Source organism: Malaclemys terrapin, chromosome 13, assembly GCF_027887155.1.
Source record: "Malaclemys terrapin pileata isolate rMalTer1 chromosome 13, rMalTer1.hap1, whole genome shotgun sequence".
Taxonomy (NCBI): domain Eukaryota; kingdom Metazoa; phylum Chordata; order Testudines; family Emydidae; genus Malaclemys; species Malaclemys terrapin.
In genome coordinates, this window is record NC_071517.1 from 39,181,896 (window position 1) to 39,253,095 (window position 71,200).

Sequence of the window (71,200 nt, forward strand, 5' to 3'; positions counted from 1 at the left end):
GGCCGGTACTTCCCCAGCGCAGCTGGAGCCCGGGAGGGGAAGCTCCCAGCCGGGGGCGCAGGGTGTGGAGGCTGGCCGGCAAACCTTGAAGCTGGTAGCGCTCGGGCTTTGGGCAGCCCCTATGCCTCCGGACCCTGCGCCCCCAGCCGGGGACTTCCCCTCCCGGGCTCCGGCGGCGCAGAGCCGAAGAGTCGGGGAGGAGCAAAGCTGCCGCGGCTGGAGGCTCTGCTCCTCTTCAGCTCTGTTTAAGAGCCGGGCTGCCCGAGCGCTACCGGCTTCGGGCAGCCCCCCTGCGCCGCCGGAGCCCGGGAGGGGAAGTGCCCGGCTGGGGGCGCAGGGTCCGGAGGCACGGGGGCTGCCCAAAGCCGGTAGCGCTCGGGCAGCCCGGCTCTTAAACAGAGCCGAAGAGTCGGGGAGGAGCAGAGCCGCCATTTTCCGGCTATTTGTGCCCCAAGAAAAAAAAAGGGGGAGGGGCCTGGAATGCCACCCCTTGGAAAGTTCTGCCCCAAGCACATGCTTGGAGCGCTGGTGCCTAGAGCCGGCCCTGGGCACTGGGGGCAGTCTGAGGCGGCTGCTGTGCCTGTGAAGGGAGGAGGGGAGGAGGCAGGTGACTCAGAGTCCAGTCCGATGGGGGCAGGACTGGGCTTATCCTGGCTGGACCCCCTGAGCAGCAGCCTGGGGGGGCCAGGGAGGACCCCCCTTCCCTGGGGCTCACTGCTGCCAGTGGGTAGAGGGCTTGGGGGGGGGGAGTCCTCCTCTCTGGCCCCCTGCCCCAGCCCAGAGCCTGCACCCAGCACCCAAACTCCATCCCAGAGCCCGCATCCCTCCGGCACCCGAACTCCCTCCCAGAGCCCGAGGCGGGGTTGGGGTGGGGACTTGGACCCGTTCTGGGCACCTGCCACCTGCTGCCACTCCCCGGGGGGAGCGGGGGTCTGCGAGTCCCAGAGCTGCTGCCCTCCCTGACCCCCCCCCCCGGCTCTGCCCCCCTGAGCGCCTGCAGGAGCCGAGCCAGCTACAGCCGGGCAGTGCCTGAGTCCCAGTCAGTCCGTTCTGATCCCCCATTGACCAGCTGTTGCTTCCCGCCCCGTTCCCACTCAGTGACTCCGGATTTCAGCTCCTCCCCCCCGAGCATCCCTCCCTCCTCATTCTGCCTCCACTTATGGCAGGGCAGCGGGGGGGATGAGAACTGGCTGCTGCTTTGTTTCCCAGCCGGACCGAGCTGTGGCGGGCGGTGCTGGGCGGGGGAATTACTGAACCCAGCGATCCCTGGGGAGCAGGAACAGCAGCGGGGGGCACTGACACCCCTACACTGGCTCCCCGGCAAACTGCCCCTGCCAGGCCCCCCCCAGCTCCGGGCCCTGCGGGGGGGGGGGGGGGGGCTGGTACTTTCACAGGAATTTGCTCCGCCCCCAACCAGCCCGGGACACAGACCGGTACTTTCACTTCCCCTACTTCGGTACTTTCAGTTTGCAGCGCGTGTCAGGCCCAGGCGGGGGGCTCGGCCCCGTCACTTCAGCTACAAATGGCACAACAATAACGATGACGGGTCGGGTCTCAAACCCTCCGGCTCCGTGACCCCGTGTGCGGCACTGGTGCTGCAGCCTCGGTGAGTGACCTGGGGACCAGGGCCGGATTTGGGGGCTCGTAACCGAGGCGACTTCCTGGGGTGCTGGGCGGGGGGGCGCCGGGCTCGGGGGATGTTTTTGTTGTTAGTGATAAAAAGACAAATCAAATGTTCGATGTAAAATGTTTCAGGTTTTCCTTATGTGGCTCATTCGTGTAGTGCAGGGCACCGCTGTCTGTAGGAATTTGCTACTTAGGGGGTGCACTTAGTGTGCTCAAACAAACTGAGCATGCTCAGTAACATCTGCTGAAGCCACTGCCCTTCACCCTGCCCTTACTAGGCATAAGATTCTGCTGAGTGCTTTGTACAGGGTATAGACGTGGCAAATCGGAGGAGGGGGAGAGCTCAGTGCTTTGAGCATTGGCCTGTAAACCTAGGGTTGTGAGTCCAATCCTTGAGGGGGCCACTTAGGGATCTGGGGCAAAATCAGTACTTAGTCCTCCTAGTGAAGGCAGGGGGCTAGACTCAATGACCTTTCAGGGTCCCTTCCAGTTCTATGAGATAGATAGGTATAGGTGGCCAGGGCCTGAGCAGGGGGCAAAAATTGACTGGTCAGGGGAGTCAAGCAGCTGGAAGCAGGGTTAGGAAGGTGCTGAAGGGCAAAATCAGGGAGGGGAAGGAGCCAGGGGTGAGGCGGTGACAGAGGGCAAAACCCCAACACAGGCAGGGGCAGAGGGTGAGTGGAGCAGAGGGGATTTTTTATTTTCCCTCTCACAGACAGCACCTCTCAGCATGGACTTCCCAGGGCTGGGTTCTTAAAGGCACAGGCATCTGAATGCCTAGTCACTGCAGCGTCTCTTTGATGTAACCTACTGAGGTGCTACAGCAGGAACTTTATTCAGTGAGACCAGGCCTTCCCTACACCCCCCCCCCCCCCCGGGGGCTGTACACCCCCCTGAATTTCCCAAACACCCCTCCAGTGGTCAACTAGTTATGACAGTGTTGCCAATTTTGTCATTGGTGGGAAATTTCAATTGAAATTGAAGCATTAAAACACAATTTAAAAGCATATACAGTGTATGATAAAATACTTGTACCCGAAGAAGTAGAGTAGGTTAGAAAACTACGAACAAAGACTGGCTTCCTCACACAGCTGTTGTTTTTTCTGACAATGTCGGCACATTCGTTTCGGCAATGTCGGCCAACCTTATAATTTAAAATTATGATTTGTAAGCAAGGTCTGAATGAGCTCTCCCCTGACAGCCAGTGATGAGCCAGGGGTGGGGGGAAGGCTTCAGGACCAGACCGTATTTACATGAACTCACCTACTCTGCCTAGGTTTCCAGCAGACAGAGCTGTGTTGCCCAAGTGATCAATTTTGGCTGGTGTTGGGAGTTCCTGAACTAAACATTTTTATTATATTATAATTATTTTTTATATAAGAACGTCCATATTGGGTCAGACCAATGGTCCATCTAGCCCAGTACTCTGTCTTCCGACAGTGGCCAATGCCAGGTGCTTCAAAGGGAATTAACAGAACAGGGCAATTATTGAGTGATCCATCCCCTGTCGTCCACTCCCAGCTTCGGGCAAACAGAGGCTCTCAGAGCATGGTGTTGCATCCCTGCACATCCTGGCTAATAGCCATTGATGGACAATATCCTCCATTAACTTATCTAGTTCTTTTTTTTAATCCTGTTCTAGTTTTGGCCTTTACAACAGCCCTTGGCAAAAAGTTCCACAGGTTGACTGTGTGTTGGGTGAAGAAGTACTTTCTTTTGTTTGTTTTAACCCTGCTGCCTATTACTGTCATTGGGTGACCCCTAGTTCTTGTGTTAGTTATGTGAGGGAGCTTTTCACTTTCTCCACACCAGTCAAGATTTTATAGACCTCTATCATATCCCCCCCTTAGTAGTCTCTTGTCCAAGATGGAAAGTCCCCCAGTCTTTTTAATCTCTCCTCATATGGAAGCTGTTCCACATGCCTAATCATTTCAGTTGCCCTTCTCTGTACCTTTTCCAACTCCAATATATTTTTTTGAGATGGGGTGACTAGGACTGCATGCAGTATTCAAGCTGTGAGCATTCCATGGATTTATATAGTAAAAGTGGAGGAGCTTGGTTTGCCAGCCTGATCAGCAAAGCCAATGCTGACAAACTATGTGAAAAGGCTGCAAAACACCAATCCTCTGGACTGCATCGACATGAAGAAAGTGTTATAAGCCAGTCATTGTCAAAGCCAATTTTAGAAGTACTTAATGAGGCTGTTAAACTGTGCTGTGTCTCCAGCATTCTTATGCGAACAAACATGGCTGTCACATCATACTTTCTCTTTAAGCAAGAGATACCACATGCTACAAACTGGAGTCCAGTGTTAAGTGCATTGTCATTTGTTAATCCAGAAGTTGGGCACTGGTTCTGACCAAGACCAGCAAATGCTCACTATCTTTCTGCAAGAAACTCAACTGACTGGTTAGAAGCATTCAGTGCCACACTGAAAGCCTCAGCAGTTGAAAAAGTGAAGAACTCTCTCACCGCATTCAGAAAATGTGCATACATGGCTGATGAATGCACCGATGCAAATGGGTGTCAAGTATTAAGTCTGCCTACGTTCTCTTGATAGCAGTGGTAGGTCAGTAGAAGAATTTCTAGATGTTCAGGTTATAGAAGACACATTGCCTGCATCTCTGACAAGCCACAACTTAAAAGAGTTAAATACTTGTCAATTGAACCCCAAACAGATGGCTGCTTGTGGATTTGATGGAGCTGCAAACTTCTCTGGAAAACATGGTGGAGTACAAGCTCTGCTCAGAGAAAAGTGTAACTCTAATCTCTCCTATACACACTGCAGAGGCCATCTACTCCAACTAGTGCTAGTACAAGCTGCAGAATCTTCAAAAGGCATTTAAAAAGCTATAAATTTAATCAAATATCAGGGGGTAGCCATGTTAGTCTGTATCCACACACAAAAACGAGGAGTCCGGACATATGCTTTATTTGGACATAAGCTTTTGTGGGTAAAAAACTCACTTCTTCAGATGCATGGAGTGAAAATTACAGATGCAGGCATTATTATACTGACACATGAAGAGAAGGGAGTTACCTCACAAGTGGAGAACCAGTGTTGACAGGGCGAATTCAACCAGGATGGATGTAGTCCACTCCCAATAATTGATGCGGAGGTGTCAATACCAAGAGAGGGAAAGTTGCTTTTGTAGTGAGCCAGCCACTCACAGTCCCTATTCAAGCCCAAATTAATGGTGTTAAATTTGCAAATGAATTTTAGTTCTGCAGTTTCTCTTTGAAGTCTGTTTTTCAAGTTTTTTTTGTTCAAGTATGGCTACTTTTAAATCTGTTATTGAATGTCCAGGAAGATTGAAGTGTTCTCCTACTGGCTTTTGTATGTTACCATTCCTGATGTCCGATTTGTGTCCATTTATTCTTTTATGTAGAGACTGTCCAGTTTGGCCAATGTACATGGCAGAGGGGCATTGCTGGCACATGATGGAATATATCACATTAGTAGATGTGCAGGTAAATGAGTCCCTGATGGTGTGGCTCATGTGGTTGGGTCCTCTGATGGTTACTATAAGGTGGGTGCATAACTGGCTGGATAACCGTACTCAGAGAGTTGTTATTAATGGTTCCCAATCCTGCTGGAAAGGCGTAACGAGTGGGGTTCCGCAGGGGTCTGTTTTGGGACCGGCTCTGTTCAATATCTTCATCAACGACTTAGATATTGGCATAGAAAGTACGCTTATTAAGTTTGCGGATGATACCAAACTGGGAGGGATTGCAACTACTTTGGAGGACAGGGTCATAATTCAAAATGATCTGGACAAATTGGAGAAATGGTCTGAGTTAAACAGGATGAAGTTTAACAAAGACAAATGCAAAGTGCTCCACTTAGGAAGGAAAAATCAATTTCACACATACAGAATGGGAAAAGACTGTCTAGGAAGGAGTACGGCAGAAAGGGATCTAGGGGTTATAGTGGACCACAAGCTAAATATGAGTCAACAGTGTGATGCTGTTGCAAAAAAAGCAAACATGATTCTGGGATGCATTAACAGGTGTGTTGTGAGCAAGACACGAGAAGTCATTCTTCCGCTCTACTCTGCTCTGGTTAGGCCTCAGCTGGAGTATTGTGTCCAGTTCTGGGCGCCGCATTTTAAAAAAGATGTGGAGAAATTGGAAAGGGTCCAAAGAAGAGCAACAAGAATGATTAAAAGGTCTTGAGAACATGACCTATGAAGGAAGGCTGAAAGAACTGGGTTTGTTTAGTTTGGAGAAGAGAAGACTGAGAGGGGACATGATAGCAGTTTTCAGGTATCTAAAAGGGTGTCATGAGGAGGAGGGAGAGAACTTGTTCACCTTAGCCTCTAAGGATAGAACCAGAAACAATGGGTTTAAACTGCAGCAAGGGAGGTCTAGGTTGGACATTAGGAAAAAGTTCCTAACTGTCAGGGTGGTTAAACACTGGAACAAATTGCCTAGGGAGGTTGTGGAATCTCCGTCTCTGGAGATATTTAAGAGTAGGTTAGATAAATGTCTATCAGGGATGGTCTAGACAGTATTTGGTCCTGCCATGCGGGCAGGGGACTGGACTCGATGACCTCTCGAGGTCCCTTCCAGTCCTATAATCTATGATTCTATGATTCTATGGTGTTGCTAGACTAGATATGGGGACAGAGTAGGCAACGAGTTTTGTTACAGGGATTGGCTCCTGGGTTAGTGTTTCTGTGGTGTGGTATGTAGTCGGTGGTGAGTGTTTGCTTCAGGTTGGGGGGCTGTCTGTAAGAGAGGACTGGCCTGCCTCCCAAGGTCTGTGAGAGTGAGGGATCATTTTCCAGGATAGGTTGAAGATCGTTGATGATGTGCTGGAGAGGTTTTAGCTGGGGGCTGTATGTGATGGCCAGTGGTGTTCTGTTATTTTCATTGCTAGGGCACTGGTACAGTTGGTCAGTAATAGTAAAGGACGATGATACAAGGATGATGTCTGATGACCTATGTGAAGTGAGCTGTTTGGTCTTAGTTTATTTCATAGGGAACTGGAGCCCACATCATCTCATCCACCATCACAATCGGCACCGATGCAGATGCTGTTTGGAGTCTCAGCACAGAGGTGAAACATCCACTGGACAGAGAGTGACTGATTCAGATCCCTAGAGGGGGCCCTGCCCTTGGGGTCTCAGTCTGTGCCGCTGCAGGAAGTGAACGTGGCCACAGACTCTGCTAAGTTGTTTTATTTTACTTGTACCAGGAAACCTGTGAAGGAAACTGACACTGTGCAGAGGGTTTTCTCTGCTGATCTTGGGCTGCTGCTGAGCTTCTGTCCAGCTGCCTGCCCTTGTCACACTCCTCACAACCAGAACTCTGTCGGGGTGTCTCTCTAGTGCGGAGGGAAGCCTGGGCAGGTGGGTGTTAAATAAATATTATTTCCTTTATTACAGCTGTGCCCAGTGTATTCCTCAGTTCTTAGGCTGCTGAATTCACCTCTTGCTGCAGATATTGGGCTCCAGAATCTCCATCTGCATCTTCAGAAATCACAGGGGGGATTTTCAAAACCACATAAAACATTTGGATGCTCAGTTCCCATTTGAAATTAATGGGAATTGGGCACCCAATTCATATAGACTTCAAGGGCAGAAGGGGTCATCATGATCATCTAGTCTGACCTCCTGCACATTGCAGGCTACAGAACCTCACCCACCCACTCCTGTAATAGACCCCTAACCTCTGGCTGAGTTACTGAATTTCTCAAGTCATGACTTAAAGACTTTAAGTAATAGAGAATCCACTATTTACTCTAGTTTAAATCAGAAAGTGACCCGTGCCCCAATGTACAGAGGAAGACAAAAAACAAAAAAACAAAACAGGGTCTCTGCCAATCTGACTTAATATTCCTTCTTGACCCCCAAAATGGTGATAACTTAGACTTTGAGCATGTCAGCAAGACCCACCAAGCAGACACCTGGGAAATAATTCTCTGTAGCAACTCAGAGCCCTCCCCATCTAATGGCCCATCTCTGGCCATTGGAGATATTTGCTACAGTCACAGATGGGGCACATGGCACTGTAGGCAATGTCATCATACCATCCCCTAGGTGGCTGTGAAACCCCAGCCTAAGTTTCTAGCTTTACGGTTGCAGAGATAACTTTGAAAATAAGAACAGGCAATGACTGCCTGAGTCTGCAGACAGCCTGAAACAGCAGCTCTGAAAAGAGAGAACTGCCCCAGGCATCTGAGTCAAGGCCCCATGGAGCTTATGCTGGTATGTTATATTATACGTTGTATTAATGTGGATGAAATCAATGGGCCCAAAGAACCAAAGGTGTTAACATGACCCTGTCACTGTCTAATATTAAGCACTTTTAAACAAGGTTCGGGGTTTGGTTTTCATAGACCTCAGCCTGCTGAGTACCATGGCAAACACACCATGAAACATCCCTTTAACCTTTTATTAAAGATTCAGAAAAGAAGGACAAACAGTTAAAACATTTGAAATTTAAAGTATTGAGTCAGGCTCTCATTTTAATAACGTCTTGTTTCCTTTAGCTGCAGAGAGATTTTAGAAGGAAGCAACCCCCTGTATGTCAGTCTTTATGGTTTCAGAGTGGTGGCCGTGTTAGTCTGTATCAGCAAAAGCAACAACGAGCCCTTGTGGCACCTTACAGACTAACAAATGTATTTGGGCATAAGCTTTTGTGGGCTAAAACCCACTTCATCAGATGCATGGAGTGCAAAATACAGTAAGCAGTATAAATATTACAGCACATGAAAAGATGGGAGTTGCCTTACTAAGTGTGGGGGTCAGCGCTAAAGAGGCCAATTTAATTAGGGTGGAAGTGGCCTATTCTCAGAAGTTGACAAGAAGGGGTGAACATCAAAGGAGGGAAAATTAGAAATGATAATAGCTGTTCTTTTGAGTAAAAGGGAAGAAGTTAGTTGAGATGGGCTGGAGCTGCCATGACTTCTGTGAAAGTCCAATCCCGTTTCCTAGACAACCAAACAAGACAAGCCCAGGAGGGGAGAGAAAAAAACAGCAAAGAGAGGAAATGCACCTTCTGTCTGTGAGTCTGACTTGTAGCCTCGCTGCTGGAGAATCACAGCACACGGTCTGATCAGCCACTCCGAGGACAGAGCAAACTTTTACCAGCATCGGGCTGTTTAGGGCATTGCTTGTAGCTGCCTCTTTCTGGCCACCGGCTTACAGGACTGTTGCAAAATATACAGAAGGCAAAAGGAGAGGGATAGGACAGAGAAAGGTAAGGTAGGGAAGGAAAGGGACACACAGGGTGTGTGTGTGACAAAGTCTCTTATCCCAGGTTGTGTCTGGGATTTAGCCAGAGTCAGTGGAGGTGGTGATGCCACCTGGGTCCCTCGGTTTATTCAGCGCATCTCTCTGGATCAGGACTATGAAGGCCCAACCATGTAATGGTGGATTCTGAGGTTCCAAGAGATGGTGGGGGTGGCAGCCATGATGGTGAACCTTGGTCTTTCCGGCTCACCTGTCTCCCAGTCAGCCAGCAGCTAATTTCCCCCCAGAATTCTCTTTTAGAGGTCCCCAAGGGGGAGCGGTGGGTGGAATAGCCCATCCGCTCAGTATTACGTTCACCAGCTAGGCCTAATTTCAGACACATCCATTGTGGTCCATTGATTTCCCATCCCGTAATTCTCATGTTTACCAGGCATGATCTGAACACAGTCCTGGAGTTAAACCGGAGACAGGCCGACTGACTCAATCCCAACAGACAGGCTCCTGGTTTAACTCCAGGACTGTGTTCAGATCATGCCTGGTAAACATGAGAATTACGGGATGGGAAATCAATGGACCACAATGGATGTGTCTGAAATTAGGCCTAGCTGGTGAACGTAATACTGAGCGGATGGGCTATTCCACCCACCGCTCAGGTCCATGATTTGTGGAAATAATGCAGTTAGAATTCTCAGGGGTGGGTCAGGGCCACCCCCCACTATTCCTGCTTAGGGCACCCAATGGGGTAGCTCCGGCTTTGTTTGCAGCTCTTCCTATCAGCATTTATTGTTACAGGCTATTGTGATATTTTATTAATGTTTGCTCCCTTCTCACAGCTCAGCTCACAATTCAGGAACATTTTTACCCTGAACATCACAACATTCCCCGGTGACGGAATTTAGCATTTTTCCAAGATCCCAGAGAATTCAGCAGGTTTGCTGCATGCAGCCAGGCACCATCTTGCTTTTTTGTTTCCCTGGCTTGCTGGCACCTGCGTCTTGGAGAAGAGCAGAGCAGCTGGGGCCCAGGAGAGGAGTGTCTGAGCCAGGCTGTCTGAACAACATTGCAGGAGCTGAGGCCCAAAGAGTGGGGCTGGGCCACCTGGACAGTATAGCCTAAAACCCTATCCCCCAAATAGTCACTGGTTAATTTTGTATCAATGAGTATTTTCAGCCACGAGTCCTGCGTGTATTTGGAGGGTGGGGCTGGGAATGAGGAATATTCCAGGGCACTAGACTAAATTAACCTGGCCACTGAGTCTAGTGGCTGCTGAAGCAGACTTTGGTCCCATTGTTTACACAGGACTGAGGTAATTACAGCAACTCCTGGAGCACAAGAAAACAGCCTGCAGAACCGACTGTGTCACCAGTCAAAGTTAAGAGCTGAGGCTGCTGGCACCAAAGCTGCCCTCTCACTAGCACTGTGGGTGTGTCAGAGGAATTTGATCTTTGTGCCATAACCGTCCTGAGGAGGAGCCAGTCACAGTCACGTTCCAGCCTCTGTCCTTCTTTTGGTTTTGAAGCTGGTGGATGGGCCAAGAGAGGACGGTGCTTCCATTACATATAAAATATATTAATTTAATGAAAAGCTCAGGGGCAGGCTGGAGTTAATCCCTGTGGCTCCCTGACCCCTCCGGCAGGATGGATGTCACAGCCTGCGAAAGGGACGCAGTCTCTGGGAGCAGGAGCTCTGCCTAGAGAGAATGGCTCTGGGGGCTAGTGAAGCTGGGAGATTGGAACGGCTCAGAAATGACTCCACAGGACTCCGCAGGTAGGGGGTTCACTCACTGCAACCCCAGCTGAATTGCTCCCTTGGATATTTCCTGGCTCATGGCACTGATTAGTCAGAGGAGCTGCTGCTATCAAAGGACCTCGCTCCTGGGATTTGGGGGATAACGTGTCACTTTCCCACGGGGAACTGAGCTGTGGCTGTAGAGATGCCCGCACAGATTCAGAGACCTGTCCAGTCACTTCTCCACTGCCAGGTTCCCGTTTGTTTGCTGTTCTGCTCTATTTACTGATAGCTGTAGGAACCGATCCCCAGTTGTAATTTTCCTGTGGGGCACTATTGGGCGGGTGCAGGTGTTTCCATCTTCAGCTCACCACCGTGAACTTCCAGAGTGAGAGGGTGAAAGATGGAAGGGAAACACCTGGGGCCAGATTGGGCGCAACTGATGCAGGGAGCGGGAGATTTTCTAAAGCTTTTAAGGGATTCAGGACCACAAGCCCCATTGATCCTAAATCCCCTGTAGTTGTGAAAATCTCCCCCCCCCCGAAATGTGAATTGCACCTGTCTGTGCCCTCAAGGCCCTTTGCATTCGGGGGGGGGGGTCTCACCCCAAGGGAGGGTAGGTGAGGCTGCTGTTTCCCTCAGGGGGGTTTCTGGCAGGGAAGGGGGAGCTTTACCTCTCACTGGCAGGTTATCAGCGGCCACCACCGAATGCAGGTGCTCAGTGAGTGACTCACCTGCCAGCCCTGCTCTCACCTACTTCCTCCCCAGTGCGGCTGCTCTTTGGGCTGTGCCGGCCCCTGCTGCTGTCCTGGCCTGAGGCAGGTTACAGCCACTTCGCCCTGTCACAGCCCAGACCCAGCCAGAGCTTCCATCGGCGCTATGTGGTGTGAGCCCCGAGTGATGTCAGCCCTTGTGGGAAGCCCCCCACTGCTCTTCACAGCAACGCAGCCTCTTGCAGGCTCCGGCAGCCATAGAGGCCTAGGGCCACGTTTCCAAGAGAGCTCAGCTCTGAACTGCTCTCAGGCAGGTGCCTGTGTGACATGGGCAGGTTCCCCAGGGGCTCTGAGCAGTCGCATTTGGGAGGGGATGACAGGCGATGGAGCAACCCCTTACAGGTCTGCATTGCACCCCAAACTATCACAGACACTGCAGAAAAGGGTCACAAACATGATTTAGGGGCTGGAGCAAACGCCTCACTGTACGAGACTGAAGGAGATCAATCTGTTCAGTTTAGCAAAGAGAAGAGTGAGAGGTGACTTTCTGTCATGGATTCACAAGGCCTGGTCTGTGCCCTGGCCTTCAGCCAGGCCCTTGGGAGTGACCCCTTGATTGTGCTGGACCCCACGATCCACACAATTCCACAGAGGCAAGTCCATGGCTTCAGTGACTCAGAAACTGGGCCTTTGAGCACCAGCAACCCCTGGCTTTCTCCATGGCTCCCTGCAGCAAGTCCAACCAAGCCAGACTCCTGCAGGAGACTTGTTCTACCCCTTCAGGGCTTAGGGTGACCAGACAGCAAGTGTGAAAAATCGGGACGGGGGTGGGGGGTGATAGGAGCCTATATAAGAAAAACACCTAAAAATCGGGACTGTCCCTATAAAATCGGGACATCTGGTCACCCTATCAGGGCTCAGTGTTCTCAGTGAGTATCTGCAGAGACACCAGGCACCTTTTCCACACCAAGTAACCATGTGTTAGTCCCCTGGCCTATGGAGTCTGAAAGTCCTTAGGTCAGCACAGAGAAGCACAGTTTAAGAGAGGGTTCAGCCTGGCCAGAGCTGGGGCTCTGCCGAGCCGTGCTGCTGGAGGGTCCCGCTTGGCTCCCTCTCTCCCTGTCCCTTTGTTGTGTCTCAGTCCCAAGTGAGTTCCTGTGTCTCTGTCAGCCCAGTCCTTTAACACCGACACCTGGCACCTTCTCCCTTTGTGCTCCAGCTCCCGGCTATTGCTCCTCTTCCCTGCAGAGAGGTGGAAGGAAGAAACTTGGTCTAGGAGTTGTTGCTTAATCATTGAGGCTTCCCATTGTCTTTTCAAAATTCTCCATTGATATGTGTTGATTCCAGCCCAGACAGTCCGAGTGGCTCTACATGTCAGACACCTAGCCTGTTCGGCCACGTCCCAGCGAGAGAAGCAATTCTTTCCCCTGAAGCAGCAGCAATGCCAAGGGGATCAGTACAGAGTCCTACTGATAGTTCATAAAAATATTTCAGTAAAATTTCCCACCTGTCACATCTTCATGAAGAAGGTACATGTTGCTAAAGGACTCTTTTATAGAGTGGAGAAAGGCATAACAAGAACCAATGGATGGAAGTTAAAATTGGACAAATTCTAATTGGAATTAAGGCACAGAATTGTAACCATGAGGGTGATTAATCACTGGAGCAAACTACCAAGGGAACTGGTGAATTGTCCATCTCTTGCTGTCTTCAGATAAAGACTTGGTGACTTTTTGGAAGATGCTTCAGTCAAACACAAGTTTGGGCTCAGTACAGGGGTAAATGGGTGAGAGTCTTTGGCCTGTGCCACAGATCAGACTAGAATCTAATGGTCCCTCTGACCTTAGTCTATGAATATTGGGAAGTGTGCTAATGTAAACATAACTGATCCATGGACCAGGGCTATGAAAGTCAGACAACCTTGCACTGTCACTGCATCCCACTCACTCACTGTCTGGTTTGTTATTTCTCCTGTTCCCCAGACCAAGCTACGATGACGGGGAAGGTTCCCTCGTTCTCCCCCGGCTCCACAGTGAGCTCCGCTCTGCCCGGCTTCGTCGTTCTCTGCCTCGCTCTACAGGTTCACAGGCTGGCGTCAGGTAGGAGCTCATGGAGAAATCACAGGCTACACCTGGGTCCCCAGTAACCATGGTTCCTATCTTTACACCATCTTGTCAGGCCTTGACACTACATCCTTCCTACTGCTCTGGCTGATTTCTGGCAGTTTCTAAAACACAGAACACAGAGAGCACCACTACAGGGCTCGCAAACTATTTAAAAGGAAACTACCCAATTCCTAGACACTGCACTGACAGACAGGGCCGGCTTTAGGCCGATTCAGCTGATTTGGCTGAATTGGGCCCCGCGCTAAGAGGGCCCCGCGCCGCAGCTCTCCACCCCGCTCCCAGCTCACTTCTCCCTCCTCCCCTCTCCTGAACACTCCGTCCCCTGCTTCTTCCCCTCCCCTGCTTCCCGCGAATCAGAGGTTCGCGGGAAGTCTGAAAAGAAGCAGGGGTGGGCAGGCAGGCAGGCAGGCAGCACCAGGTAAGCTGGGGTGGCGGGGGGTGCGAGAAGGGCTCCGGGGAGGCGCAGCGCGGCCCAGTCCAGCCCCGGCCAAGCAGCTCACTCTGGCCCCAGTTCTGGCCGAGTGCGCTGGCCCGGCCCCGGCCGACCACCCTCGGCCTCAGCGGCTCTGACCCGGCTCGGCTCCAGCCCGGCCCGGCCCCCGCGGCTCGGCTCCGGCTCTGCTCCAGCCCGGCCCCCGCGGCTCGGCTCAGCCCGGTCTGGCCCCCACGGCTCGGCGCGGCTCGGCTCCAGCCCAGCTCCCGCGGCTTGGCCCGACTCCAGCCTGGCCCCTGCAGCCAGGCCTGGCCCCCCAGCCGAGCACCCCCGGCCTCAGCGGCTCTAACCCGGCTCGGCTCCGGCCCGGCCCCCGCAGCTCGGCTCCGGCCCGGCCCAGCCCGGCCCCCGTGGCTCGGCTTGGCTCGGGCCCCCACATCTCGGCTCCGGGCCAGACCCAAGTCCCGCGACCCTGGCCGGAGCTCCGGCCAGAACGCGGCCTGATTCCTTGGGGGCAGGGCTTGCGGCAAGCCCTGCCCCCAGGAATCGGGCCCCGCTCTTTCTAAAGCCGGCCCTGCTGACAGACCGAATACGTCGGAAATCAGACTCTTCAGTCACGAAGGAGTCCTGAATCCTAGACTTGCCAGTTTAGACGTAACAACCCACAAGTCATTCATGCTGCACTAGGCACATGTGACTAGGGCTCAGAGCTAGACCTCATCTCACAGTGAGGATGTGAAGATATTTGCTGGCTTCTTCATTCTGTGCCTTCAGTGAAGCCCTGATAGTGACCCACTCCATCCCCGGGGCTGGCTCCACAGCTACTCGGGCATTTTGGTTCCCTCCTGCTGTGGTTTCCATCCTGTTAATTTAACCAGCTCTCTCTGTCTCTCCTGATGCTGAGTCTCTGCACCGAGACTCCCACATCCTGTGCTGTTCCATAGTGACCGATTCTCTGTTTCCTGCTCTTTTCTATCTGCCTCCTTCTCCCTCTCCATTATCTGACCTCTGACTTTACCTTTATAGCCATTGCCTGCATAGTGATGATCTGTTTTCATATCTTTACACCTTGTCAGCCTTTACACCCCCCTCCTGCAGATGAGGAGGCCCCTGTGCTGGAGCAGCATGAAAAGGCCTTGGTGTATCAGAGAACCAGGCCCCCAGTATCATTATCCCCAGGGTGTCCATGAGAAGTTAGAGGTTTATTCAGAGATAATAGGGACAGTGTAGAACACTCGTGTGAACTCTGTGTGACAGATATTGCAGCCATGTGCGGCATTTTGGGGACTATCAAATTCACTTTATGAATGTTCTGTTTATTTGTGTACCCCCTTTATCAATGGTATCTATACATGCTATATGTATCTTTGTGGGACTGGGATTGTAATCTATGCCATGGGGGAGGGTTACCCCATCTCCTTCAGAATGTACAGACCATGGGGGATAATTACTTGAGGGACAGGTAACCTCTCCAGAGAAGTACCACTCCTAGGGAGAATTGCATAAACTGGGTTAGACCAGGTCCCAGAAACCCAAGAGAACAAAGATTTTTGGTATAAAAGTTGGCTTTGAACTGACCAGAGGCCCGAGATCTTGGGCTGCAAAGTGACAGGATCTGTTAACCAAGAGGACAAACCCTTAGAGAAAGGTTTGAAAGACTTTGGAACCTACCGAAGAGTCCCATGTGCCAGATGAGAATTCTTTGGGATAAGCATAACATGTGTTCAGACCTTTGATTGGTTTATGGTAAGTTTTCTCTGTCAGGCTTTTGTCTTTAAATGGTCTCACTTCTAATGCAGGGCGCTCTCTTACTGTGTGTCTTATTGCTGAATTAACGCCACGCCCAGCCCCTCGCCGATTTAATTTCCCTTTTTCATTGTACATTTCACAGCACAGTTCATAGTGGCTGGACCTGACCATCCAGTCATTGCCTCCCTAGGTGGGGAGGCCGTCCTGCCCTGCCACCTCTCCCCCAGGATGAGCGCTGAGAACATGGAGGTGAGATGGTTCCGATCCCAGTTCTCTGCAGTCGTGCACCTGTACCGTGATGGGCAGGATCAGTACGGACAGCAGATACCGGAATATCGAGGAAGAACTGAGCTCTTAAGAGACCACATCACCAATGGGAGTGTTTCCCTGAGAATACGCAATATCCGACCCTCTGACAATGGACAGTACAAGTGTTTTTTTCAGTCCAGTGTCTCTTATGAAGATGCTATATTGGAACTACATGTGGCAGGTCAGTAACTTCTGATGTTTTAATGTCTTCAACAGGGTAATAAGTGGAGTCAGAGGGTTCATTGTGAGATGACACAATTTTTCTCATTATAGTGGGGCAGCAGCTCTGCTCTGGACAAAGTTGAGTCTAGTTTGCTGTATAATATCCATTTTTTCAAAGTTCTCTAAAACCAAGACACATGCTCATGGTGTGTCTACAGTGGCAGACTTTCTTCACCGGCAGTTCCAGCGCCGCTCAGCGAGTGCTAAAGGGAAACCGCTGCTGTGTGTTCACACTGTCAGCTGCCTGCGCAATAGCGTGTTCACACTCGCGGCATTTGCATCGTCATTCAGCAGCTATCTCACAGAGCACGTCTTCCTCTTCCGCCGCTAAGTGTTGTGGGAAGGCAGAGGGGGTTGCAAGGCATCCTGGGCCCTGTCCCAATGCCCTATGATGCATTGCTTTGCATCCCAGCAATCCCTGTGCTTCCTTCCACATTTGGCGCCATCTTTCAACGGTTTGCGTAGTGTGCACTCTGCCTCTTCAGTCTGCAGGAATGGATCCCGCACTGTTGACCAACATGCTGCTCGCTCTGACTAACACGTCACAAGTGGCAGTGAAGTTGTTCCTTAAACTACAAAGGCAAGACATGTCTAATATTGATCTCACCGCGCGCAATAGCTATGACATGAGATTGCTTGTGGCATTCACGGAGGGGCTAACTACAGTGGAACGCTGGTTTTGGGCTCAGGAAATAAGCACCGAGTGGTGGGATCACATCGTCATGCCCATCTGGGATGATGAGAAGTGGCTGCAGAACTTTCGAATGAGGAAAGCCACTTTCATGGTATTGTGTGGTGCTCTCGCACCAGCTCTGTGGCACAGGGACACAAAAATGAGAGCTGCCCTGTTGTTGGAGAAGCGTGTGGCGATTGCACTGTGGAAGCTGGCAACTCCGGACAGCTACCGATCATTCGCTAACCAGTTCAGAGTGGGAAAGTCAACCGTTGAACTCGTGTTGATGGAAGTGTGGAGGGCCATTAATCGCATTCTGCTGCGTAAGACCTTGGACTCTGGGCAACATGCGCGACATTGTGGTTGGCTTTGCACAAATGGGCTTCCCTAACTGTGGAGGGGAGATAGATGGCACTCATATTCCAATTCTGGCACCGGACCACATAGCCACCGAGTACATTAATCAGAACGGGTATTTCTTTATGGTTCTCCAAGTGCTTGTGGATCGCCATAGGTGTTTCATGGACGTTAAAGCAGGCTGGTCCAGAAAGGTGCATGACGTATGCAACTTTCAGAACACTGGCCTGTTCAGGAATCTGGAAGCAGGAACTTTCTACCCAGACCAGAAGATCATCGTAGGGGAAGTCGAAATGTCCATTGTGATCCTGGGAGACCCCACCTACCCCTTAAAGCTGTGGTTTATGAAGCCATAAATGGGGAACCTTGACAGCAGCAAGGAGTGGTTCAACAACAGGCTCAGCAGGTGCAGAATGACTGTTGAGTGTGCTCTTGATCATTTAAAGGCCCACTGGCACTGCCTATATGGGAGGCTGGACCTGGCCAATGACAATATTCCTATGGTTATTTCCACGTGCTGAACGGTCCATAATATTTGTGATGGGAAGGCTGAAAGCTTCACTCGGGGCTGGACCGTTGAGTCTCAGCACCTGGATGATGACTTTGAACAGCCAGAGACCAGGGCTATTACAGGGGTACAGTGCAAGGCCATAAGGATGAGGGATGCCTTGAGGCAGCCATTTGAAGCTGAAAGCCACTAATATTTGTTGCTATGCTCGGAATTGCAGTGCTTGTAATGCTAGGAGGTGATTATGTTGGTGCGGATGATGCACTGTGAAGGTTTAAGAAAATGGACTGTTGCTTTGCAGGGCTATGTTTGCATTCAGTTAATGTAATAAAGGTCGCTTTCAAACCAAAACAAATCTTTTATTAAAAAAACAACTGGAGGAGAGAGAGAGACACACACACACAAAATCAGAAGTGAGGGGGATGGTGGAAGGGAGGGTCCCAGGGGGAGGTGGGATCCCAACATGGTTAAAGATTTGTGTATGTCCAGGTGTCATATGCACCCTTGTCCTTTGGAGTATTGTGCAGTGGGTACTGTGCTTCAGCAGGGTAAACTGCAGAGGAACGGGTGTCGAGTGCAGTAGGTACTGGGAGTTCACAGAGCTGGACTGTGTGTGTGTGTGTGTGTGTGCGCGCGCGCGGGTCGTGGGTGGTGCATGGGAAAGAGTTTTGCAACAACAGCTGTGGGGGAGGGTGGGCCGGAGCTGCTCAGTTTTCAGTGCTAGGAGTGCCTGGAGCGTGTCCACTTGGTGCTCCCTAATCTTTAAGAGCCGCTCCGTGGCTTCGTTCTGGCACTCTGTGTTCTCCTTTTGGTCCCTCTTCTCGCTGTCCTGCCACTCATTCAACTCTTGTTTTTCGGCTGCAGAGTGCAGCATGACATCACGTAGAAGATCCTCTCTACTTTTTCGTGGCTGCTTTCTAATCCTGTGCAGCTGTTCAGCCGGTGATAAAAAAGAGGGAGGCTGGGCTCCCAAGGTCAGATTTGTGAAGCCAAAATGAAGCATTTTACAGAGGCACTATCGTTTGCAACACAGAGAGCACTGAATCAGTGTTTTAGAACACAGCCAGTACTCACACACCTGTCACTAACTGGTTGACCCCAGGCAAGCACACATGAGCCACAAGACCCCCAAAATGGTGAGTAGCCGCAGAGGCAGGGGAATTCAGTGTTCCAGGACAGCAGTGAGCACGTGGCTCTTGGGGAGAGTCAGCACTGTAAGGGGGCATTAAAATCATTCCTTACCCCACATTTTCTACAGGCTGTGTTCATTATGGAAGATATCTCGCTGCTGAGGCTTCATTCTGGTGTGTCGTGTTCTCTTTTTGTTCCCTCTTCTCACTGTCCCGCCACTCCTTCAATTCCTGTTTCTCAGCGGCAGAGTGCATCATAACATCATGCAGAAAGTCCTCCTTAGTTCTTCTTGGCCGATTCCTAATTCTGCGCAGCTGTTCTACCGCCGATAACAAAGAGGAAGGCTGAGCACCCAAGGTCATCTCTGTGAAGTTTAAATGCAACATGTCACAGAAGCAGTTTTGTTTGCAACACAGACAACACGGATTCAGTGGCAGTGCTTTAGAACACAGCCAGTACTCACACACCTGTCACTAACTGGCTGACCCCAGGCAAGTACACATGAGCCACAAGACCCCCAAAATGGTGAGTAGCCACAGGGGCAGGGTAAATCACTCTTCCTGGACCCTGCTGTACACTGGGCACGTGGCTCTTGGGGAGAGCCAGCACTGTAGGCGGGGGCTGATAATTGTTCCTGTCCCCACACTTTCCACAGGCTGTGCTCATTATGGAAGATATCTCGCTGCTGAGGGTGACCGGGGAATCAAGGGAGGGTCATCTCAAGGAATGCGGCTTCCACCCAGGCCCTCATGCAGCTAGCCCGTGTGCAGCAATGGTCCCCCCCACACACATACACAGTGATGGCTGAGTAGCGTGGGAACGTTACCCTTAGTGGGGCAAGAAACAAAGCAGCTCTGCCAAAGAACCCGTGGCAGCCGATTGCCCAGTATCTCCACGAGAGTTTCCTGGAGATCTCTGAGGCAGATTCCTGTGCAGTGAGGGAGTCCATCGACACCCTGTTCTGCCGCTCTGCCTAGACATGTGGTGGTACGCGCATCGCACAGACACAAGGCAGCCTTCTGCAAATCCCTCCGGCAAGCTCAGCACACAGAAACAAGCCAGCCTTCTGCAACCCTCCTCCCCCCAACAGCTCGCTTCAGTGATTCCCAAAATCAAAGCCACTTACCAGGGGCCTCGTCTCCTGTTTCCGCTTCGCCAAGCTCTGAACGCTGTGACTGGCTAGCAACCTCCAGGGTACACAAGAGCTCCTGGCTGCATGCATCTCTGAACAAGTCATCCTCTGGCTCTGGGTCCACCTCCCTCTCCGCAGCCTTGTCCAAGATTTCCTCCTCCTGGCTCAGTCCACTCTTGACTGGCACAGAAGCCCCTGAAGTATCCATGGGACTCTTCGCAGTGGAGGTGGGGTCACCACTGAGTATCATGTCGAGCTCTTTGTAGAACCGGCATCTTGTGGGTGCAGCACTGGAGTGGTACTTTGCCTCCCGCTCCTTGTGGTAGGCGTTCCACAGCTCCTTCACTTTGACCCTGCACTGCAATGTGTCCCGGTCATGACCCCTTTCTGTCATGAAGTGTGAAATCTGTCCGTAGGTATCATAATTCCTACAGCTGGAGCACAGCTGGGACTGGACAGCCTCCTCTCCCCAAGCTCTGATGAGGTCCAGCAGCTCGGCATTGCTCCAAGTAGGGGATCGCCTGGTGTGTGGAGCAGCCATGGTCACCTGGAAAGATGCGCTGAGACCATCGCATGCCGAGCAAACAGGAAGGGGACTTTCAAAATTCCCAAGGAATTTAAAGGATAGGGCTGAAGGTTGGTCACCTGAGGGCAGGGCAGTAGAGTTCTAATCGATGACCAGAAAGGCGAGAACAGGCGTGTGGGACACCTCCTGGAGGCAAATCACAGTGTTGTAATCGACCAGGGTGTCTACGCTGGCACCGTGGTGCTGTAGCCCCAGTGCAGAAAGTTGTACACCTCTTGTCGAGGTGGTTGTTTTACAGCGCTTCAACTGCGCAGTTTCTGCGCACAAAGTGGCTTGGCAGTGTGTACACCTCAGGAGTTACAGCTCTCAAAGCTGCTTTACTGCGCAGAAACTTGCCAGCATAAACAAGGCCTCAGATTGTCTTGAAAACTGCTGAGACTCATTGGAGTCTGGGGTTGGGTTAGTGGCCCAAATGTGAGGTCTTTAGAGCAAGGAATTAATGAGACACACAAACACCCCTAAACAGTCAGGTGACATTAACATGTTGTGGTTATTACAACTATTTTGTGCATGCCTGGGGCTGAACAATGACTCTGATCCTCCAAAAACTGATGCCACCAGCTGGGATTAATCTCAGCTCATGTTTGGCCCCTCCAGGGTAACAGTCCTTGATACACAGGGACCTGTAGCCCAGAGCCTGGTCTAAGGGTGGGAGAATTGGGGAATTCCCCGCCCCCAGCACACGTAGAGGCAGGAGGCCTGACCCCTTAAGGTGCTGCCAGAGAGACCAGCAAGGGGACAGAGGTGCAGCTAGTTCTGTAACCATGACATGAGGCTTAGGTCAGGTGTAGCGAACTCCTGGTCTCCATTCAAACACTGCTGCACACAAACCACCCTGACTTGCAAAATTTTATCGCCTCATCACCCTTGCCCTGAGGATTCCTTCTGGGATGTTGCTTTCACTTACTCCTCACCAAGCCTGGTGATCACTGGCATATCTGACACCAGACAGCTGACAATCCCCATGGCAAGAAGTCTGTGCCCTGGTACTGACACAACCAGCACAACTCAGCACTGAAATGAGGCATGATCGATCCCTCAAGTTACACCTGCACCTCTCCGCATATCACAGTGATCGCTCTGCCAATAGGCTCAAATAATCCCCCCCACTAGTCATTACAGCTACACCAAGCACGGTGCATGCAGCTTTAGTGCATGCAGCCAATTCCCAGTGGTTATTGCCAGCTCCAAAGGGGCAGAGTTAAGGTTGTTTGGGTTTTTCACTTCACTATGGATTTCCTGGTTTTAGAGGTCTGAGTTTTGCTGAACTCAACGTTTTGAAAGGACAGGAGATAATACAGAGTTAAGGTTGCCTGGAGGTAACTAAGTTTTTTGTCAGTGAATAGACATGAGGGAGGATTACAGGAAGGGGGCATTGTTTGTGTTGTGTTCCACAGATTTGAATTGCAGCATGTATCTGCCTCCACTGAAGCTGCATTCCCTGTGTTCAGTGTAGCTGTACTGACCAGTGGAGAGAGTAGTGGGGACAGGGTCTCAGAGCTGTCACGGTGCTGTGGAAGGGCAGGAGATAATCTCACCAGGCAGCCTGAACTCTGTGCTAACGAAGGTTTTGTCAGTGAATTTTCTAGTTGTTTTTTATTTTTAACAGAAAGGGAAACGTTTGTTGTAGGAGCTAGTGGCCATTTACGTGGTTGTAGTTCTCACCTAGGTTTGCAGTTGCTACATGACTGTGCCTCAGTAATAATCAAAAGTATAGTATAGTGCTTTTCCATTAGTAGACCGGAAAGAACTTTACATCATTATCCCCATTTTACAGATGGGAAACTGAGACACAGAGCAGAGACGTGAGTTGCCCAAGGTCACCCAGCAGCTCAGTGGCAGAGCGAGGAATAGTCCCAGTCCTGGGAACGCTCTGTTAGGCCACTCAGTTGCTCCATGGTTGCTCACTGCCCCTCCCCCCTGTATGTTCTGTGATAGTGCAATGGGGATAACGGTTGTGCTTTGCAATGTTTGCAGTGTGTAGCTCGTAACAGGGCTGGTGAGAGAAATCTCATCCCAGGTCTCTGTCCCAACACCGTGACAGTTTTATTATACAGCGGATACTCTAAGCGTGTGAGAGGAGACTCGTGTGTCTGTTTCCTTCTCCACCATCCCCCACAACATGTAGCTCCCCGTCCCCTCTGCCCTGCGTTTCTGGGGGCCCACATCACAGGCAGCAGCTTACTGGTGGGCCACACACTACCTCGGTTATGTGAGCTACACACTGAGCTGGGCTCCTCACCCCAACTACCAAGCCTAGCTAGACCCTCTGCCCCCGGTCCAGCCAGACTTCCCAAGCCATGTTGCAGGCTCCCCCAATCCAACTCCCCCTCCCCCACACAGTCTGGCAACCCCACACAGGGGCGATGTGTATTTTAACTATTCATTTCCTGCGTTTCAGATGTTTACATTTTCACTACATTCAGGCCCTACCCCACTCCCCTGTGATCACAGATTACATGAGGGGGTTAGATACCCCAAGAGTGGCAGGGGATCCCAGATCCCAGGACATACAGTGGGAAGAAAATGGGGTTCAGAGCCCTGCAAAGGGATAGGGCTCCCCCAGATCCCAGAATGGGGAAGGGGAGAATTTGGGGCTGACAGGACTCCCTGCCCCTAAACCCACAACTTTTACTGTCACGCCTCACAATATCAAATCCCTCCCATCCCACTTCTTCCCCATATCTGAGGAAGCCTCAATCCTTTTTTCCTCCCCTTTCACCCATTCCAATTTATCCCCCTCCCCATAATACCCACGTTCCTTGCTGCAGACCCAACCCCTGTTCCCATCTCCTCTTCCATCCCCATCACCCCTCCCAGCGAGCGTTTGCAGGTGTAATTTATTTTCTTTTCAAATATATTTTCAGCACGTTCTGAATTATCTCCTGGATACTGATTACATCTCAAAAAAGAAAAACAAAATCAAAACAAAAAACAAAAAATCCACTCACCTTGAAATAGGCCTTGTCTACACTGCCAACTTTTGTTGACAAAAGTTACACCGACAATCAAGAAGTGCTATAATAATGTAACCCGTCTGCCAGTTGGAGTGGGCAGCAAGAAGCGCCGGGTTCAATATCTAGGGGGTTCCTTTTCAACATTATAACCAAAACCGGCTTGAGCTCCCGCCCAGTAATGTGGGAAAATGTCACTCTACCCTCTGGGCACTTCTAAGAGGCAATTCTTCCCCTCTCGCAAGCAGAGTCTGAGATAGAAATAGTTTCTTTAATAAAAGTAACCTAGCATTAATCTGAGAAAACAGCACAAGTGATTTTCATAAACACAAAAGCATGAGCAAGACACCCTCCCCAGAGTGTGCTGGGCAGTGTCCTTTGCTTCAGGTTCTTGAGTCCAACAACCAAGTTCTTGCAGTGTGCCCCCCGTTCAACACACCACTCACAGTTGTTGTGCCTGGTCAGCACAGACCCAGAGTTCATAGGTACATCTGTGTGCATTCTGCTCCTGCCATGAGCGGGGGGAGGGGGGTAAATGCACCTGCCGGCCGCCTGCTCACCACTCCCACTGGCCCCTGCTCACTACTCCTGCCAGCCACCTGCCCGCTGCTCCTGCCTGCCACCCCCACTGGGTCGCTGCTCCCACCGGTCGGATTAAGATCATTCAGATTAAGATCATTTTATTTCAGTTTAGCTCATCAGTAAAAGTGTGATCTGGTGCAGAAGGCATTACCTTAACCCTGCATTTTTTTGTTATCTAATGTCTGTAATTTGTGGGTGTGAGTGTGGGTGTGTTTCCTGGCTCACAGAGGAGTCCAGTTTTCTGCTGCCAACTTCTGTGCTCTGGAAGGGTACAAACAAGGCACAGCCGAGGCAACTTGAACTCCCCAGTAACAAAGTTTTTTGGTAGTGAATTAATTTAACGTTTGTCTATACCAGGGGTGGGCAAACTTTTTGGCTGACGGCTGCATCGGGTTTCAGAAATTGTTTGGAGGGCCGGTTAGGGGAGGCTGTGCCTCCCCAAACAGCCAGGCATGGCCCGGCCCCCAACACCTATCTGACCCCCCCCACTTCTCGCCCCCTGATGGCCCCTCTGGGACTCCTGCCCCACCCAACCCCCATGTTCCCTGACGGCCCCCCTGGAACCTCTGCTCTATCCACCCCCCCGCTCTCTGTCCCCTGACCACCCCCAGACCTCCCACCCCTAACTGACCCCTGCTGCCCTATCCAACCCCGCCTCCTTCCTAACTGCCCCCCCGGGATCCCTGCCCCATCCAACCCCCCTGTTCCCTGTCCTCTGACTGCCCCGGCCCCTGACCACCACCCCCGAACTCCCCTGCCCTCTCTCCAATCCCCCTCCCTCAGCCCCTGCCCCCTTACCGCGCTGCCTGGATCACCGGTGGCTGGCAGTGCGGCTGCACCAGGATAGGCAGCCGTGCCGCCCATCTGGAGCCAGTTACGCACCGCGCAGCACAGAGCATGAGTCAGGCCGGGCTCTGCAGCTGCGCTGCCCCAGGAGCTCACAGCCCTGCCGCCCAGAGCATTGGGCGGTGCAGTGAGCTGAGGCTGCGGGAGAGGGGGAACAGTGGGGGAGGGGTCGGGGGCTAGCCTCCCGGGCCAGGAGCTCAGGGGCCGGGCAGAACGGTCCTGCGGGCCGGATGTGACCTGCAGGCCACAGTTTGCCCACCTCTGGTCTATACATACACATGCACTGGTTACCATGAAGTAGTGCAAAACCCTATATGGACACTCTTAAATGGTTTGGAAATGGCTTATATTAATTAAGCTTGAGTCGATTCCTTCTTGATTTAAGAGTTTCCACACAGGGGTTTGCACTGGATTAAAAAAAAAACTTTAACGAAACTGGAGCAAGTTTGTGCATAGAACAGCCCTGACATTAAGATTAATTCTATCAAATTGGAATCTGGCCAGTTTAACTAATCAACCACATCCATGGACTCACATTCAATTCTCAGTTTAATAGGAAATGGCTTTGGATAACTGTGTAATAAAACTTTTGGCTCATTACTAGGCACTGTAGGATTATCACAAGTTCATTTATTTCTTCTATAGGTGTGGGCTCTGCTCCTGCCATCTCTGTGGAGGGACATCAGGACGGAGGGATCCGGGTTGTGTGTCGATCGGCCGGATGGTACCCACAACCCGAGGCTCAGTGGAGAGATCTCCAGGGGCAGATCTTATCATCAGCCTCTGAAAAAATATCCCAAGAAGCTAATGACCTTTTTCAAACAGAGATTGCCATTGTTATACCAGAAGCGTCCAACCAGAAAGTGTCCTGCTGTGTCAGGAACCTCCTTCTCAACCAGGAGAGAGAGTCAGAGATTTCCATAGCAGGTCAGTACCCGTCTGTGCCGCACATGGATAGATTGAGACGTTGCAGACATGGGCAGAGAGTATTTATCATTGTGTCTCCTGTTTATTGGCCTGAACCTTCAATGTGCTGAGCACGTCTTGTAAAATCCTGAACAACCTCAGTTCTCTTTGGATATGTCTACACTGCAATTCAAAACCCGCTGGTGACCCAGGCCAGCTGGCTCAGGCTAAGAGCCTCAGGCTAAGGGCCTGTTAAATTGTGGTATAGATGTCCGAGCTTGGGCTGGACCCTGCTACATGCACTAAAAGTTCCATGATGTGCTTTGATCTACCCCACTTTAAAACGGGAACAGAACAAAATGAACCAGGGTGCACACAGCCAGTTAGTGTGCAGCAGGCCAGTGCGTAGTGGATTTAGACCCCAGCCTGCCGCGCACTAACTGCCTATAGACGAGCCACCGTAGAGCAAGGTGGGATGAGTTGTGCCTCCTGCCTTAGGGAGACGCCTCCCTCTCTATTCTGGGGTTCTTGTGTATCAAATGAATATTACAACATTCTTACTATTATAGTGATGAATTTGTAAAGCAGTATTTGTCTGAGGTCTCATAGTGCTGCATTGCTGGTTAGTCTATGATATGCCCAGTATTACCTGATTGTTATGTTCACAGCACACACGGAGAGTTAGAAACAAAACATAAACACTCTTCCTGAAAGGCTGCAATGTCACACTGCTTTATTGCTAAGAATCCAGAACTATAACATGCCACAGCCAAATACAGAGAGAGACAAAGCAGGCTGCTCCCTGAGGCAGAACCAAACCTACCCTGCTCTAGGCTGACTTTTTGCAGACTGACTGCAGGGGACCCAGATGTACAATCCCTACAGAGCCCCTTAGCCTGCAAGTAGGACCAGGAATCCCCTCAGGATTTCAAGTGTCAGCTTGTAATTTTTACACAGTTTTCAATACATCACACTAATCACTTAACAAGGACCTTTTAGTCAGCCATTGCTCCAAGGCCCAGGGAAGAGGACTCTGGAGGAATTATTACTCTGAATCTCCAGGCTCAGTTTTGTTTTTATTAAAATCCCGTATTAACATATTTTGGACCAGATTCTTTCATATGGCTGAACCCCAGTGAGCACAGGAGAGTCGGGGGTGTCAGGAAGCTGGTCACAACTCTCTGATTCTAAGGGCTACTCTGCACTGGCTGCAGCTTTGGGATCATTTAGCGCCTGAACGTATGTCAGTGGGGGATAGGAGTGGCATAATGGAGTTGCACCCTACCCCCAACATGCCCCCTCCCATTAATTAACCATGTTCAGTAACCAGGCTAAAGGTTGGGCTCTCACTGGTTTAATAATAAAGCACAAAGCAGCCACATGTCCCTGTGTATTTCCCTGTGAGGGTCTTTTAACTAGTCACAGTGTCACTTTGTCAATTCCTGTCTTCATTCTGCGTGTGTTTGCTCCCAAGTCAATGGCACTTTCTCTTGCAGAGCTGTTTTTCCCGAGGGTCAATCCCTGGATGGTGGCTCTGGGGGTGATCCTGGTTCTCCTGGCTGTTCTCATTCCCCTGTCCAGTTACTGCTTCTGGAGGCAGCACAGAGCAAAAGGTGAAGTAACAAGAGGCAGGAACTTGGTGAGAGAGAGAGAGAGAGAGAGAGATTAAAAGAACAATGAGGAGTCCTTGTGGCACCTTAGAGACTAACAAATTTATTTGGGCATAAACTTTCGTGGGCTAGAACCCACTTCATCAGATACATGGAGTGAAAATACAGTAGCAGGTATAAATACACAGCACATGAAAAGATGGGAGTTGCCTTACCAAGTAGGGGGTCAGTCTAACGAGACAATTCAATTAACAGCAGGAGACCAAGGGAGGAAAAATCACTTTTGTAGTGGTAATGAGAGTGGCCCATTTCAAACAGTTGACAAGAAGGTGTGAGTACCAGTAGGGGGAAATTAGTATGGGGGAAATTAGGTTTTGTAATGACCCAACCACTCCCAGTCTTTATTCAGGCCTAATTTGATGGTGTCCAGTTTGCAAATTAATTCCAGTTCTGCAGTTTCACATTGGAGTCTGTTTTTGAAGTTTTTTTGTGGATGAATTGCCACTTTTAGGTCTGTTATTGAGTGACCAGAGAGATTGAAGTGTTCTCTTACTGGTTTTTGAATGTTATAATTCCTGATGCCAGATTTGTGTCCATTTATAAATAAATGAATAAAGAGCCCCCTCCTACACCCAAACTCCATCCTGGAACCTGCACTCCGAACCTCCTCCTGCACCCCAACCCCCTGTCCCATCCGCAGCCCCACCCCAGGGCCCATACCCCCAGCTGGAGCCCACACCCCAACTCCCTGCCCAGCCCTCAGCCACCTCCTCCACTCCAAACGCTTTCGCCCCAGCCTGGAGCCCTCTCCTGCACCCAAAAACCCCTCATCCCACGCCCACACTTCCAGACAGAGCCCTCACCTCCTCCCACACCTCAACCGCCTGCCCCAACCCGGAGCCCCAGCCCGCACTCTGAACCCCTCATTTCTGGCACCTCTCCAGAGCCTAGGGGAAGCCCTGAGCCTCCGCGCCCCGCCCGTAAGGCTGTGTGGCCCCCGACTATGTGGGTTGAGTCCATGTTTAGGTGACAGGGATTAATCATTTTGAGTTGTATGTAAAAGTCATGTATGTGCCCAGAGAGAGCTATGTTGGGCGCATTTCCAAACACTAAACAATCAGAACAATTAACTGTCACTGTCTTGTTCCCTGGGCTTTTTAGAGAATTCTCCGCACCAGCTGCCCTGGTGAGCTGTGGCTAGGATGCTGTAATAACACAAACACACTCAGGATTTGCGCGGCTGGTCTGACACGCTGCTCACACTGGGCACAAGATGCTCTAGCTCAGGCTGTGCTCAGCAGTGATAGTGACCTGAGCATCCCGCTTTGGAAGGGCACCTCCACCCCATTCTTTGCTGGGACACCCACTATCTACCAAGCCCCTAGGGGGAGCTCTTCCCTGTTATCCCTAGGGCCAAGGGGCAGACACTACCCATTTGTCCGTCTCTTTGTTTCTCTGTCTCATAACTACAGCGGAGCTGCGTTCAACAGTAATAGGAACTTCACCATACACGTGATGGAATGAAATCCAACCTCTCGCCCTTTTCTCTCTCTATGTCGCACTGACACAGATGAGCTGTGAAGGGGAAGGGGCCTGAGCAGCTCTGTCTAGCAGCTCACATGGGCCAGGCTCATTGCTGGAGACTATAAGACTTGTCCAGTATTTAACAGGATCTCTCACTTGGGATTCCCCCTTCCACGGCCATGTAAAGAGGGAAGGGGCAGGATTTCACCCTCAGTGACCATGTACTGTGTGTGTGTTTGCTCTCGTATCCAGGAGGCATTTCATATCGGGGGAGGGGAGAAAAAGGGATACGTATCTCTTCTCTCCCTTCCTGTTTTAGCATAAAAGTGGTCACTCTGTATTTGGATGGAGGGAATTGAATTCACTGTTCCTCACCCCAGCAATCTTTGATGAGAGCCTTAGCTGTCCCACTGCCTTCTGCCCCAGTATCTGCCATTGCCCCACTGCCGCCCTCCCCAGTATCAGTCCTTGCATCCAGTTGTGAGGGAGAAGCACAGAAGCTGGATGTTTCTGTTAAAATGATCAGCAGTGAGATAATTGCAAATGGCGACAATTAAATTGTCATTGATCAGGCTTTAATGTCAGCATCCCAACCCCACTCGATAAGTGTGAGCAGCAAACAGCGCTTCCTGCAGACTCAAGCAGATCGCACTGGGCTGGAGCACTGCTTACACCCAGGTCACTTGCTCAGTGCTACCTTCATACCCAGAAAGGCCGGACACCTTTTAATAAATGGAGCGTGAGATTTTCACCCATCCTTCAACCCCTTTATGGTCAGCAAAAGGACCAAAACAGCATAACTGGGCTTCAAAAGGCCTGGATCCAGCTGGGGGAGGATTCGCTCCAGTGCAGGCACAGCAGAGAACAGCTGTGGGCTGCCCTCTGAGGACCCACTTACAAGCCCTATTGTAGGGGTGTAGGGAACATGGGACTGGGAACAAGAGGCAGGGAGGGGCCACAGTGCACGGTGCTGGAGAGATTCTGGGCCGTGCTGCTGCCCATATGCGCCCAGGGAAAGGCTGCTGTAACTAAAGGCACAAGCTAAGCCAGAAAAACTCACTCTTATTATGGAATAAGTGTATTCATATGGAGCATTACGCTGGTATAACGTGAGTGGTTTAAATGCCCAACTTATTTTACACTGGTGTAACTTTGCCCTGCAGCAAGCCCTGAGTTACAGCGGGGGCTGCAGCAAGCCCTGAGTTACAGCGGGGGCTGCAGCAAGCCCTGAGTTACAGCGGGGGCGGCTTTGGCATCCAGAGCGCCCGGGATCAGGAGGATACGGGGCAGCGCTTAAAGCTGCCTGAGCCCTCAAGTGCCCCTGGGCTGCAGGTTCTGAGCACAGAATCTCACGCTGAGAGTTTAGATCACATTGAGCAGAGCTCTTCACAGAGGTGTCCGCAGTGCTGCCCAGGTCTTTTTCCTGAGTATTTTAAAGCCAATAACCTGCATGCCTACGTCTGATTATCTGTGTAATGTGCGTTACCTCACATTGATCAACGCTGAATTTCATCAGCCATCATGTTATCCAAGCTTGGTCCCTCTGAAATAACTCAGACGTCTTTGGTAACCTAAATAATTGTGTGTCATCTGCAAATTTTGCCACTTCAGGGTTATCCTTTGTTCCAAGTCACTGATAAATAGCTCAGGGGTTCTCAAACTTCATTGCACCGCGACCCCCTTCTGACAACAACAATTACTACATGACCCCAGGAGGGGGGACCAAAGCCTGAGCCCACTGAGTGGGGGTGGGGCCAGGCCAAAGCTGAATCCCAAGGGCTTCTGTCCCAGACATGGGGCTTGTAATCTGAGCCCCAGTGCCCAGGGCTGAAGCTCTTGGGCTTCAGCTTCAGCCCCAGGTGGTGGGACTCGGGCTTCAGGCCCAGGCCCCAGCAACTCTAAGGCAGCCCTGGCGACCCCATTAAAACAGGGCCGCAATCCACTTTGGGGTCTTGACCCACAGTTTGAGAACCGCTGAAATAGACTAAACACCAGTCCTAATACCTGACTTTGAGGCACCCCACTGCTAACCTTTTTCCATATGAAAATTGACCATTTATTCCTGCTCTTTGTTTTCTGTCATTAAGCTGGTTTCTGATCCAGGACAATACTTTACCTCTCAGCCCATGATGACTTAGGCTATGTCTGCACTACAGAGCTTCTAACGCTACAGCTGTACCAATGCAGCCGTCCCACTGTAAGATCTCTAGTGGAGCCACTCTGTGCCAACGGGAGAGAGTTCTCCCATTGGCATAATGATTCACCTCCAGCGGGCGGAGGTAGCTATGTGGGCAGGAGAGTTTCTCCCACCGACATAGCACTGTGCACACTAACACTTATGCCATTGTAACTTATGTTGCTCAGGGGGTGGAATATTCACACCTCTGAATGACATAAGTTTTGGAGCCATAAGTGGTAGTGTGGACAGCTTTAGTTTCCTTAAAAACTTTTTGTGAGGAACTTTTTCAAAAACTTTTTGAAAGTCCACATCAGTTATGCCATTGGGTTCTCCTATGTGCCATACTGTAGTGACATACTCACTGACATTTTAATAGATGAGTGAGACACAAGCCTAGTCTATTCTAGGAATTGATATTGGTATAGCTACGTTTTTCTGGAGTGTGGATCCACACCCCTGAGAGATGTAGTTTATATTTACCAAGCTAACCCCTGGTGTAGACAGTGCTAGGTCGATGGAAGAATCAACCTAGCTACTGACTCTGGGGGAGGTGGGTTACCTATGACAATGGGAGAATCCCTCCCCTCAGCATAGGGAGTGTTGATGCTGAAGTCCCCCAGCAGCAGTGGTGCAGCTGCACTGCTGTAGGGGTTTACGTGTAGACATACCCACAGTTTTCTTTTCCAGCTGTGCTAGTTGGGTTTGTTCCCATCATTCTCATACAGCTGATTTAGAATTCTGGTTTAGTTCTTGTTTCAGCCAGTTTACCAGGCACTGACATAAGGCTCACTGGGCTGTAACTCTCAGAATTACTCCGGCCAAATTTTTAAAGCTGGGTACAACATTCCCAACCCTCTGAATCTCCGGAAGTGTAGCTGATTTTAATGAGTGATGCGTATTATTGTTAGCAGCTCAGCCATATCGCTCAGACGTCATTTCAGAACTCTTGGGCGTTTGGCACCTGGCAGGGATCTACGCTGCTCTTGGTGACTGCTGGCTCTTTAACTTATCAGTTGTTCCAATATCTCGTCTTCACACCTCGATCCCTGATAGTCATTTCATGACCAGAGCAGCTCCAGGGCAGGTCTCTCCCCAACATTCTCTGTGGTGAAAACTGATGCAGAGAAATCAGTCAGTCTCTCAGCATTGTCCTTAACCTCCTCAATTGCTCCCTTTCCCCCCTGCTGATCCAGGGGACCCATCGATTCTCTCACAGGCTTCCTGATTCTGATGGACTGAAATAATTCCCTGGTATTTGTTTTATATCTCTGGCTGTTCACTCTGCTAATTCCATTTAGCCTCCTAATTCCCATCATGCACTTCACCTGATGTACTTTATGCTCCTTTCTGCGGGCTTCACAGGGTTAATATTTTCCACTTGCTGAGGGATCCCTGTTTGGCTCTAACACCTCCTGCACCTGGCCAGGTGGGGTTACAATATTCCTCCCCTTGCTAATCCCTTCGCTGCTCAGGAGGTGACAGGCTCTGATTGCTGATGTAGCCTCCAGGCTGAGTCTAAGGCCTTGGCTACACTTGCAGATATACAGAGTTAAACCTGACTTCGTGCAGCTGAGTAGGGAAAGCGCTGCAGTCTGTCCACACTGACAGCTGCCCAGCGCACTGTGGTGGCCACATTTGCAGCAATTGCAGTGCTGTTGGGAGCCATGCACTATGGGCAGCTATCCCACAGAGCACCTTTTCGCGTTCTGGCGCCGTGGGTTGTGGGAAGGGGGCGTGGGTGCGGGGGATTCTGGGTCCTGTCCCAATGCCCCGTGATGCATCGCTTCACATCCCAGAAATCCCTTTGTTTGCATCCACCTTTGGCACCATCTTTCAACAGTTTCTGTGCAGCGCGATCTGTCTGCGGGAAATGGAGCCCGAACTGCTGAGGCGTATGCTGACTTATCTCGCCAGCACGTCACGTTTGGCTATCGAACTATTCCTTAAGATCCAAAGTGACAGTGAGAGTGAGGGTGAGGAGTCCGACGATGCTATTGAGCCGCGTAACGCGTACGACGCAAAATTGCTTGTGGCATTCACGGACATGCTCAGCACCGTGGAACGCCGCTTTTGGGCTCGGGAAACAAGCACCAAGTGGTGGGATCACATCGTCATGGAAGTCTGGGATGACGAGCAGTGGCTGCAGAACTTTCGGATGAGAAAAGCCACTTTCATGGGACTGTGTGAGGAACTCACCCCCATCCTGCGGCGCAAGGACACGAGATCGAGAGCTGCCCTGCCAGTGGAGAAACGGATGGCTATTGCAATCTGGAAGCTGGCAACTCCAGACAGCTACCGGTCGGTCGCAAACCAGTTTGGAGTGGGAAAGTCGACCGTTGGAATCGTGTTGATGCAAGTTTGCAGGGCCATTAATCACATCCTACTCAAAAGAACCATGACTCTGGGTAACGTGCAGGAAATAGTGGATGGCTTTGAACAAATGGGGTTCCCTAACTGTAGAGGGGCGATAGATGGGATGCACATTCCTATTCTGGCACCACCCCACCTAAGATCCGAGTACGTTAATCGGAAGGGGTATTTCTCTATGGTTCTCCAGGCGCTTGTGGATCACTGTGGGCGTTTCATTGACATTAACACAGGCTGGCCCGGAAAGGTGCATGACACACGGATCTTTTGGAACACTTGGCTGTTCAGGAAGATGCAGGCTGGGACTTTTTTCCCAGAGCGGAAGATCACGGTAGGGGAAGTTGAAATGCCCATTGTGATCCTTGGAGATCCCGCTTACCTGTTAATGCCATGGCTCATGAAACCCTACACAGGGAGCCTTGACAGCAGCAAGGAACGGTTCAACTACAGGCTGAGCCGGTGCCGAATGACTGTGGAGTGTGCCTTTGGCCGTTTAAAGGGCTGCTGGTGATCTCTGTATGGGAAGCTGGACTTGGCCGAACACAGCATCCCCGCAGTTATATCCACGTGCTGTGCCCTCCATAATATTTGTGAAGGGAAGGGTGAAAGCTTCACTCAAGCATGGACCTCCGAGGTTCAACACCCGGAGGCTGAATTTGCACAGCCAGAGAGCAGGGCCATTACAGGGGCCCAGTGCGGGGCTGCAAGGATTAGGGATACCTTGAGGGAGCAATTTGAGGCTGAAAACCAGCAGTGATATCTGGTGCCCTTCACAGGAGTGAAGTGCAGTAGTTCCAATCTTTAGGAATCAGTGTCTGCTTAGCAGACAAGCAGGCTTGCAGTGCCTGTTTATTTCCTGGGCTAAGGAGTCTTTTACTTTATGCAATAATAAAGAATGTTTTCAAAGCCAAAGAATCCATTTATTGAAAAGAAAAAAAAATTATTTATTGAAAAGAAACAAGGGGGTGGAGTGGGGAACAGTACAATCACAGATTCGCGTATGTCCTGTCTGGTGTGCTGTGCAGTGAGTGCTGCACTTCAGGGCAGCTATACTGCATGGTGATGGGGGTTGAGTGCAGAGGGTAAGGGTCGTGGTTTTCAGGGTTGGGTGGTGAAGATACTGGTGTTGGAGGCAGCGGGTGGCGTGAAGAACATGGAAGTTGGGGAAAGTGGGTTGGAGGTGACAGTGGGGCACAATGGAAAGAGTTTTGGGACAAGGGCTGTGGCGGGGGGGTGTTTGCGTTTGCGGTACTGCTCCTCTTTCTGCATGGCTACCAGCTCCTGGATAGCATCTGCTTGGCGCTCCAGGATGCTTATGAGCCTGTCAATGCTTTGCTGCCGGTGCACGGTGCTTTGCCGCTGGTGCGCTGCGTTTTCCTGGCGGATCCTGCTTTCTCTCTCCCCCTCCAGTCCTGTGCCTTCTCATTCTCTTTAATAGATTGCCGCATCACTTCTTGCAGCATGTCTTCTTTGCTTTTTCGCGGTCTCTTCCTGAGTCTTTGCAGTCTCTGAGCAGGCAATAAGAGGGACGGCTGAGGTCACAAGGTTGATGCAGCTGTATAGGCAAAATGCAACATTTAACAGAGGCAGCATTGTTTATACCAGACAGAGTAATGATTTCCCCCGCACTTAAGGAGTAGAAAACACACAGGTCTACACAATAGCATAATTTTCCCATCTGAAACACAGCACACATATCCCACGGGAGTCTCACAAAGGTGAGTAAGGGGGACTGATTGTTTCAGGGCTGCACTGTCCTCTGGGTTTCTGTGCCTTGGGGAGAGCCAACAGCTTCAGGGGGCACCTACACTGAACACTGTCCCAACATTTTCCACAGGAGTTCGTCCTGGACAATATCTCGCTGCTGAGGGTGACCTGGGAAGCAAGGGAGGGTCTTCTACTGCAATGCGGCTTCCGCCCTGGCCCATATGCAGCTTGCCTGTGTGCAGCAATGGTGCCCCCGTCCCTCGCGGCACAGTGGCGCGGACACGTTAGCCTGGCTGGGACAAGGACCACGGCGGCTCTCCCGATAAACCTGAGCAAATGCATTGCACACGTTCTGGACGAGACATTAGAAGAGATTATCGAGGCCGATTACCGCGATGTGATAAACCACATCAATGCACTATTCCGCATCTAGGCATGCATGCCTAACCCTCCTCTCCCAAAGAGCCCGGACCGAAAAAATTCCTTCCCGAAAAAAAAACCCGCTTACCGGGAACCTGCTCTTCTGTTTGTCCTCCACCAAGTACCGGCCGCTGCGACTGGCTACCTTCCTCCTGGCTCGAGAAGAGCTCCTGGCTGCATGGCTCCAGGGTGTCTCCATCCGGCCCACCACCATCACTCCCGTTTTCCTCCTCCTCCTCCTCCTCCCCTCTCCCCCCCCCACCCACCGGCTCTGAAGTGTCCATGGTGGTGCTCGGAGTGGAGGTGGGGTTAACCCCAAGTATCGCATCCAGCTCTTTGTAGAATCGGCAGGTCGTGGGGGGAGCACCCGAGCGGCCGTTTGCGTCGCGGGCTTTGCGGTAGGCACTCCGAAACTCCTTCACTTTAATCCTGCAGTGCAGGGCATCCCGGTCATGGCCCCTTTCCATCATGTCCTTTGATACCTTCCCGAAGGTATAGCAATTCCTACGGCTGGAGCGCAGCTGGGACTGGACAGCTTCCTCCCCGCAAACACTGATGAGGTCCAGCAACTCGCCATTGCTCCATGCTGGGGCTCGCTTGGCGTGTGGAAGCATGGTCACCTGGAAAGATTCGCTGATAGCACTCCACACCACGCCTGGCTGAGCAAACAGGAAGGGGATTTTTAAAATTCCCGGGGAATGTAAAGGGCTGGTCACATGGTTGGTTACCTGAGGCCAGGGCAGTAGAGTTTGAACTGATGACCAGAGTGGCTACAACAGGCATTGTGGGATACTGCCGAATACTTCTGGAGGCCAGTCACAGCGCATTGGGCGGCCACACTGGCGCCGCAGCACTGCAGCGGCAGCGCTGCACTCGCTATTCCTCTCAGAGAGGTGGAGTACATGCAGCGCTGCAACCACGGAGATACAGCACTGCAAATGCCTTGCCAGTGTGGACGGGGAGAGAGTTACAGCGCTGGAGGCGGCTTTACAGCGCTGCAACTCGCAAGTGTAGCCGAGGCCTAAGCATTTTAACTTCCTTACTTTAAAGTCTTTTTGACTCACTTCTCTTCTGCAAGATAATGTGATATCAGGGTGACCAGACAGCAAGTGTTAAAAATCGGGATAGCGGGTGAGGGGTAATAGGCACCTATATAAGACAAAGCCCCAAATATCGGGACTGTCCCTATAAAATCGGGACATCTGGTCACTTTATGTGATATTGACTCATTTCTCTTTGTTTTATTTTTAGACAAACTCCAGGCTGAGCTCAGTAAGTTCTATTCCCCCCGTATCACCCTGTGTGACATTGTCTCCTGCTCAGCGTGTCGGTGTTCAGGAGCGTTCTCACCCCTCTGTCTGTGTTTGGTTGCAGGGTGGAGATGCGCCCAGCTCTACGCAGGTACTGTACATACCGCTGATGTTTTATCCATGGTGAGACCCACCTCCCCCTGGGAGCTCTCTGCTCCTTTCGCTGCACAGAGCATTTTCCTATGACATTCAATAGGCTGGAAGAAGCAATATCACTGGGGGCAGATGGAAAGGGGCAGGTGACACCCCAGGTTTATTGCAGAGCAGGGACCTGCCCCCTTTGGGAAAGGGCTGATTGGTGAGGGAATACTGCCCCCTGGTGTCACCTTTGCAGGGCGGTACCTGGGCTCTGCAGGATGGACATTCTTATCTGGCCATCATTTGCACTGAACCGCTCAGCTCCCTTCCCAGCAGCAGGGTTTCTGTGCTCAGACCAGGCTTTAGCACAATTTCCTTCTAGCACAACAGGCCCAGACAGGAGCTGTTCAGTGTCCCCTGGATTTGGGGGGAGGGAGGCCCTGTCCCCACGGCAAGGGCAGACACGGTTTTATAACCAGCTTGTGACACTCCCCTGACCCAATTGCAACAAATTGTGCCCATGCAGCAGCTTTTCTGCCTCACAGCCGTGGCTGAGCTGTGTGTGCAGGGCCGGTGCAACCACTAGGTGAACTAGGCGGCCGCCTAGGGCACCAAGTGGTTGCGGGCACCGAAAAGCGCGCTCAGGGGAGGCGGTGGAGTGGAGGTGAGCTGGGGCAGGGGGGTGCAGGGAGGGCTGCCCGCAGCAAGTAACTGGGGGGGAGGGGAACGTGCAGGGGAACCGCTGCCCGCCCCAGCTCACCTCCGCTCCGCCTTCTCCCCTGAGCATGCCGCCCCCACTCTAATTCTCCTCCCCTCCCAGGTTTGCCGCACCAAACAGCTGATTGGCACTGCAAGCCTGGGAGGCGGGAGAAGTGGAGTGGCACTGGCGTGCTCAGGGGAGAAGGAGGAGCGGAGGTGAGCTGGGGCGGGGAGCTGCCGCAGGGGGGCCCCCTGGGCGGAGTGGGGGCGGAGAGCTGCTGCAGGGGGGGCGCCGCAGGGCTGGTAGTTGCCACAGGGGGGGCTCCCCTGCTCTGCCCCATGGCCCCCGCCCCCACTCCCCTGAAGACTGCAGCCAGGCCCGACCCTGCACTCACCACATGGTAAGTGGAGCGACCCGGCCCCAGCCTGCTTCGCTCCCCGGGCTCCCAGCTGCGCTACCGGCGAGTGCTGGGGGGCGGTTCCCACCTCTCTCCTCCCCCCAAGCCTGGGAGTCAGGGGAGCAGAGCAGGCTGGGGTCCCAGGCCTCAGCAGGGGAGCTGTGTGGGGTCCTGCCCCAGGCCTCCGTGGGGGACGGCGGGCTGGCCACTTCCTGCGGGAAGTGGAGTGACCCGGCCCCAGCCTGCTCTGCTCCAAGCCAGGGGAGTAGAGCAGGCTGGGGCCGGGTCACTCCACTTCCCGCAGGAAGTGGCCTGTCTCCCTCCTCACAACCCCCCGCGGAGGCTTGGGGCCCCACACAGCCCCCCCCGTGGGGGGGCTGCGTAGGGCACCAAAATAGCTAGGGACGGCCTGGTGCATGCTGGGAGAGTCTGGGCAGCTCCAGCAGTGATCAGGGAGCCCAGGGGACATGCACACACATTGCAGCACCACTGGCCCATGGGTCCATGAACTCCGAGGTATCCGACCGCACAGAGCTGGAAGGGAGGGGGGCACCCAGGGCAGTTACACAAACACTGCTGAGGGTCCTGTAAGGGTCGCCACCTCTGAGGTGCAACAAAACAGGAAATCTGCCTGCTTCATGTACACCACTTGTCCCCTCACTCAGACACTGTCACCCCATCCAAATCCTGGGAGAGGGCACCAGCCCCCAGAGGATCCAGCTCCTGGACTTTCCCAAGTACCAACCTCACCAAGCAGGACATGGCACCAGAAACACCCCCCTGCCCCTGGCAGTGACCCCCACAGCTGGTACCTGCACAGTGGTGACTGGGCCCTGCTGGCCCTGAGCTCCTGATCTCACTCATTGCTCCAAGCTGCCCCGTCTCTGCAGCTCCCAGGCACTCTGGACCCAGAGCTCCCTTTGCGTAGGCACCGACACCCCGCAGCTCCCCCGCTACAGCCACTGACACACCTGGGACTTGTCATGTCCTGGGCAGACTCACAGATTTCCCAGGAGAGTGACATGGACAAAGGGACAATCCTGGGAAAACCTGGACAGGAAGGGTTGCCAACTTTCTAATCTCCCAAAACCGAACACCCCTGCCCTGAGGCCCTGCCCCTGCCCTTCCCCTTCTCCAAGTCCCCAGCCTTGCTCACTCCATCCCCCCTCCCTCTGTCGTTCACTCTCCCCCACCCTCAGTCACTTTCACTGGGCTGGGGCAGGGGTTTGGGGTGCAGGAGGGGGGTTAGGGCTCCGGCTGGGGGTGCGGGCTCTGCGGTGGGGTCAGGGATGAGGGGTTTGGGGTGAAGGAGGGGATGCGGGAGGGGGTTCAGGGTCCTGGCAGCACTTACCATGGTGTTGGAGTGACCAGGCAAGGTACTAACAAACTTCAACAGGATTTTATTTTAAAAGTGGAAACCTCTTTACCAAGCTGCTGCTGCACCCTGGGTAGCTCTCACTCAGCCTCCTCAGCTCCTTCCCCTCCTTCCTGTTTCCTGTTCTTTCAGACTCCCAACAGCCAGTGCTCCCAGTTCTAATAATTACAAACAACATCTAAACACCACATTCCCTCCTCTCTTAAGAAACTCTCCCAATTAAAATAAACATTGGTGTTCTAACCACAGGAACAAATAGGAAACAAGACACTATACTGTTGGCAGAAATATTACACTGAAAACACTGGAGATACTACATAACATAGTTTCTAGTCCAGACAGGTGGTCATCTGGGTCTGACAGGCCATCTCTCAAGCCCCAGTTCCAGTGCAATGTCTTGTTGTGTTGGTTCTACTGTGAAGTCATCCAATGCAGACTGGGTGTTGGCATAATCGCCTCTTGGTGCATAGGCAGGTGCAAGATAAGAAGCATTCCATACCCACCCATCAGAAAGTCGATAGATGTAAGGTCCCTTCTTCTCTATGATTTTAAGAGGAGCTGTGAATTTATGGTCCCCTTTGCGTAAAATTCCAGGTTTTCGTATTCTAACGAAGGAACCACACTCAAACTTTGGTTCCTTAGCACCCCGCTGCTTGTCTGTGAAAGCCTTAGACTTCGCTTGGTTTCGTTCAACTGTTTTTCTCACATCATCCTCGGTTGGGGCCTCAGGTCGTGCCTTTAACAATCCAGCAATGTTCAGTTTAGTATTCATCTGTTTCCCATGTAGTAACTCTGCGGACAATCTTTGCATTGTGGCATGTCGTGTAGCCCGGTATGCTTGCAAAAAATTGGTAGTGAAGGGTATCCACAATCGCCCTTCCAGTTTAGCCATTTGCAAACTCTCTTTCAAACTTCTGTTAAACCATTTGATTTCCCCATTGGCTTGAGGGTAATATAGGGATGACCTTCTGTGTAAAATGTTCCTCTCTGCTAGAAAAGTTTCAAACTCCAGGGAAGTAAATTGGCGGCCGCTTCCAGGAGGCAGGGAGCATGCCTTAGCCCCGGGCCCCCGCTGCGCCACTGACCAGACTTTTAACGTCCCAGTCAGCAGTGCCAACCGGAGCCACCAGGGTCCCTTTTCGACCAGGCGTACCAATCAAAAACCAGATGCTTGGCAACCCTATGGACAGGTGCCAGCCCTAGGTCCTGTCCACACGGCCCAGTAACACTTTGCTGAGCCAGGTACAGGCAGCCATGTGCCAGCCCAGGCCCCTGGCAGGGACGCTTAGCTGCCAGCTGCCATGGTCACTAACAGTGTTAACTCTCACATGCCACTCACCATGCTAGAGCCCACAGGCCCCTGGACCCAGCCCCAGAACAGCTGTAACCTAGAAACAGAGCAATGCAGGGCTGGAAGGGACCTCGAGAGGTCACCTAGTCCAGCCCCCCATGCTGGGTCAGAGACTAGACTATCCCTGGCAGGGGTTTGTCCAACCTGTTCTTATAAACCCCCAGTGACGGGGATCCCACAACCTCTCTTGGAGCCTGGTCCAGAGCTTCACTGCCCTGAGAGTTAGAAAGTGTTTCCTCATCTCCAGCCTCAGTCTCCCTTGCTGCAGATTGTGCCCATTGCTCCTTGGACAGGCCCTCGCCCTTTCCGCTGGGGGCACTGGCTGTGTCACCAAGTGTGAGCATCGCTGTTATTGCACTGAATGGCTGGTGTTGCTGGGCTGGCTCAGGGGGACAGTGAGGGCAGCTGAGCGGGGCCGGCTCCAGGCACCAGCGTAACAAGCTGGTGCTTGGGGCGGCACATGGAAGGGGGCGGCATGTCCGGCTCTTCAGCGGTAATTCAGCGGCGGGTCCCTCACTCCATCTCGGGGGGAAGAACCTGCCGCCGAAGAAGCGGTGGTGGTAGAGTCGCGGCAGAAGTGCCGCAGATCGCAATCGTGGCTTTTTTTTTTTGTTTTTTTTTGGCTGCTTGGGGCGGCAAAAACCCTGGAGCCAGCCCTGCAGCTGGGGCCTTTCACGCCCCAGTCACTGATCTCAGCCTAGGCTGAGAGTCCAGTTCCCAGCAGACAGGAGCTCACATCGTAACTCACATTAACGGCAGCCTCACCGGCCACCTCCGCAGGGAGGCCAAGGCCTGAATGGGCCTCAGGGACGATTCCTCCCCAGGGAGAGGTTACAGCAGGTGTCAGGGCTGAGCTATGTTGGCAGGACAGTGGGGGGCTCACACGGCCGCTGTGACGTCCTCGTACCCTCAATACACAGAGCTCCAGCAGCTGGGGTGTAAACCCCACTCGTACCCCCAGCACAAAACTCACTGACACTGCCCCAAGCCCCCTCTCCTCCTGGGGTTGGAGGGTGAGTAAGGGGCACTGGAAGAGTGGGGCCAGAGGCCATGGCCAATCACTTTTACCAATGGGAGGGCTATTCCCTCCCACTTTTTACCAGCTGTAAGGGTGAGCGACGAGGGGGGAGGGGGCCGAGAGGAGCGACCAGTGGGTCAGGGTGTTGGGGAGAAGAGGTGGTGTGAGGGTGGGGGCTCGGGGAGAAGGGGCGGTGTGAGAGCGGGGGTTCAGGGAGAAGGGGCGGTGTGAGAGCGGGGGTTCAGGGAGAAGGGGTGGTGTGGGGGCAGGAGATTGGGAAAAAGGGCCGGCATGAGAGGGTGGGGCCATGGTTTGGGCACTGGTGACCCCTCTACTTTTAGAGAGGTTCCATCACTCCTGGGGAGAGGACCATCCCGGATCCTGATCCACGGGCACATCTGTGTATTTGCCGGGTGCACAGAGCTTTCTGGGTGGAGACACTTTCACGCTCACCCAGGAACCTGTGCTGGGAGGCCCCAATGCCCAGGAAGGTGAGGGCTCTCACTCCCCTGTCCCGGGGGTGAAGGGAGGGGCCCTGGGGCTGCTTTTCCCCATCCCAGGAATGGGGTGAAGGGGAGGTGGAAACAGACAATGTCCCAGCTTGCGCTGGGAGGGGCAGATCTGGCTCCACCCTGGGCTTCAGAGCCTGAGCTCCAGCCTGAGCCTGAACATCTATGCGGCTATTTTTAATTCCAAAGAGGGAGCTCCACAAGCCTGAATCTGTCCACCCCGTTCCAAGACTCACTTCTGCAGGCTGTGTAGAATAGGGTGACCAGACAGCAAGTGTGAAAAATCGGGGCAAGGATGGGGGGTAATAGGAGCCTATACAAGAAAAAGACCCAAATATCGGGACTGTCCCTATAAAATCGGGACATGTGGTCACCCTAGTGTAGAAGGACCCAAAGTTTCTCCAGAGTCTGGGTGTGAAAGTTGCCAGCATGTCTGACCCAGGGCTGGTAATTAGAGCGAGCGGGGTGGCTGGCACAGTCGTTAGATGGAGACACCTGAGACCCTGGCTCTGAGACGGTCTCTGGGACCATTATCTGCTCTGGGAGATGCCCAGGTGCAGCTGCAGAGGGTCTGTGCCACTCACAGCATCCATGGAACAAATGGCTCTGGGCAGAGAGTTCGGGCTGGATCCAAGTCTCAATTTTCAGCCTGATTTGTGGGGGTGAGATCACGGGCCCAGGGGGCATTTGTCTGCAAAGGGCAAATTAAACAGCAGCTCTGGAGTGTCCTGAACCTGGCCTGCCTGTAATTGTGTGTTTCTGGGGGTGTTGACAGTCACTCACTGCAAGTCACTGGGATTCAGGCTCCTAAGTTGCTCAGACAGGTTTGCAGTGGAGCTGGGTGAAATGTTTTGGACAAATAGTTTATTTGCTGCAAAATTATATTTCGGGTCAACAGAAACTATTCGTGAATCCATGTTGAGTTTGCCGTCGAGTTTCAATTAAGAGAAGAAGGTGCCGCTGCTTCCCTTCTAGCCTTTAGCCCAGCGGCTGGGCCCTCAGCTGGGAGCCCCAGGTTCAATCCCCCCGTGTGATGCCATAAGGGCTCAAAGCGCTGGGATCCGAGTGACATCCCCCTGTGTCTAAACACTGCCATGGGCACTGGGCCAGAGCGTGGGAGTGAGAATGACTCTGCAGCCCAGTGTGTCGGGCCCCCACCTGAGAGCCCAGAGTCCAGCTCCCCTGCTCCAGTGCCCCTGTAGTTATTGATCTATAACTCCAGTGATGGGAGTGGTTACGGCCCCTGGCACAGCAGTGTCTCAGGCCATGTCTGCTGAGGTTTCCTTTCACCGATGTAGCTGCACCGGTGCAAACCCCTAGTGCAGACGCGCTGTGCGGGTGTGAACTGGGACTGGCCCCTGGTGCAGCTTCTCCCAGATGGACGGGGCAGGAAGTGGGGAAATGCCCCCTGCCCTCCCCACTGCCGTGGCCTCATTAGCAATAGCCTATTAGTGCACATTTATACCCCCCCAGAATCTTCCACTGTAATGCCCCCGCAAGTGAGCCCAACCCAGACCACTGCCCCCGTGGGGGTGGGGCTGGGCCCGGCGAGGGGAGGGGCTGGCTGTGGGGTTTTCCTGGCTGGAAGGTGGTGCACATGGGGCCCACCAGCATGGAGAGTCCCAGCTGCTCCCCCTGGGGCAGGGCTGCACCGCCAGTGTGTGTGGGAACAGCACCGACCTGCTCTGAGCTAGAAACCAACCACACATGACCCGAAAGGTACAGAGATTCCCAGTGGCCTACCTCTCCCTCACCCCTCTCTGGCTCTTGCCCCTCCCTTACCCTTCCTTCACCCCTGTGAGGGACTCTGCATCTATTCTGAACCCTCACCAACATCCCTCCCTCTCTTCTCACTCCCTTTCTGCTCCCGTGGGCCCCTTCCCCTCTACTCCCACTTTGCCTCCTTGGCACGTGCCCCTGCCCTCCACCCATCTCTGCCCCGCTGGAACTCACCCGTCCCTTCTCCCCCTGCCCTACTGGCATCTTCCCCTCTCCCCCAAACATCCTCTGCATCCTGGAGCCCACCCATCACTTCACACCCCTGCTATGTCCTGGCATCCACCTCTCCGCTTTCCCACCTCTGTGCCATGTCTCCCACCCCTCCCCTCACCCCCATCTGCTTCCCTGGTTCCTACCACTGCCATCACCCCCTCCCCACCCTCTGCTGTCCTGGCTTTTGCCCTTCTTACTCCCCTCAGCCCTCCTGGCACCTGCCCCTCTCCCCACCCTCTCTGACCCCTGACACCCACCCCTTCCCTCACCCCCCTGTGCCCACCCTTCCTCTAGCGCCACTCTGACCCCCTGGCACCTGCCCTTCCCCTTACCCGCGCACCCTTCTGCTGCCTACCCCTTTCTTCCCTCCCCCTGCCTCCAACACCTGACATTCCCCTTGTCCCCTTCCTTCCTGTTGCCCACCCCCTCACCACCCTCTGCCCCACTGACCCCGCTCTCCTCTCGCCCCTCTGCCACCATCACCCATGCCACCTTCTCTTTATTTCTCACCCCTGCCCCTCCCCTCCCCCTCTGGCTCTGCGCCCCTCACCACCCCTCCAGTCCCCTGGTGCCAGCTCCTCCTCTGCCCCAAGTCCCAGCTCTACCCTTGCCCCATCTGCCTCCTTGGTGCCTGCTGTTTCCTTTGCCCCCCTCTGCCTGCCTGGTGCAAGTCCCTTCCCTCACCCCCCCTTTGGGACCCCTGGTCTCAGCCGTTCCCCTCACCTCAGCACTGCCCCACCCCTCACCTCTCCTCCTAACCTCTGGGTCCCACCCCTCCCTTCATCTTCCCTCTGCCACCCTGGTGCCCACATTTCCCTTCACACCCCTCTGCCCCCCTAGCTCCCGCCTTCTCCACACCCCTCTCTCTGCCCCCCTTCTGCTCACCTGCTCCTTCAACCCCCATTCTGCCCCTTTGGCACCAGAGCCTGCCCATTTGCTCCCCCTCATGGTTCCACCTGCCCCACTCCTCATCATCTCACCCCCTGGCAGCTCACCCTCCCCTTGATTTCCCCTCACACCCCTCTGCCCCCTGGTGCCTGCCCCTTCCCTTGCTTCCTGTGGCCCCTGGGTCCGTTCTCTTCTTCTGCCCTGATGCCCACCCGTCCCCTCAGTCCTTGCAGCCCCCTGGAACCTGCCCCTCCATTCACCCCCCTCTGTCCTGCTGGTGTCCATCCCTTCCCTTGTCCCCCCATTGCCCTTGTGCCCGCCCCTCCCCTATGTCCCTCCCTCCACCCCCTCTGCTCCTGTCATCTCCCCCTCCCCTTTCCTCTCCCAGCATCTACTTGTCCCCTCCCCCGCCTCCAATGACATCTTCTCACCCCTCCCCCCGCCCCCCCCCGCTCCTCCTGCCCTTTCCCCTCATTGTCTCCTCACAGGCAGATGGGCCCTGACTCCCCTCAGGCAACAACCCCCCCCCACCCCCAACGATTAACGGGGATGCAGGTTAATTTCCCTTTGATCCCAGTGACCAGCCCCTGCCCCCGGCCCTGACTCTGTGACTCTCTCCCCAGTGGACGTGACTCTGGATCCAGACACGGCAAATCCCTACCTCGTCCTGTCTGAGGATCGGAAACGTGTGAGAGACGGAGACACACAACAGAATCTGCCCAACAACCCTGAGAGATTTGATCCTTGTGTCTGTGTCCTGGGCGCTGAGGGGTTCGCGGGCGGGAGGCGTTACTGGGAGGTGGAGGTGGGAGACAAGCCTGAGTGGGCTCTGGGGGTTTGTAGGGAATCTGTGAGCAGGAAGGGGGACATCACACTCTCACCTGAGGATGGATACTGGGTCGTGTGGCTGAGGGGTGGGAGATACAAGGCCCGCACCTCCCCCTCGACCCCCCTCCCCGTGAGCGTCAGGCCCAGCCGGGTGGGGATTTTCCTGGACTATGAGGCGGGCGAGGTCTCGTTTTACAATGTGACTGACAGGTCCCATCTCTTCACTTTCACTGGCACCTTCTCCGGGACGCTCCGCCCTTATTTCTGTCCTGGTCTCAACGCTGGGGGTGAAAACGCGGCTCCCCTGATCATCTGCCCGGTCCCAGCTCAGGCCGGGGGGAATCTCTGTCCCTGACAGTGACCCCGCGGCACAGACTGTCCCCTCCCAGCGCTGCTGCTCTTCCCGTCCCCAGTGGTGGGGGCCAGTTACTGCAGCAACTGGACATTTTGTGCTGACCGGACGCTGCCAGTTTCCCTGTTCAACTGGAGCTTCCAGTCGAAAAACAGACACCTGGGAACCCCCAGCCCTCACCTTCCCCGTCCCCTGCCCCAGGGGTAGCAGATGGGGGTGGATGGGGTCATTTACCCCTGTCAGAATTTTCTACCCCTGTGAAAGCTCAACGTAAAATATGAAAGAAAAAAGATTATTCTAATTTAGAAAATATTATTGTAACAAGGTGTAAATACAAGAACATTTTAATTTACATTTCAACAGTATTTCAAAAACAAGCATCTAAACGTATTTTTAGAATTGGAATTATTTACATTTATTTTTTGATTCTTCCCTCAAGTCTATATTGAAGTTTAACTTCTCTAAATAACGTCATTTGTATTTCAACTGTGGAATTTCAAGAAATCCAAAATATTTATCTTAACAAAATAAACCATTACATTGTCAGAGGAGGTTATTCGGTTATAATGTACATGTGTCGTAAACATCACAACTACACACGTGCAGCTGCTCTCTCTCCCCCTCTCTTTATTGTCTTGACTGGTTCTCTCTGGAAGGCAGGGCACATACACCCACCTCCTGCACTACATCTTTGAAAATTAATAGGTGAAAAAATGATAGAATTAATTAAGCAATATATTTAAGTGAACTCACCCAAAATTATATATTTGTCTTTGAAGTTCTGTCAGCAGTAAATCATTTGATTTTTAGCTTTCTATCTACATATAATTGGTAATCAAGATATGACCCTTCCTTTCTTTTTCTCACATCAATTAACAAAACAGCGTACCTACGGTGTCCTCTGTACAGTGTGACTTTCAACACGTGGTGCCTGTGAAGTCATGATGGCAGGGGCAGGGTCAAGCCAACGAGGGCGGGCCCATCCTGTTCCAGAAGTTCTGTAATATCCAGTAGTCTGGGGATGTGTCAGTGGCCACCCTACTTGTCTACACAGGGGGGTTAAACTGGATTAAGTTGAGTTAATTTGATTTAAAAACGTATGTGCACACATACCACAATCCTTCCCAGCACACTAATTCTGCATTCATGGTGAACTCTGGAGTCCTCTTGCAAAGTGGATCCCCATGCTGCGAATAAAGTTCCATCCGTCTATTGTTTGAGTGCACACAATCCTGCTGCACACCACTTTGGCAGTCCTCCAATAGCTATCCCACACTGCTTTACAGGGAACTGTTATTGACCTGTTTACCTGCGTGTCCTCTGGTGTCTACTTCCCAGGATGACCCATCCCCCATTCAAAAGTTGGGATGGGGCCAAATTTTGCCCATTTCCTCCTGGGTTTGAGTGTCTCACTGTTGCTGCAATATTACCCCAGGATCCCTACAACATTCCTTGAGCAGCCTCTGGGAGCCGTGCTGAGACCTGGATCTCAGCAACACTGGGGAAGAAGCGTTGGTTCAGGAAGCTCTTGTAGCCAGTCACTGCGCTAGAGATCTGTCTGTGGTGTCACTGAGGGGCCGTGACTGGGATGCTGACCAGGGCCTGATAAAGGAATTTACATCCCTCTTACACACAGTGACCAGCACAAGAGAGACCTTTATCTGTGCTGATAGGGCCCCACTCAGCGTTACCTGGCAGGGCTGTGTCTGCGCAATAGGGGGGGTGGGTTTGCGGGATTCCCAGGTCCTCTCAGGGCCATTAACTGTGTTATCTGACTCTGAGATGGGAACCTCCGGCATTTCCTGCCCTGGGGGAGTCTCTGCCCAAGGAGGGGAGTGAAACAGCCCCAAGGGCCAGCACGGAGGCAGGAGTGAGAGCGCCGGGGCCCTGCTGTACGGGATGCTCTGCGCTACAGACTCAGCCGTGTGGGGGAGTTGGTCCCAGTGCGGTGAGGGGTGGAGTGAGCTGGGAAGGGGATTCGGTGGCTGGACCAGGGGAAGGGGCGTGAGAGCCCAGCCTCAGGGCTGTGTGAGTGATGGGCCCAGGCTGGGTAAATGGGACCCGCTCACAGGAAGGAGCCCAGGCAGCTTGTTTCCCATTCTCGCCACGTGTTCACCTGACCACACGGCTCCTCCCCAACTCCACGTCCTTCACCTGGGCACCTTCCTGTACAACCGCACCCCTAACCCCTCCTTGCCCTGCTCTGTACCCAGCAGCTCCAGCCCTCTGTGCCGTCTGTGGGGAGGGAGCTGGTGAGCCTGAGCTGGGCGAGTGTTGTGCTGAGGTCAGACAGGGGAGGCTGGAAGCAGGTTGGCTTTGCAGTGTTAAAAGAGCTTCATCGCACACACCTAGTGACACGGGTGATTTAGCAGCCCACACACGCTATGGGAGTCATGAGATCCTCACAGACATTCACTTTCCTTTGTGTTTCTCTCTGTGTATCCCCCTTGTGTGCTGAGATGCTGCTGCTGGGTGTGACATTAACCCCGTCATTTCACAGACCCAATAGAGATGTCATTGGGATCCATGTTATGTTATTCTTGTTTTCCTGGCTTTAATTCCTGGCCTGGCTGCCTGACAATGAGCAGAATTGGGACCACGCAGGGACAGAGCAGGTTGTGCTGGCCCCTCCCCTGTCATTTCCCATGGCCCCAGTGGGAGGCCAGCAGCAAAAAGGTCAGTGCAGATCAGGGACAGTGCTGTGGAGGGGAAGCCCAGGATGGAGTCATAGAATATCAGGGTTCAAAGGGACCTCAGGAGATCATCTAGTCCAACCCCCTGCTCAAAGCAGGACTAATCCCCAGATAGATTTTTGCCCCAGATCCCTAAATGCCCTCCTCAAGGATTGAATTCACAACCCTGGGTTTACCAGGCCAATGCTCAAACCACTGACCTATCCCTCTAAACATATGTGTGCCATGTCTGTAGATACCTCATATGTAATTGGGCATGAGATGTCAAAAATATGCATGACACCATGTGCCTGAGAAAATGAAGGCAATTTCTTGCTGTCATTTGTGGGCTGGCCTGAACTGTCTCTAGGAGACTGGTCAGAGTGTTGAATCTGTGCAACAGGAGGAATTCTGTTGCTTAAACTGCATCAAGTTCAACCCCTATAAACTCCAAATGCTTTACTGGAGTCAAGGCCAATTTCTGGGTATTGAGTTGTAGACCCAGTTGCGCAAAAATGTCCTTTGTGTGGCTCGTAGGGCATCTTTGAAGGACTGAGAAGGCAGTCATCCAGATATGGGTAGATTACGCTATCCAGTGTTCGTAGATGTGCTGCTATGACAGAGAGGACCTTGGAGAATACTTTGGGTGCCAGTGAGAGACTGAATAGAAGTACTCTGTACTGGTAGTGGTCCTGCCCATAGGTAAATCAAAGGAATCTTCTGTGGGACGGTAGGATTGAGATGTAGAAATAGGCATACTGTATGTCAAGGGCAGAGAACCAATCTCCCTGCTCCAGAGATGGAATAATTGCTGCTAGTGTGATCATCTTGAATCTTTGCGCCTTAGCGGGAGTGGGATCCCTTCACTCACAGAGCTGCTGATCGGGATCTGCCAGGCTGCTAAGGAGCTGCTCCCAGGCTATGGGACAAACTCCCACAGGAGCTGAGAACCCCCCAAACATCCCCACGCTGGGTTCCCAGTGCCAGGGGACGTGTCAGACCTGCCCCCAGTCCCCAGCGCACAGAGCACGGCAGGCACCACATCCACCAACAGATACACAGAGTGAAAATCCCTGGCACTGGGGAGAGAAGGGAGCAGGAGAGAATCCCAGGGGACGAATGTGAGTTGTGTGGCTGGTTCCCGGTTAGAAGGACTGGGACCCTGCAGGGACGAGGGGCTGTAAGGACTGAATAGAACAGAACAGAACGTGGGGGACGGTGCTGCCTGGCTGCTAACGGGCCAGTGGGCTGGATCCCTTAAACTCCCAACTACGCATTAAATATTGATGTAATATCCTCTGCAGACTGTGCCCCCTTCCCCCAAATTATTTATAATTAACCAAACCCAGACCCCAACCCCCAACAGTCAATCACCTGCCTCTCCTCCCCTGCTGCCCCCCACCCCCAAGTGCCATGGGATCTTCTGGCTCCATCCCCCACCCTGCCCCTGTTAATGTGCATCACTCAGGGCTCCCTGCTGCCCGTGTCAGTGTCAGGGCTGGGTGGTGGTAGGGTGACCAGATGTCCCGATTTTATAGGGACAGTACCGATTTTTGGGTCTTTTTCTTATATGGGCTCTTATTACCCCCCACCCCCTGTCCCGATTTTTCACATTTGCTGTCTGGTCACCCTAGGTGGTGATGATGGTGGGAAATTAAATTTAGATTTGTGACCACTCTGGGTGCTGCGTGAGGGGAGGAGGGTCCCAGTCACACACAGAGCAGCCCCCATTGGGTGGAGAGTGACTCCTCATGCTGCTCCGTCTGGGGCTAAAACCAGATCAGTCCTGGCCAAGTGACCTTTCCATGACTCCTTGTGTTTTTCCCACACTTCTGCAGTGAAATGTACTAAAAATCCCCATGGCCCAGTCACAGCCTTATTGAGAATTACAGGGACGGGCAGGAAATTGGAGGGAATTCTAGTATCAGTATTGGATTATGGAAAAAAGCATCAGAATTCAGGAGATTTAATTATTCAATAATTAAAGGGGAAAACTCAATTCTGTGGGAGCAGCAGCGGCTCGGCCTGGGCTCCTGGTTCACAATGGCGGCTGCAGCAGCATCTGTCCAGGGACAGGAGCGAGCAGCCTCCCCTCCCTGAGCAATAGCCAGAGCCCTCTGGTGGGGGCAGCTGGGGAAACAAACAAACCAGAGACAGACCCAGAGAAACGTGGCCCCTGCTGCCATTCAGGGCCCTACAACACCCTCCCTGGGGCCAAGTTCTCCTCAGCCCTGGTGGGCCTTTATTTTGGCCACCCCCAGAACAATCCCAGGTCCCTCTAGACACCCCCCTCCTGGGGTGTCCTCATTTCTGTCCCCACCAACTGCGTCTGAGGAGGGGAGAGGCCAATGCTAATGTGGCTGCATCCTCCAGACTTTCCACAGTCCCCCATCCCAGCTGGTGGGGGGAGGGGGCTGCATGAGGGGATTTGCCCATCCCAGCTGTGGAGGGACCCATCCAGACATGCAGGACTGTGCTCAGAGATTGGACTGAAAACAGGGGGTCTCATGGGGAGTGTGAGATGTGGATGGAGAACTGGTCCTAGGGTCAGTATTTTCTGCGGCCACCATCTGGGGGGTTCTATTGTTTCTGGTTCTGTTTTTGAACATAAAAAAATGAGGGGCAAAAGCAGCAGGGGGGATGGGGAGAAATTAACAAAGGGGAAAGTGAGGCTGAGTCTCAGGGGAAACTTCCCGGCAGTGAGATCTGTGGGGCTGGGGAACCATCCCCCTAGGGCCAGCGCTGGGCACCCCATTGTTCCATGTTGCCTCTGGGACCCCGGCATCACCAAGCCCCCCGAGCCCTCACAGTGCATATGAGCTGAAACAGCCCCACAGCCACCTCTGTGCCCTGCTCTGGGCCTCTCCCTGTGCTGCCTGCAGCCTGAGTGAGGCACAGGTATCGGTAGCAGCCTGGTGTATTGCAGCCTCCAGGATTCCCCAGCGGCAGCAGGCGGTGCTGCCCCCTACAGTGTGTCAGCTGCACTGCACAGCAGTTACATTCCTGCAGGGACATCACTCCACCCTTCCCCAAGGAGGAGCTGCCCCTGCTGGTGACAGGTCTCTGCAGGGCCAGGGCCGGTCCCCTAAGCAAGAGCCCCGGTGAGTCGCACTGGAACACACAGTGCAACAGGAGAGAGTCTAAGGAGAGATCCTGGGGGAAGCAGAATCAATTGTGCACAGGCCCTAAAGTGCCAGGGCTCAGAGCCTTTGGCTGTTCTGCCTGTAGCTAGTTCCATGAGGTGAGGCCCATTGTTGTGAAATGAATGAATGAGACTGAATTTCCCCTCCCTGTTCCTCTCCCAGGGCCCTGGCTGTTGCAGCCCCCATCCCACCCCCGCTCCATCTCTAGGAGGCTCTCACCTGCCCAGTTTGCCTCAATTTTGAACTGTGGGCAGAATTTCTGCTGAGTCTGCATCACTCGCAGCTGGGAGGAGTTAGAGGGAGATTTTCACCAACAGGTGTAAACAGCGCGTGTGGAAGCCTCCTGCAAAATCCCTGCCCTGTTCACCAGTACAAAACTGGCTGGGGCAGGGGCTTCCCCACCAGGAATGATTGTCGCTCCCATTGCTGTAGGTGGCTTCTCAATAGACCACAGAGGGGATTAAAGGTTCATTTACCCCCAACTCTTTCATCAAGGTCCCCCATTTGCCCACCCCACCCAGTGCCAGGGGCCCCAAGTGTCTCCCATTTCCTGCTTCCAGATTTCTGACACAATCAGTGCAGTCCAGATTTCTGCCCGCTGGTACCTAGAACATTCACTGAAGTGTTGGAATTGATCAGATGCAGCATTGAAACATTATTGTGTTACAGACAGAGCGGTGAAATGGATTGAGTTGAATGTAAGGCCTCTGTACATCAAAGCAGCACCCTGGAACCCCCATATTCATCACTGTCAGATCATTATGAAAACACAGAGGTAAAATGAATTGAGTTGAATGTAAGAAAAAAAATACACGTCTGCCGGCTGGCTGGGATGAAGAGGGGTGTTGGGGGCAGAGGAGTAGGCGGCATGGGGAAGAGGGGTTTAGTTCTGCATCGAGGGATGGGGGATTATACAGATGGGAATACATGGGAATGGGTTACAGGGGAGGGAAGAGAGGTTGAGGGCTCACCTGAGAGGAGGAGGTGGGTGTGATGGGTCCCCACAGCACAACCTGGACTATGGGACCACTGAGCCCTCCAAACTCACCAACCGGGGCTGCCGTTCACCCTGTGATGCTGGTGTCAAGCTACTAGCCTTGACAGACACTGCACATACACAGCCATTCACAGACAGGGACACACCCAGCAGTGTTACATGAATGATCTCCCAGCCACTCATGGACGGTCAATAGGGAGGCTCCAGCCAATTCCCCCCAGCTCTCCTGCCTTACACCCCAGAATTATGCTGCCTTGCACTGGTCAGGGGCCTGGCCTGTGTAAATTCATTACTTACTTCATCACTTCTTCATAGGAACGTGGACATGCACCCAGGGCCGGTGCAAGGATATTTTGTGCCCTAGGCGAGACTTCCACCTTGTGCCCCCCCTCCGCCCCTCCCCCCGGAGAATCGCTTATTATAAACTTTCAAAAATGAATACTGCATAATGTGGCATTGTTCATTAGAATTAATACACGTTCGGCTTGAAATTTTATTTATTTCATTATTTTGTCTACATATTTAATGAAAATAAATGACCTTGGGTCTCCTGCATGTGGCTAGAGTCCCTCCTGCCCTCCACCCCATGGATGTGGAAAGGGCTGTTTTGGGGATCAGCGCACAGAGCTGGGAGTCGGGATCTGGCTTCTATTCTCCACCCTGCCACCAGCTCACTGGATGACTTCAGGCAAGTTACTTCCCCGTTCTGGGCTTCAGCTCCCCCCAGCGCTAAGGTGTGAAATGGTTCCTTGCTCCTGGGCTGGAAAGTGCAATGCAGGTGGGAGGGGTGTCTGAAGGCCTGTCTTCCCCACAGGTGTGAGGTGAGGACAGAGTTCCAGCCTCCGTCATGACTGTCCTGGTTGCTTTACTCTGCCCCACACCAATCACTGATGAAGCCCCTTACTCAGAGAGCTCTGGCCCAGGGCAGAGGTGTCAGTGTCATTCTGGGCCTGATTTTCAGAGATGCTGAGCACCTGCGGTTCCCCCGATGTCTGTGGGAACTCCAGGGTTCTCAGTACTTCTGAAACTCAAGGCAATTTATTTCGAATGCTGGGCCAGGACTGAGCCTGCAAAGGCAGGTCCATATACACCCCTCAATCCACAGCAGATCTCCCATCAATCACAATACAAGCAATCAGGAGAATGATGAGGGCCAGTTGGCCCAATGCTGGGAGTGGGGAGGATATGGCCCTAATGTGGTCACTGAACTTCTACCTAGTAAAGTTACTGGTGCATCTGCTGTCATTCAGTGGGAGAACAAAAATCTCTTGGGTGCTGCAGCCTGCCCAGCCGCACTTAACCTGAGTTGCTCACACACTTAAATCTGCTGCACTTAACCTGAGTTGCTCGCACACGTGCAGTGGTTGTGCACCACACAACTGGTCACCCATGTTACATGAAAATCTGGCTCTGATGGTGTTGTAATTACACTTAACAGTTACTGCCGCATTTCCTAGAACGGTTGTCCCAGGCTGGCTGCAGACTCAGGCCGACAGAACTGTGTCGGCTAGATGCCCACCACCTTTGGAAGATTTTCCTTGTAGCCATAAGGGCTCGAGACAGCCGTGTTTCTTCACTGAAAACTTGCAGTGTGCTGCCCCTGCATCCCAGATTAATACCTTGTGTGGGCAGGTGCAGAGCTCAGGGCTTGAAGGCCTCTGGTCTAATGGTCTGAGCCAGTGCAGAACTGGGAGCCTCGATCTCCTGTGTTCAAAGCAGGACTCCGACAATGACTCCCCGGGTGATCTTGGGCAACTCATGTCCCTGTTCTCTGCCTTAGTTTCCCCAAAAATGGGGCTCTATTTCCCTGCTCCACGGGGCTGCAGGGATGGAGGGGGACGAAGCCTTGGAAGGTGGCACGTGCTGAGGACGGTTACACTTTTGCAGCTTTTTAACCCTGTATCCTCTGGCAGGGCCGTGATCCCTACCCCCACTGGTGGACCGGTGGCCATGGTCTCCTCTTCCTTTCCCTCACCCCCACCACTGCATTGCTGTCAATAGGGCCAGCTGCAGGCGGGCTGATGTCACCCGCTCCGATCAGCAGCCGGCAGCCCTTGGGCATCAGCCACTGCTGCGGCAGGGCGTTCAGGACTGCCAGAGCCGGAGGGAGCAGGCTAGGGAGCGATGCAGCTTGGGGAGGAGGCGGTTCTGGGCTGGCAAGGGGTGTGTGGGTGGGCAGTGATGTGGGGCGTGGCGGGGGGGGTGGGGCCCGCGGTTGCAGAGGATGCCCGCAGAGGTAGGTGCTAATGCTGCTGTGAGTGGCCCATCTCCCCGCTGGGAGCAATAGTGTAAAAAAAAATTGGGGGGCACCGCTTTTTGGCACCTCCAAATCTTGGCGTCCTGGGCAGCCACCTAGTTTGCCTAGTGGTTACACCGGCCCTGGGCTTAACTCCTCCATCTTGTTGGTAGTTCCCTTTGGTATTTTAGGTGGTTTACCACCAAGTGTGCTGGCTTTTATGCATTTTATTTTTAGGGGCCTCTCTCTCCCCATTCAGTTTATAGGGTGCCTAGGAACCTTACTTGTCTTTCTGGATCATAATATCGTTCCTGTGATTGTCTAGGTGCCTAAAGTCAGGTGATGTGACACTCAGCCTTGCAATAGCTAGATCCTTTTGTGGATCCTACCCCCTAGTACTTTCTATTCCCTACTTGGAACAGGCTTTAAAGAGGAAGGAAATAATGAAGCCTCCTCTCTCCCTCTGGCTGAGTATCTGCCCCACAGCTCCTAGTAAGGTGAACAATTATTTCTCTTCTATGATTCAGGATATCAATAGGTTAAAATGTATTGGAAGGATGAGCAGAAATATTGTTATTCTGCAAGGTGTTAATAAGTGCCATTAATAGATGACAACATCTACATGTGTCCCCCATTTTCCCTCTTTCAGTATTTCATTCCCTCCAAAGTTAATTGGATTCTGTCCATTGGTGACTTCAACATCCCCTGAAATTCTGGAATGAATTGGATATGACGACATTCTGACGTTATCATGGGAAAGGTCCCATGACGGATGGGGAAAAAAAATAGTGAAAGGCAATTGAGCTGAACGTAAGTCCTCACAAGCTTGGCCAAATACTACTTGAATTTTAAATTCAATTATCCAGTCACAACACTGGGAATGGACTCTGTGTAGTACTATTCATGCTAGTATAGTCATAGTATCATTATTATTCCACACTTTATAAATCACACGGTTACTTTTATAACACATTCTTCTCTCTTCCTGATGACATCAAAATAAGGAAATAAAAAAGTCTTTGCAGCCGAGCTAAATATGATCAGCTAGCACATGCCTCAATAAGGCCCAGCCAGAATAGCTGCCTGCAGCTACAGAAACATATCAGAAGGGAAAAGTAGAGAAGCAGAGAAAAAAACGTCAACTTGAAGAAGATGCAAATGCTATTAAAGGAGGTGATCTTAAATTTGCAGTGGAAACTGGAGATGCTGTCAGAGAGCCAGTTGATATTGGTAAAACGTGATAGGTCGAGCACACAAAACTGAATTTCAAGAGGTTGCAGGAGGAGGTGGAGAAGCTGAGGCTGCACCAATGGATGGATTATCCTGCGTTGATTGGTAATTAGTACTAGCACGGTGTCTGCTCTAGCTACAGACAGAAACAGCTATATTAATACACCAGGGGTATCTGACTGAACTCTGACAATGTTTCACATTCAGTTCCTATTTATTGTGTTAATACAGAGGTAATATTTTAGACATGTTTACAGGTGGGCTTGTTTCTTGAAATCTCTTTGACTTCACAAACAAGATCAGCTCCCAGACTGCTGCACTGGGCAGCACAGCATGGGGAGGAGGTGACCAGCCCTCTGTGGAGAAAGAAGTGGTTCGGGACTATTTAGAAAAACTGGACAAGCACAAGTCCATGGGGCCGGATGCGCTGCATCCGAGGGTGCTAAAGGAGTTGGCGGATGAGATTGCAGAGCCATTGGCCATTATCTTTGAAAACTCATGGCGATCGGGGATGTCCTGAATGACTGGAAAAAGGCTAATGTAGTACCCATCTTTAAAAAAGAGAAGAAGGAGGATCCGGGGAACTACAGGCCAGTCAGCCTCACCTCAGTCCCTGGAAAAATCATGGAGCAGGTCCTCAAGGAATCAATTCTGAAGCACTTAGAGGAGAGGAAAGTGATCAGAAACAGTCAGCATAGATTCACCAAGGGCAAGTCATGCCTGACTAACCTAATTGCCTTCTATGAGGAGATAACTGGGTCTGTGGATGAGGGGAAAGCAGTGGATGTCTTATTCCTTGACTGTAGCAAATCTTTTGATACAGTCTCCCACAGTATTCTTGCCAGCAAGTGAAAGAAGTATGGGCTGGATGAGTGAACTATAAGGTGGATAGAAAGCTGGCTAGATCGTCGGGCTCAACGGGTAGTGATCAAAGGCTCCATGTCTAGTTGGCAGCCGGTTTCAAGCGGAGTGCCCCAAGGGTCGGTTCTGGGACCGGTTTTGTTCAATATCTTCATTAATGATCTGGAGGATGGTGTGGACTGCACTCTCAGCAAGTTTGCATTTGACACTAAACTGGGAGGAGTGGTAGATACGCTTGAGGGGAGGGATAGGATACAGAGGGACCTAGACAAATTAGAGGATTGGGCCAAAAGAAATCTGATGAGGTTCAAAAGGACAAGTGCAGAGTCCTGCACTTAGGACGGAAGAATCCCATGCACTGTTACAGACTAGGGACCGAATGGCTAGGAAGCAGTTCTGCAGAAAAGGACCTAGGGGTTACAGTGAACAAGAAGCTGGATATGAGTCAACAGTGTGCCCTTGTTGCCAAGAAGGCTAACGGCATTTTGGGCTATATAAGTAGGGGCATTGCCAGCAGATCGAGGGATGTGATCATTCCCCTCTATTCGACATTGGTGAGGCCTCACCTGGGGTACTGTGTCCAATTTTGGGCCCCACACTACAAGAACGATGTGGAAAAATTGGAAAGAGTCCAGTGGAGGGCAAGAGAAATTATTAGGGGGCTGGAGCACATCACTTATGAGGAGAGGCTAAGAGAACTGGGATTGTTTAGTCTGCAGAAGAGAAGAATGAGGGGGGATTTGATAGCTGCTTTCAACTACCTGAAAGGGAGTTCCAAAGAGGATGGATCTAGACTGTTCTCAGTGATACCTGATGACAGAACAAGGAGTAATGGTTTCAAGTTGCAGTGGGGGAGGTTTAGGTTGGATATTAAGAAAAACTATTTGACTAGGAGGGTGGTGAAGCACTGGACTGGGTTGCCTAGGAAGGTGGTGGAATCTCCTTCCTTAGAGGTTTTTAAGGTCAGGCTTAACAAAGCCCTGACTGGGATGATTTAGTTGGGAACTGGTCCTGCTTTGAGCAGGGGGGTGGACTAGATGACATCCTGAGGTCCCTTCCAACGCTGATAATCTATGAGTCTATGAGTCTATGGTACTGAATGGAGAAAGCTGAGTGTCTACTGGCAAGTTCTACAGCTTTCCCTGTGCTGGAAAAAATAATCTGCTCTTCAAGCTATAAGTAATCCTGAAGTGAAACTGACAGCAATGATCAACATTTATAATTATTTTATTTGTTATGTTGTTTGTGTGTAATTAGTAGTAAATATTGAAATGTGATATCATTTAAAAATTCTTCATCTTGACAAACAATATCCATCAAAAGGCAGAAGAGGATAAGAAATGGGAAAGGGTGATGGATTTCTTCACAATTTCTGAAAACCCCTTCTGATCATTTTTACTCATAATTTCTAAAGATCTGCAGACTTAAAGTAAAATTCTATTGTACTGATTTTGTGTGTGATGTGAGTGTATACAGCATCAATTTCTGTATTGTTCCCAATGTTTATATAAACAATTCAGAAGTTCAGCATTTCTCAGCATAAAACAGTTAGTTCTGGCTATCAGTTAGAGGAATGAGTTCCTTATTTTGGAATAGGAAAGGAGTCTAGTTTTCTGAGTGATAATTTCTGCACTTATTCAAATCAACACTCACACTATTGCATGCACTGCAAAAGGAATATTAGTTGTGACATAGTTCATCCTCTACCTTAGTGGGTCCTGCGCTTATTGGCGGATTTGCTCGCTTCACAGATTCACCCTGTGGGTCAGGAAACAGTCCAGAGACCTTCCCCTCTGGTAGAAGCTATAGTCCAGGTCAATTCCTCCTGTGTTTGATCAGGAGTTGGGAGGTATGGGGGGAACCCGGGCCCACCCTCTACTCCGGGTTCCAGCCCCGGGCCCTGTGGACTGCAGCTGTTTAGAGTGCCTCCTGGTACAGTTGCACGACACCTACAGCTCACTGGGCTACTTCCCCATGGCCTCCTCCCAACACCTTCTCTGTCCTCACCACCGGACCTTCCTCCTGATGTCTGATAACGCTTCTACTTCTCTGTCCTCCAGCAGTACGCCTACTCACTCACTCTCAGCCTCTTGCACACCTCTTGCTCCCAGTTCCTCTCACACACTTCCACTCCCCTTGGCTTGACTGGAGTGAGCCCTTTTATAGCATCAGAGGGGCCTTAATTAGAGTCAGGTGCTTAACTGCCTCACCTGACTCTTAGCAGGTTAAATGCTACTCTGCTACTCTGCTGTTCCCAACTGGTCTGAGTCTATCACATAAAGTATTAAAATTTATTTTGTGATATAAAGTATTAAACAAATATACATAAGATACGTAGCGACCAGAACTCTAAGATGACCCTGGTTCTATCTTTGAATGAAATAAATGTGTCTTTCACGTGTCCAATTTGGAAAATGACAGCAAAGTTAGGGACAAAGCAGGAAAAAGATGATAGATCAGGAAATCTGATTGGTCAGATTTTGCTGCATACTGCAAATCCTACACAATCAGAAGAACATTTTGAAACAAACAAACAAACAAACAAAAAGTCACAGATGGAAAACACTTTTATTGGAAGACCCTCCAGAAATGAAAATACCACAATGGAATATGGAAAATAAAATAAAATTCACTTTGAAAGGGGCTCTTATTTTCAGCAACTCACAGAAGCAATTGGTATTGTCCAAAAATGTGGAATTTCATTGTCTTTATAGTTAGGCAGGACTTAATAACATGACTCAGTATAAAAAATGAGGAATTATTATAGAAATGATTTATTAAAATCAAGTCTTGGGGATTCTAAATAGAGTGGATGGGAGAGTGGGCAAAATGAGAAGATCCAATATCCCACTTCTTTTCCTCTAAATCGAGCATCAGCATCATACAGACGGCAGCAAGTAGTGGAGGCAAAGGGAGGATGAAAATGACTAACTTGCCCTTTTCCAGTCTCCATTCAGGCCATCCCCCAGGGACTACACACAGACTTCCCCCACTCACATCTCTTTGTACACACTGTACTATGGAGCTAGTAAGTAATTGTCCTGGAGCAGGCTCAGGGCCCTCAGCCTCCTACAGGAGGGGCAGTGGCAGCTCACACACCTGGGAGCCGCAGAACCCGAGTATGGCAAGGAGGGAGCTGGGGGGCGCATGGGGGCCGCCGCCTGCATGCATCTGCTGCAGCCTGCAGAAGCCCCCGGGGGGGGGCGCCGGGCCGCAGCCTGGGCAGGAGGGGCGGGGGGCGCGGCTGCTCCCCGATAGCAGCGCCGCTGCCTTTGCAGGGATGCTGCCCCCCCTGGAACGCACCGGCTCCTCCATGGCTTGAGCTCGCCGCCCCCATAAGCCGATGCTTTGGATCTCTGGTCCTCCGGAAGGTGGCTCCTCGCTGCCACGCCAGGGCACTGCTTTTTACCTCCAACCACTTGGCGCCCTAGACGACAGCCAAGTTCGAGGGGGGCCTCTCGTGTTCTACTGTGTAGGGTTACCATATTTTGTGCCTCCCAAAGGAGGACACTCCACGGGGCCCCGGCCCCGCCCCCAGCCCCGCCCCAGCCCCTCCCCAACTCCGCCCCCTCCCCAAAGTCTCCGCCCCCTCCCCTGCTTCCCGCGAACATTTGAGTCGCGGGAAGCCTGAAGCAGGTAAGGGGGGGGAGGAGGTGCGGCCCAGGCTGGTCCCGGCCCTGGGGTGCCGGCCCCGGGCCCGGCCCCCGGCCGACCACCCCCGGCCCGCCCAGCATTGCGGTCCCCGGCCCGGCCCCCGGGCCCCCGGCACCGCACCGCCGGTCCCCAGCTCGTCCCCCGGCACCGCCGGCCCGTCCCCCGAGCCCCCGGCCTGGCACCGCCGGCCCGGCCCCCGAACCGCCGGTGCCGGCCCGGCCCCCGAGCTGCCGGTGCCGGCCCGGCCCCCGAGTCCCCGGCCCGGCCCCGCCGGCGCCCCTGAGCCCTCGGCCCCGCCGGCCCGGCCCCGGCGGAGCCCCCGAGCCCCCGGCCCGGCCCCGCCGGCCCGGCCCTGGAGCCCCCGGCCAGGCACCGCACCGCCGGCCCGGCCCCGGAGCCCCCGGCCCGGCCCCCAAGCCCCCAGCCCGACCCCCGAACCCCCGGCCTCCGGCGCCTGGCCCCCGAGCACCCGCACAGCCGGCCCGGCATGTCCCGATTTTCCCGGACATGTCCGGCTTTTTGTGCTTTCCCCCTGGACGGGGATTTGGAGCCCAAAAAGCCGGACATGTCTGGGAAAATCCAGACGTATGGTAATCCTACTACTGTGTAGTCGGTGTCATCCCCACAATGAAGAGTCATTGAGTGGAGTGATCCAGGGGAAGCAGCTCAAACATCCAATGTGGCTGGACAGGGGCAGGACATCAGCACTGCAGGGGAGGGGTGGGTGTGGCAGTGACATCACAAGGGCCTTTGGCAGGACCTCAGCCTATTGGACAAAGGTGGTGGGGAGGTGATGATCTCACAGAGAGATCTTTACATCAGCCAGGCAGGACAGGGGTGCAGGACAGGGGCAACCCTGGAGATCCCTGTGGCTTTGCTTCAGCATGTCTCCTTCTCAATGTCTCTCCTTGAGGACTGAGAGAGAATTCAATTTCACGTACGCGAGCGCAAGGAGGACCCTCTTCAGAGTTTTCTCCTTTTCTTTTACTGATTTTGCTAGAAAACAGATGTCCCTGTATAGAAGGTAAGAGCCTCTGAGAGGTTTGGAACCTGTTCAGTCTGATCCATCAGGTGCTGGCTGATTTTTAGGAAAGGAAACACTAGATTGTGGGATCAGCATTTTATTTCTGATCTAGGATTTTGTCCCTTAGAATTACTGGGGACATTTGGGGTTTCTCCTTTTTGTTTTCCCTTTTCCTGTCTCTCCTTCCTTTCTCTTCTTCTCTTGCATCTTTGTCCTTTCCCCCTGCTCTCCGTTCACCACCAGGACCTGTCTGTGCATGTGGAATGTGTGTGTGTGTGGGGGGGGAGGTTGCACTCCAACTCTCATTGTGGGAGGCCCTCCCCAAGACATGTGGCTGGAATAGTGCTCTAAGAGTGACTCCCTCCAGTGGTGACCTGGGACATCTGGTGAGAACTCTCAGCTTTCTGATTCTCAGAGTCTCAATGCTGATTGGGCGAGCATGGGGCTATTGTGAGGGAGGAGACTCAGGCCTTGTTACTCTCTTTTAAGACCAAGGAAATAAGCCAGAACCAAACATGTATTTATTGCTCTTGCTGCTTTTCTCCATTCATTTTCTTTGAGTAATTCATGATTCTCTCTCTAATGGGCTAGTGCTTCTAAAAAACTTACTGAACAATTAGGTTTTAATAAAGCCATATGGAAACCCATACTTCCAGTAACAAAGGAGTCAGGCGGCACCCTACAGAATGGGGGACAGTCCGCTGGAAAGCAGTGACCCTGAAAAGGATTTCGGGGCCATAGTGGACGAGCTGCTCAACATGATCTGTCAATGTGAAACTGTGGTAGAAAAGGTTAAAGCCATTCTTGGATGGATAGAGTAGTGAGTATGGAAAGGGAAGTGATACAGCATTGGTGAGACTGATATTGGAATGTTGAATCCAGTTCTTGTGTCCACATTTTGAATATTATGTTAAAAATATTGGAGAGGGGACAGAAAAGATCCATAATGTAGTGATGGGATTGATGCCTTATAATGAGACATTGAAAAAGCTCAATCTGTTTAGTATATACAAAAGAAGAATGAGAGGTGGGTTACTTGACTTCATGGAGAGAAAATGTTGAGTATAAAAGGGCTCTTTTACCTAGCAGAGACAGGCATGACAAGACCCCAGGAATAGAAGCAGAAATCAGAAAAAGTATAATGACAATAAGACCCAGATTTGTAAGAGGGCGATTCATCATTGGAACAAACTACCAAGAGAAATGATGGCTTCTCCATCTCTTGATCTCTTCTAATAAAGACTAGATGCCTTTCTGGAAAATGTGTGAGTACAAGAAAAACCCAGCTCTTCTGACATACAGGAGGCCTTAGGATACGCAGGAGATCAGATTAAATGCTCTAATGGTTCCTTCTGGCCATAAAGTCTACTAACTTATGAAAACCTGATTGCGGCCTGGGGAAGAGCCTCTCGTGTTCTACTGTGTAGTCGGTGTCACCCCCACAATGAAGAGTCATTGAGTGGGGTGATCCAGGGGAAGCAGCTCAAACATCCAATGTGGCTGGACAGCGGCAGGACATCAGCACTGCAGGGGAGGGGTGGGTGTGGCAGTGACATCACAAGGGCCTTTGGCAGGACCTCAGCCTATTGGACAAAGGTGGTGGGGGGGTGATGATCTCAAGAGAGATCTTGACATCAGCCAGGCAGGACAGGGAGTGCAGGACAGGGGCAACCTTGGAGATCCCTGGGGCTTTGCTTCAGCACGTCTCCTTCTCGAGGTCTCTTCTTGAGGACTGAGAGAGAATTCACTTTCACGTACATGAGCGCAAGGAGGACCCTCTTCAGAGTTTTCTCCTTTTCTTTTATTTATTTTGCTAGAAAACAGACGTCCCTGTATAGAAGTTAAGAGCCTCCAAGAGGTTTGGAACCTGTTCAGTTTGATCCATCAGGTGCCGGCTGAATTCTAGGGATGGAGAACACTAGATTGAGGTAGCAGCATTGTATTCCCAATGTAGGACTTTGTCCCTTAGAATCACTGGGGACATTGGGGTTTCTCCTTTTTGTTTTCCCTTTTCCTCTGTCCCTTCTACCTTTCTCTTCTTGCTTCCTTTGTCCTTTTCCTCTGCTCTCCTCCCACCACCAGGAGCTCTGTGTGTGCAGTGGAGACCGGGGGCATTGTGGGAGGCCCTCACAGAGAGGTGAGACTGGAATAGTGCTCTGAGAGTGATCCCCTCAGTGGTGACCTGGGCCATTCTTTGGGCTATTTGATAAGAACCCTTAGCCTCCCACCCCTCAAGGTCTCAACCTTGATTGGCTGAGGTGGGGGCTATTGACAGGGAGGAAACTCTAGTCTTTCTTCTTCTCTTTTAGACCAAGCAAATAAGTCACAACCAGTTATATGTTTGACCAGTGTTGATGCTGCTCTCCATCAATTGTCTCGGAGCAGTTCATGATCCTCTCTAACATTCCAATTCTTCTAAAATACTTGCTGAATAATTACTATGAACAATTGTTGGTCTGTAGTTCATTTGAGAGCAACTCTGCTACTGACCGGCTGCATCAGCTAAGACAAGTCACTGCTCCTTTCTCAGCCTTAGTTTCTCCTTCTGTCAAGTACGAATAACAATCCTCTCCCACCTACCTCGCGATGGGTGGATGATGGGGATCCATTGAAGAGTGTCTCTAGTAGCAGTGCAGAATAGGAGATGTCCTATCACATTGAGCCATATCAGATTATGACATAATATTTGCTCCGCCCCCAACCAGCCCGGAACACAGACCGGTACTTTCACTTCCCCTACTTCTCTACTTTCAGTTTTGCAGCGCGTGTCACGCCCAGGCGGGGGCTCGGCCCCGTCACTTCAGCTACAAATGGCACAACAATAACGATGACGGGTCGGGTCTCAAACCCTCCGGCGGCATGACCCCGTGTGCGGCGCTGGGGCTGCAGCCTCGGTGAGTGACCTGGGGACCAGGGCCGGATTTGGGGGCTCGTAACCGAGGTGACTGCCTGGGGTGCCAGGCTGGGGGGCGCCGGGCTCGGGGGATGTTTTTGTTGTTAGAGATTAAAAAAAAATCAAATGTTTGATGTAAAATGTTTCAGGTTTTCCTTATGTGGCTCATTCGTGTAGTGCAGGACACCGCTGTCTGTAGGAATTTGCTACTTAGGGGAGCACTTCATATGCTGGGAACAAACTGACCATTCTCAGTAACATGTGCTGAAGCCACTGCCCTTCACCCTGCCCTTACTAGGCATAAGATTCTGCTGAGTGCTTTTTACAGGGGATAGAAGTGGCAATTCGGAGGAGGGGGAGAGCTCAGTGGTTTGAGCATTGGCCTGTAAACCCAGGGTTGTGAGCTCAATCCTTGAGTGGGCCACTTAGGGATCTGGGGCAAAATCAGTACTTAGTCCTGCTAGTGAAGGCAGGGGGTTAGACTCAATGACCTTTCAGGGGCCCTTCCAGTTCTATGAGATAGATAGGTATAGGTAGCCAGGGTCTGAGCAGGGGGCAAAAATTGATTGGTCAGGGGAGTCAAGCAGCTGGAAGCAGGGTTAGGAAGGTGCTGAAGGGCAAAATCAGGGAGGGGAAGGAGCCAGGGGTGAGGCGCTGCCAGAGGGTGACAGAGGGCAAAACCCCAACACAGACAGGGGCAGAGGGTGAGTGGAGCAGAGGGGATTTTTTATTTTCCCTCTCACAGACAGCACCTCTCAGCATGGGCTTCCCAGGGCTGGGTTCTTAAAGGCACAGGCATCTGAATGCCTAGTCACTGCAGCGTCTCTTTGATGTAACCTACTGAGGTGCTACAGCAGGAACTTTATTCAGTGAGACCAGGCCTTCCCTACACCCCCCCGGGGGGCTGTAAACCCCCCTGAATTTCCCAAACACCCCTCCAGTGGTCAACTAGTTATGACAGTGTTGCCAATTTTGTCATTGGTGGGAAATTTCAATTGAAATTGAAGCATTAAAACACAATTTAAAAGCATATACAGTGTATGATAAAATACTCGTACCCGAAGAAGTAGAGTAGGTTAGAAAACTACGAACAAAGACTGGCTTCCTCACACAGCTGTTGTTTTTTCTGACAATGTCAGCACATTCGTTTCGGCAATGTCGGCCAACCTTATAATTTAAAATTATGATTTGTAAGCAAGGTCTGAATGAGCTCTCCCCTGACAGCCAGTGATGAGCCAGGGGTGGGGGGAAGGCTTCAGGACCAGACCGTATTTACATGAACTCACCTACTCTGCCTAGGTTTCCAGCAGACAGAGCTGTGTTGCCCAAGTGATCAATTTTGGCTGGTGTTGGGAGTTCCTGAACTAAACATTTTTATTATATTATAATTATTTTTTTACATAAGAACGTCCATATTGGGTCAGACCAATGGTCCATCTAGCCCAGTACTCTGTCTTCCGACAGTGGCCAATGCCAGGTGCTTCAAAGGGAATTAACAGAACAGGGCAATTATTGAGTGATCCATCCCCTGTCATCCACTCCCAGCTTCGGGCAAACAGAGGCTCTCAGAGCATGGTGTTGCATCCCTGCCCATCCTGGCTAATACCCATTGATGGACAATATCCTCCATTAACTTATCTAGTTCTTTTTTTTAATCCTGTTCTAGTTTTGGCCTTTACAACAGCCCTTGGCAAAAAGTTCCACAGGTTGACTGTGTGTTGTGTGAAGAAGTACTTCCTTTTGTTTGTTTTAACCCTGCTGCCTATTACTGTCATTGGGTGACCCCTAGTTCTTGTGTTAGTTATGTGAGGGAGCTTTTCACTTTCTCCACACCAGTCAAGATTTTATAGACCTCTATCATATCCCCCCCTTAGTAGTCTCTTGTCCAAGCTGGAAAGTCCCCCAGTCTTTTTAATCTCTCCTCATATGGAAGCTGTTCCACATGCCTAATCATTTCAGTTGCCCTTCTCTGTACCTTTTCCAACTCCAATATATTTTTTTGAGATGGGGTGACTAGGACTGCATGCAGTATTCAAGCTGTGAGCATTCCATGGATTTATATAGTAAAAGTGGAGGAGCTTGGTTTGCCAGCCTGATCAGCAAAGCCAATGCTGACAAACTATGTGAAAAGGCTGCAAAACACCAATCCTCTGGACTGCATCGACATGAAGAAAGCCTTATAAGCCAGTCGTTGTCAAAGTGAATTTTAGAAGTACTTAATGAGGCTGTTAAGAATGCTGGAGACACAACACAGTTTATGCGAACAAACATGGTTGTCACATTATACTTTCTCTTTAAGCAAGAGATACCACATGCTACAAACTGGAGTCCAGTGTTAAGTCATTGTCATTTGTTAATCTGGAAGTTGGGCACTGGTTCCGACCAAGACCAGCAAATGCTCACTATCTTTCTGCAAGAAACTCAACTGACTGGTTAGAAGCATTCAGTGCCACACTGAAAGCCTCAGCAGTTGAAAAAGTGAAGAACTCTCTCACCGCATTCAGAAAATGTGCATACATGGCTGATGAATGCACCGATGCAAATGGGTGTCAAGTATTAAGTCTGCCTACGTTCTCTTGATAGCAGTGGTAGGTCAGTAGAAGAATTTCTAGATGTTCAGGTTATAGAAGACACATCGCCTGCATCTCTGACAAGCCACAACTTAAAAGAGTTAAATACTTGTCAATTGAATCCCGAACAGATGGCTGCTTGTGGATTTGATGGAGCTGCAAACTTCTCTGGAAAACATGGTGGAGTACAAGCTTTGCTCAGAGAAAAGTGTAACTCTAATCTCTCCTATACACACTGCAGAGGCCATCTACTCCAACTAGTGCTAGTACAAGCTGCAGAATCTTCAAAAGGCATTTAAAAAGCTATAAATTTAATCAAATATCAGGGGGTAGCCGTGTTAGTCTGTATCCACACACAAAAACGAGGAATCCGGACATAAGCTTTATTTGGACATAAGCTTTTGTGGGTAAAAAACCCACTTCTTCAGATGCATGGAGTGAAAATTACAGATGCAGGTATTATTATACTGACACATGAAGAGAAGGGAGTTACCTCACAAGTGGAGAACCAGTGTTGACAGGGCGAATTCAACCAGGATGGATATAGTCCACTCCCAATAATTGATGCGGAGGTGTCAATACCAAGAGAGGGAAAGTTGCTTTTGTAGTGAGCCAGCCACTCACAGTCCCTATTCAAGCCCAAATTAATGGTGTTAAATTTGCAAATGAATTTTAGTTCTGCAGTTTCTCTTTGAAGTCTGTTTTTCAAGTTTTTTTGTTCAAGTATGGCTACTTTTAAATCTGTTATTGAATGTCCAGGAAGATTGAAGTGTTCTCCTACTGGCTTTTGTATGTTACCATTCCTGATGTCCGATTTGTGTCCATTTATTCTTTTATGTAGAGACTGTCCGGTTTGGCCAATGTACATGGCAGAGGGGCATTGCTGGCACATGATGGAATATATCACATTAGTTGATGTGCAGGTAAATGAGTCCCTGATGGTGTGGCTCATGTGGTTGGGTCCTCTGATGGTGTCGCTAGAGTAGATATGGGCACAGAATAGGCAACGAGTTTTGTTACAGGGATTGGCTCCTGGGTTAGTGTTTCTGTGGTGTGGTGTGTAGTCGCTGGTGAGTATTTGCTTCAGGTTGGGGGGCTGTCTGTAAGAGAGGACTGGCCTGTCTCCCAAGGTCTGTGAGAGTGAGGGATCATTTTCCAGGATAGGTTGAAGATCGTTGATGATGTATTGGAGAGGTTTTAGCTGGGGGCTGTATGTGATGGCCAGTGGTGTTCTGTTATTTTCACTGCTGGGACACTGGTACAGTTGGTCAGTAATAGCACAGGACAGTGATACAAGGATGATGTCTGGTGACCTGTGTGAAGTGAGCCGTTTGGTCTTAGTTTATTTCATAGGGAACTGGAGCCCACATCACCTCATCCAGCATCACAATCGGCACCAATGCAGATGCTGTTTGGCATCTCAGCACAGAGGTGAAACATCCACTGGACACAGAGTGACTGATTCAGGTCTCTAGAGGGGGCCCTGCCCTTGGGGTCTCAGTCTGTGCCGCTGCAGGAAGTGAACGTGGCCACAGACTCTGCTAAGTTGTTTTATTTTACTTGTACCAGGAAACCTGTGAAGGAAACTGACACTGTGCAGAGGGTTTTCTCTGCTGATCTTGGGCTGCTGCTGAGCTTCTGTCCAGCTGCCTGCCCTTGTCACACTCCTCACAACCAGAACTCTGTCGGGGTGTCTCTCTAGTGCAGAGGGAAGCCTCGGCAGGTGGGTGTTAAATACATATTATTTCCCTTATTACAGCTGGGCCCAGTGTATTCCTCAGTTCTTAGGCTGCAGAATTCACCTCTTGCTGCAGATATTGGGCTCCAGAATCTCCATCTGCATCTTCAGAAATCACAGTGGGGATTTTCAAAACCACATAAAACATTTGGATGCCCAGTTCCCATTTGAAATTAATGGGAATTGGGCACCCAATTCATATGGCCATCAAGGGCAGAAGGGGTCATCATGATCATCTAGTCTGACCTCCTGAACATTGCAGGCTACAGAACCTCATCCACCCACTCCTGTAATAGACCCCTAACCTCTGGCTGAGTTACTGAAGTTCTCAAGTCATGACTTAAAGACTTTAAGTAATAGAGAATCTACTATTTACTCTAGTTTAAATCAGAAAATGACCAGTGCCCCAACGTACAGAGGAAGACAAAAAACAAAAAACAAAACAGGGTCTCTGCCAATCTGACTTAATATTCCTTCTTGACCCCCAAAATGGTGATAACTTAGACTTTGAGCATGTCAGCAAGACCCACCAAGCAGACACCTGGGAAAGAATTCTCTGTAGCAACTCAGAGTCCTCCCCATCTAATGTCCCATCTCTGGCCATTGGAGATATTTGCTACAGTCACAGATGGGGCACATGGCACTGTAGGCAATGTCATCATACCATCCCCTAGGTGGCTGTGAAACCCCAGCCTAGGTTTCTAGCTTTACGGTTGCAGAGATAACTTTGAAAATGGGAACAGGTAATGACTGCCTGAGTCTGCAGACAGCCTGAAACAGCAGCTCTGAAAAGAGAAAACTGCACCAGGCATCTGAGTCAAGGCCCCATGGAGCTTATGCTGGTATGTTATATTATACGTTGTATTAATGTGGATGGAATCAATGGGCACAAAGAACCAAAGGTGTTAACATGACCCTGTCACTGTCTAATATTAAGCACTTTTAAACAAGGTTCGGGGTTTGGTTTTCAGAGACCTCAGCCTGCTGAGTACCATGGCAAACACACCATGAAATATTCCTTTAACCTTTTATTAAAGATTCAGAAAAGAAGGACAAACAGTTAAAACATTTGATATTTAAAGTATTGAGTCAGGCTGTCATTTTAATAACATGCCTTGTTTCCTTTAGCTGCAGAGAGATTTTAGAAGGAAGCACCCCCTGTATGTCAGTCTTTATGGTTTCAGAGTGGTGGCCGTGTTAGTCTGTATCAGCAAAAGCAAAAACGAGCCCTTGTGGCACCTTACAGACTAACAAATGTATTTGAGCATAAGCTTTTGTGGGCTAAAACCCACTTCATCAGATGCATGGAGTGAAAAATACAGTAAGCAGTATAAATATTACAGCACATGAAAAGATGGGAGTTGCCTTACCAGGTGGGGGGTCAGCGCTAAAGAGGCCAATTCAATTAGGGTGGAAGTGGCCTATTCTCAAAAGTTGACAAGAAGGGGTGAATATCAAAGGAGGGAAAATTAGAAATGATAATAGCTGTTCTTTTGAGTAAAAGGGAAGAAGTTAGTTGAGATGGGCTGGAGCTGCCATTACTTCTATGAAAGTCCGATCCCGTTTCCTAGACAACCAAACAAGACAAGCCCAGGAGGGTTGAGAAAAAAACAGCGAAGAGAGAAAATGCACCTTCTGTCTGTGAGTCTGACTCTGACTTGCAGCCTCGCTGCTGGAGAATCAAAGCACACGATCTGATCAGCCACTTGAGAACAGAGCAAACTTTTACCAGCATCGGGCTGCTCAGGGCATTGCTTGTAGCTGCCTCTTTCTGGCCACAGGCTTACGGCACTGTTG

At 51.6% G+C, this 71,200-nt stretch overlaps 1 protein-coding gene across 1 annotated transcript; it reads left to right on the plus strand.

The window, feature by feature from the left end:
- The first annotated feature begins 10,345 nt into the window (after positions 1–10,345).
- LOC128847261 (butyrophilin subfamily 1 member A1-like) lies at positions 10,346–46,925 on the plus strand. The gene is made up of 8 exons (XM_054046652.1): positions 10,346–10,592; positions 13,249–13,365; positions 15,717–16,064; positions 25,520–25,801; positions 27,277–27,393; positions 36,839–36,859; positions 36,962–36,988; positions 45,829–46,925. The coding sequence occupies exons 1-8, from the start codon at positions 10,571–10,573 to the stop codon at positions 46,386–46,388; spliced, it is 1,494 nt and encodes a 497-aa protein (XP_053902627.1). The 5' UTR covers positions 10,346–10,570; the 3' UTR covers positions 46,389–46,925.
- Positions 46,926–71,200: the final 24,275 nt, after the last annotated feature.

Bases quoted from the DNA above. Each gene is read 5' to 3' on its own strand.
- LOC128847261 (XM_054046652.1), top strand. From the start codon at position 10,571: ATGACTCCACAGGACTCCGCAG. The intron at 13,366-15,716 runs GTAGGAGCTCAT...TACATTTCACAG, and splicing joins GGTTCACAGGCTGGCGTCAG to CACAGTTCATAGTGGCTGGA. The intron at 16,065-25,519 runs GTCAGTAACTTC...TTTCTTCTATAG, and splicing joins ATTGGAACTACATGTGGCAG to GTGTGGGCTCTGCTCCTGCC.